Raw genomic sequence first — 72089 nt, forward strand, 5'->3', positions numbered from 1 at the left:
GACCCTGCCTGGTTTTTCAAAGACAGTCTTATAGGGAAGACAGAAACTTCTCGGTATCCTGCAGTAAAGGATCATTGCGTTCAAGATAAGGAGAAACCCATGCCAGAGAGTCTAAAAAGCAAAAGTACTAAACAGATCAATTGCAGTAATAGCTGAGTCCTGACTGTTGCTGAATGGTAGAGCTATAGCACCAGCAACCTAAAGATGCAGGTTCAAACCCCACATACAGCTAGAGTACGAGTACAGTTATTAACCCCTAATCTGCCGCTCCGGATATCGCCGCTACCTAAATAAAATTATTAACCCTAATCTGCAGCTCCAGATATCGCCGCCACTATACTACATTTATTAACCCCTAAACCGCCAGACCCCCACATAGCAACAAGCTAAATTAAACTATATTAACCCCTAAACCTAACCCTGACGTAACCCTAACCCAACCCTAAACCTAACCCTAACATCCCCTAACTTTAACATAATAAAAATATAGCTAAATTAAATTTACAATTATTAACTAAATAAACCTATTAATCCCTAAACCAGCCCAGCCCCCCCACATTGCAACAAGCTAAATTAAACTATATTATCCCCTAAACCTAATCCCCCTAACTTTAGCATAATTAAAATAGATCTAAATTAAATTTACAATTAACTAAATAAACCTATTAACCCCTAAATAGCCAGCCCCCCACATCGCAACAAGCTAAATTAACTATATTATCCCTTAAACCTAACCCTAAACCTAACCCCCCCTAACTTTAACATAATTAGATCTAAATTAAATTTACAATTATTAACTAAATAAAACCTATTTAAAACGTAATACTTACCTGTGAAATAAAACCTAAGCTAGCTACAATATAACTAATAGTTACATTTTATCTATCTTAGGTTTTATTTTTATTTCACAGGTAAGTTTGTATTTATTTTAACTAGGTAGACTAGTTAGTAAATAGTTATTAACTATTTACTAACATCCTAGTAAAAATAAATACAAACTTACCTGTGAAATAAAAACTAACCTGCCTTACACTAAAACCTACCATTACAATAAATAAAAACCTACAATTACAAAAAAAAATAAAAACTACCATTACAAAAAAAATTATCCAAAAAAATAAAGATTAATCCTATTCTAATACCCTTAAAAAAACAAAAAAAAAAAAAACTACTCTAGAATAAACTACCAAGGGGCCTTAAAAGGGACTTTTGTAGGGCATTGCCCTGAGATAAACAGCTATTTTACTCCAAAAAAAATACAAACACCCCCTAACACTATACAAACCCCCACCCCCCAAACTACCAGGGGCCCTTAAAGGGGCCTTTTGGGGGCCTTTTGTAGGGCATTGCCCTGAGATAAACAGCTCTTTTACTCCAAAAAAAATACAAACACCCCCTAACAATATACAAACCCCACCCCCCAAACTACTAGGGGCCCTTAAAAGGACCTTTTGTAGGGCATTGCCCTGAGATAAAACAGCTCTTTTGCTCAAAAAAAATATAAACACCCCCTAACACTACACAAACCACCCCCCCAAACTACCAGGGGCCCTTAAAAGGGCCTTTTGGGGAGCCCTTTAAAAGGGCCTTTTGTAGGGCATTGCCCTGAGCTAAACAGCTCTTTTGATAAAAAAAAAAAAAACACCCCCTAAAACTATACATTACACAAAATAACAAACAAATTATCAAAAATAAAAAAAATATTCCTATTCTGATACCCATAAAAAAACACCCCCAAAAAAAACCCTAATCTAGAATAAACTACCAATAGCCCTTCAAAAAAAGGGCCTTTTGTAGGGCATTGCTCTAAAAGATATCAGCTCTTTTATTGCCAAATAATAATTTGCAAACGACCCACTAAAATTACAAACCCCCACCCCCCAACCCACAAAATAAAAAACAAACAAAACTAAAAAAATATAATCTACCCATTGCCCCCTGAAAAGGGGCATTTGTATTGGGCATTGCCCTTAAAAGGGCGTTAGCTCTTTTACTGCCCAGACCCTAAACTAAAAAATAAAAACCCCACCCAATAAAACCCTTAAAAAAGCCTAACACTAACCCCCATGATGATCCACTTACAGTTTTTGAAGTCCCGGCTTGAACATTCTTCATCTCGGCGAAGTCTTCATCCAGGCAGCCTCTTCAATCTTCATCCCGCAGCGACGTCCTGATCCAAGCGACGAGGAAGTCTTCCTCCAGGCGGCCTCTTCAATCTTCATCCAGGCGGCATCTTCTATCTTGATCCCGGAGACACGGAGCGGCTCCATCCTGCAGACATCCGGCATGGAGCATCCTCTTCATAACGGTCGCCCGCCATGCACTGAATCTTCAATGCAAGGGAGCGATTCCTAGATGGCGTCCCTTGCATTCCTATTGGCTGAAAAATTTGAATCAGCAAATAAGAATTAGGGCTGCTAAAATCCTATTGGGCTGTTCAAATTAGGCCAATAGGATTTAAGCAGCTCTTGTTCTTTTTTTTTTTATATTTTTATTATTTATAAACAGCAATGTATACATTTACCACATTTTCTTTTCCTTATACGCCACGCAGTATAAGGTAAAAAGACTGTTATGTATAATCAAATTATTAACATTGTATATTTATATTTCTACACATTGCTGAAAATTTTAACTTTTTTTTTTCCCTTATAAATCAAATAAAATAATTTCCCCTTATGCCCTTCACCTTCTCTCCCCAGCCAAATTTCCAGCTATGTCCCTAAAGGGGTACCAGAATTGATTCTGTGCAGATTCTGGAGTGAATGTATAAACTTTTCCCACTTCATCACTAAATACATTGCTTGTGTCCTCATTTAATTCCTGAATATCATATTGTTCGATAATTGCTTGTTTTATTAAATAGTTTTTCCATTCTATAAAATTAAGTTTTTTACTATTCTTCCAATTTCTAAAGATTATACATCTAGCTACCATGACCAAGATATTTATAAATTTCCAGTTTGCTCCCATTTCCTTGAATCCTGATAAGAGGACTATATGTCTTAACTTGAATTTATTAGGTTTCCTTATAGTTTTTATCTAGCCAGTATTCAATTTTACACCAGAATTGTTTGACTATAGGACACTCCCAGATCATATGTATTAGATTAGCTGCTATTTTACTACATTTCGGACACTTATTAAACTGTGTATTGCCCCACTTGAAACCCTTCTCTGGGTATAGTAAATATTATGTAGTAATTTTAAGTGGGCCTCTCTCCATGTTTCAGAAATTGTTATTTTAAGCACTCGCGAGATTTATTCCTTTATCTGATCACTAGACACATTATTTCTATAATAAGGGGTCTCCATTTGTACGATAGATTATCTAAATTAATTTGGCCTTCATAACCGGAGATAAGTTTATACCATGGGTGCAATAGAGCATATACCCTGTGTAGTCATTTTTAACCAAGGTTCTATTTTCTCCCATCCCATATTCCAGCCATTGGCCCCTGATAAGTTGCTGCGCATAATGCCTAATTTGGAGATATGCGTAGAAGTCTGAGTTCTCTAATAAGTAGTCCTTTTTCAAAGAGTCAAATGTTTTAAACAATTCTTCCGTCTATATCTAGTATCTACTTAAAAATTTCAATCCTTTAACTTCCCAATTCTTAAAAAGAGTAGAATTATAACCCATTGGGAAGGACGGGTTATCCTGTATCGATAAATATTTAGATAGTCCATATTCTATTCCCAATTTCTTGCATACCTTTTGCCAAGCTATTATGGGATTAATAATTGTTTTACGATTTTTAATATTCTTTGGAAGTTTTTGCCACTGAATATGTATAAGGTTTAATAAATTGTGTGGTGCACAGGTGTTCTTTTCTAACTCTGGAATCGTAAAGTATGAGGTACCTGTTAACTATCTGTTACAATTCTACCTAACATAACCCAGTTGTTGCTTTCTAAGTTGGGGAGAGCAAGACCCCCCATCTCTTTTGCAGGTATAATTTAGTCAATGCTATTCTGGGTTTCTTATTATTCCAAAGGAATTGTCTTAGCGCCACGGAGATCTCTCTTATGTCTTTCTTGGACATTGGGATAGGTATATTTTGAATTAGGTACAACATTTTTGGAAACAGTATCATCTTGAATATATTAACCCTACCGATGATCGATAGAGGTAAATTAATCCATGTCTTAGATTCTCTTTAATCTTCCTGAGGTAAAGGTTCATAGTTTGAGGAATACCAAGTATACTCTTGAGTTGAGACTACAATTCCTAGGTATCTTATACCCTCTGTGGCTTGCTTAAAATAGTTTTCCTGGATTAATGGTTTCATCCTCCTGAATTATCATCATTTCGGATTTACTTATATTTATCTTATACCCTGTAAAGGCTTCAAAATCTGCTAAAGTTTCTAGAATTATCGGAATATTTTCTTTAAATTACGAATATATAATAGTAGATCATCAGCATATAGGGAAACCTTGCACTCATAATTGCCTACCATTATACCCTGAATTCTTTCTCTGAATGCTATAGCTAAAGACTCGATCACTACATTGAATAGTAACGGTGAGAGAGGGCATCCCTGTCTAGTGCCTCTGCCTAAGAGAAAGTTTTGTGATATTTGTCCATTTACTATTATTGCAGTTCGGGGTTTACTATATATATTTTTAATTAATTGTATTATTGTTTTCTGGGAAACCAAACTTTAACAGTGAAGTGAATAAGTGATCCCATTCACGGAATCAAAAGCTTTTTGTGCATCGAGGGAAAGTATAGCTGAGCTGGGACTATTCTCTATCCTACCTCTATTTTTATTGCTCTGATTCTGTTTCCTGTTTGTGTGCTCTAATACTAGAAATAACTTGCGAAGGTTAGAGGCTGAATTTCTTCCTAACATAAATCCTGTCTGATCAGCGGTGGATTATCGATCTTAGAACTACCTGGAATCTATTTGCAATAATACATGTTAAAATTTTGTAATCTGAATTTAGCAAAGATATGGGCCTATATGATTCAAGCAACATTGGGTCTTTATGTGGTTTTAATATTAGAGTAGTCCATGATTCCGTGAAATGGGATGACATCTCCTTCCCTCTTGTTAAATACTGATTGAATAGCAAAGTTAAAATAGGAACTATACATTCTAACAGTATTTTATAATATTCATTCGGTAAAAGGTCAGGACCCTGCAGCTTTGTTATTTTTTAGATTTTTAATAACATTGGTAACCTCTTCTTCTAAAATTGGTCTAGTAAGTTCTTTTAATTCCTCATCTTTAAGTTTTGGAGTCTTAGTTTTGGCCCAAAATTTTTTTTTTTTCTTTCCATATCCAACTTCCCCGAGCTATAGACCTTCTGATAGTAATCCTTAAATGAATTTAGTATATCCTCCGTTCTATTTACAATCTTCCCATTCAAATTTATAGCACCAATATAATTATGTCCTTTCGCTCCTTTCGCTAACTTAGCCAAAAATGTCCCCGTTTTATTTCCGTGTCTATAAAACTTTGCACCCAATCTAAGCCTCTTGTTGAGTAGTTTTCTTTAAAAGCCAGATATCTCTGACCTCCTTCACCTGTATATAATTTTGCCAATTTAGATTGTTTGGTGCATCCAGGTATTTATTATATGCGGAAGATAACCTCTTAATCACCTCATTCTCTTCAATTTTTAATTTTTTCCTTTTTTTTGCTTAAAAAAGCAATAACTTCACCTCGAAGTACCGCTTTTGATGCTTCCCAGAATATATCTGTTTTTTCCAAATATTCCGAATTATTTGTGTGAAAGTCCTGCCATTTTTGCATCAACATATTTTAAATTCTAGATCCTTAATCAAGTGATTGGGGAACCAGAATCTTCTCATAGGGGGGTGACCACAACTCATTTGGATTTTAAGAATTATAGGGGCATGATCTGAAAGCAGTATTTCTTTAATCTCTACCTCTGCTTCTAAGCCAAACAATTTCTCTGAGATAAGAAACATATCTATTCTTGAGAGTGTATTGTGCGCCTTAGAGGCACAGGTGTATTCTCTTCCAATCGGATTGAGCTCTCTCCAAATATCTTTTATCTTTAAATTAGAAGTAAATCTGTCTAACAACTTGGCCTCAAGCTTATCTCTATTAGTTTTCTTTACCTTGATGCTTTTTCTTAACCTGTCTAATGGGATCTGAAACACCATGTTAAAGTCCCCCCCAATTATGAGAACCCAGTCTGCCTTTTCCAGCAACTGAGTTTGTAAGTTTGACCAAAAAGTTGGAGTATGGACATTAGGACCATAGACATTACATATAGTAAAAAGTTTTTCTCTACTTCCAATTTTAAAATAAGATACCTTGCATCCGGGTCTAAGTATAGAGACAAAATTGTATATTGAAGTTTTTTATTCAAAAGAATTGCGACTCCTTTTTTCCTTTTGCAACAAGGAGTACCAACTACTTCTCCCACCCAATCAGATTTCAATTTCAGAAGTTCTTGTTCTTTTAGGTGTGTCTCCTGGATGAGGGCTATGTCAGCCTTCATATTTTTAAGTTGTCTCAGGATTGCTTTTCTTTTTATCGGTGATGTGATACCGCCCCACATTCCACGAGACACACCTAACTTGATTCATCATCTAATATTAAAAAAAACAAAACATTTTTTTATTGCCCCAGCGCGAATGTCATAGGGGGAAGAAGAAAGAAAAAGGGAAAAAAATAAATAAATAAATAAATAACACAATACCCCAAATAAACAACACCTTACCCAATCCCCATAGAGCTCTACATTTTCTTGTGTCTTATCCATCAATATGTACAATCCTTCTCCTGTCATATTCTGTTATATAACCTCCTCCCTCATAAAGGCTTCCACATCTCTAACATTTTCAAACAACCTGTTCCCTTCAGTTCCCTGTATGCGTATTTTAGCAGGGTAGATTAGTGTAGCGTTATAGCCTTTATTAATTAGTGACGTACATATGGGGGCCATTACTTTCCTCTTACTAGATACCTCTGCCGAAAAAATCCTGGAAAAGGAGGATCTTTTTCCCTTCTATTTCTATATCTCTTTTTTCCTAAAATATTGTAATACCTTAACTTTATCTTGAAAATTGAGATATCTGGCCACTATTGGCCTAGGCCTATCAGTGTTACCATCATCCCTTCTGTGCCCTAACCTGTGTACTCTCTCTACTATTAAGGGTAACTGTGTAGGGGGTATTTCCAACTTTCTAGGTAAAGTATCAGACATAAACAAATTTAAGTCCTTAAACTGTGTGTTTTCTGATAGACCAATCATCTTTATATTGTTTCTGCGTGCGCGGTTTTCTAGCTCGTCTACTTTCTGCAATTAATTTATCTACATCCTTTCTTATCTCTGAGCTGCTCATACCTTGACCTCTACTCTATCTCCAGGTCTGATATACGCTGCTCTGCCTCCCCTAGTCTTTTGGAGAATTGTCTTACTTCGTTGGTCAGTCCTGATATCTCAGATTTAATCTGTTCAAACTGTGGCAAGAAAATATCCGACATTGTTTTAGTTAGTATCTGGATATCTAATGAGTTACTACTCTCATTAAGGTTTTCAGGAACCATATCAGTGCCCCCTTTGTTTTTTTTATCCCTACTCCTTGCTGCCATAGCTGGGGATTTGCTTTTATGTTGTGATATAAATTTATCCATGTATGGTCTAGGTCAGGCAAGACCTACACTTGATTCCGAGATAATACAGGATCAGGTGTGTAAAATCCAATGTGCCAATGTGCTTGATATAGTGTACACTAATTATTATTCATCAAAAAGAATAGCTTATGTATCCCTACAAATATTTAAACTGTAGTTTTAACTACTAGTGATCCCAGTTTAGAAAAATTTATATTATGAGACCTCCTTTAAACCTTAATGGTCTCTTCAAGAAGTTTTCCACTATTAGATATGTAACCTATGTGTCAGTCCTGCTTGCTTTGTCTAGATAAGATTCAAATATACCGTATTATGTACATATATGTATCTTAGCTAATTGTGCCATTATTTTGAACATAACATTGTTTTCCAACGTGCTTATTTAATAGACAGCCTCACGCAGGCAACATCTGTTATCTCACCCAGAGTACCTAGGTAGAAAATCTGAATCCCCTAACTCACTCAGGTTAAGTTTAAATCAGTACTAGGTATACACCCACAGGGTATTCACATCAAATAAAATGGTTAGAAACGTATATAAATACAGAAAAACTTGATGAGATGTCCCTGATGGCCTAGAGAGGCCCACAGACAGACAGTAGCAAACTTATCTTCCTTAAACAAAGGTGATTGGTATTGTCTTTAGCATGTTTTTTAAAGAACAGCCTTGCTCAAACAGCGTCTGTTATTTCATCAGAGATACCTTAGTCAGGGTCTTAGACCCCTCTCTCAACCAGGTTGAGTTTAGGGCGATACTGGGGCACACTCAGAAGAAAGAGGTATTTATAATGGTTAAGTACATATATGGCTGCAAAAAGAGTCTTGATGAATTATCTTAATAGACTGTCCCCCTTTGGTCATTGGAAAATTCATAAACAGTCAATAGCAATCATGTTTTCCATGGTGGTGAAGTAGTCCCCAAAGCAAGTTAAAAAAGCCTCAGGCTAGGCAAGAAAGAAGAACAAATAAAAAAGTTACCTGGGTGGCTGGTTTACTCCCTTACCACCAAGTATCATGCACTTCAGTTTATCCTTCCAGATGAGGTATCGGGCGGCTTCTCTCTCGCTGCAAGATTATTACAGCGTCTTGGAGAGTAGTTGTCTTCCCTCCCGGCGCCTCCTATTTCAAGACAGGGGGTACACCACTTTATCCGATGTGCGGAAATCGCCCCACGGGTTTAAACACCCAGATGATCCAGGCTTCTCTGGGGCAGGAAACCAAGCTTCTCGCTCAAGCCTGACAATATCCCCTGCAATTACAATCCGCACACCGACTCTGTAAATTCGGACTCTTTTCGACTTGTAACCAAAGGGACGGGACTTCCCTTTTTCTTCACCTCCTTAATGTAGAGGACTTTTACCCGTCTTCTGGCCCTTGGATCACCTGATCCTGATCCCGACCCGCATCCACAACTGGAGCCTATGGTCCGTGCTGAGGGTTGTAACTGTGGCGTCTTTCGTCCATGCGGCGAGCACACGCCGGAGCTGCTGCTTGTTCACAGACTCCTCCTCCAACCGGAACTCTCCTCAGCAGCTCTTATTCTATTGGCTAATTTGAATTAGTGCTGTTTTAACGCTGAAAATTCCATATTTTCAGCGTTAAAAGCCGCAACGCAAAACTTGTAATCTAGCTGATAGTTATTTCCACTGAACAGGTGTGGGGCAGAAAGGGTACGTGACAAAGAGCACAATGTTCTAAAGCTCAACGCTCAAGCGAGATGATCTAAGAAGTCCCTAAAAGAATTTTAGAAAAACAAATGTTACCTTGAGAGAAGTTTATCTCACTATGCAGGGTCTGTATTTGAAGAAGAAACTCTAATATTACAATATGAGGTGTAAAAAAAAAGTCAAAGATTTTGTGTGATTTCTCTCCATGGCGGCGAGTTTTTGATCATCAGTCACTAAGTGTCTCGGTTTTTCAGACCTTGAAAGTTTCTTGATTTTGTATGTATAGCAATCTTTCTATGCATAAACACAAGAAAAACTATATGTTAAAGAAGTTATAAATATCAAGAAGACTTTCCAACTTTACCAACCATCAAGCACCTTTATTCTTTACCCATTCCATATTTGACAACTTTGAAATGTTTTAATTTTGCAATAAGCAACAAGAAAGGAATTTCAAAGCTAACAAGAGAGATTTGGAAGACAATGAATAATAAACACTACAGCTTTAAAAAAAAAAGAAAGAATTTTTCAGACTTACCAACTTACCTTTTTCAGTAAATGTGATGTCCTTAAAATGACATTTGAATGCAAAAATAAAATGTGTTGGGAAATGTTAGTATTGTTTAAATGCTTGTTTGTAACTGGGTTAACAAAAGGTTAAAATACATAGTTAAAGGGCCATGATACCGAAATGTTGAAACGCTTGAAAGTGATACAGCATAGCTGTAAAAAGCTGACTAGAAAATATCACCTGAACATCTCTATGTAAAAAAGAAAGATATTTTACCTCAAAATGTCCTAAGTATTCACAACCCATTGTAAAGGACTTTAAGCAGCAAATCAGTATGCCTGTCCACTCGGCTATCGCCACTGCTTGTGTTGGAAGATCCATTTTGCAATGTCATATTTTTTATTCTTACAGTTATATCGGTTTTACACCATATTTGGCTGTTTGTCATGCAGGGACCAATAAACAGCTTTCCATAAACCCCCCCCCCCCCATTTGTGATAGAAAATCCCACTCATGCGCTATAGAAAGGCTTCTCAATTTCACAAGTCTACATAGTTTCACAGTGACGTATGCGGCCAGGTATGTGATGATGCTGGCACGCATGCGCATTAGGGGCAAAATGTGTACAACAGCTGATGTAACGTCACAGGAAGTGACATGGTCCGCTCTTTTGAAAAGTTTGGTCCCTTAACAGAACACCGGCTTCCTCCAATCATGGCGTTGAATCAGACACTGATTCCCCCGGGGGGGGGGGAAGCCGTGATTGGAGGATGACCTATCCATCATTTCTGACGTCAGAAATGGCTTTTGCAGATTAGGCAAAATTTTGCTCTATGCTCACTTCTTGCCATTTAACGACGGGTTTGTAAAAACTCGTAATACCAACGCTGTAGGTAAGTGAACGGTGAGTGAAAACTGCTCATTAGCACCGCACAGCCTCTAACGCAAAACTCATAATCTAGGTGATAGTATGTTAACTATAATAGACATAATCTAATAACACATTTGATCCTCCCTTATCAGCAGTGCGGATAGTTAAGGAAGTGTCATTCATAAGGGTTTGAATAGCCTCTCTCTCATTTTTGTGTAGGTTATCCTTCCATCTTAGGTATTTGTTAAGATTCATCAATATCGTTCTCTACCATTCTCATATAGGTTTTGATACCTGCACTATAATTAACAGGATCTAACAACACAGACGACTGGCTACAGAAACTCAAACAACAAACTGACACCTACAGAAATGACCTGATCTCATTTAAAAATAGGAAGCTTGACACAGTTAAAAGTGACTACGAGAAAGGGAGAGTATATCGGTGGTTGACTTCAGTAACTTCTGAAAGAGTAAAAAAAAGTTGGCCATATGTGTTCAGACATGCTGTAACTAATTCTTTTTATAAATAGACAACAGTTGGCAGTCACCCCATTTAGGATCTCTGATCTTTTTATGTTTACACCTATATTGGGCCCTACTTCCGGTTTTTAGAACCGGTATTTGTGTTACACAAGCCTGAACAGAATGCCCCACTTCCGTTTTTTTGTAAACATGAGCACTTCCGGATTATCAGTATGTACCAGTTCCGGTTGGGAGTTGCAACAACCGCAAGTATTTTGCACAGCATGATATTTCTATGTATGCTATTTGTATATGTATTAGTTAACATACTATATTTTGTTGAGATGGTATTTATACTTTAACAACATATTGAGAAGGGGTAACGTTATTAAGATGTGGGTTACTGTCCGGACCGGAAGTGTACTTTGATGTCACTTCCGGTTTGACGGTCTGTACAGAGTGTGTATCAACATTTGTTTTTGGCACCTGTTTGGTGGGGGGAGGTAATTATTGTAATATTGTTTGCCCTATTTAAGGTGGTTATATGCACCACTAAATTGTTCTGAAGAAGGGGAGCAATATCCCTGAAACGTCAATACATTTTGATATTGTTTGGCAAAATCCTGAGTCTACACTGTTTCTGTTCAGTGTGTATCCGGAGTGTTAGCGCAAATGGTTGGCCCAGAAGGGCGGATTCGCTTATTGAGTTTGAAATATTTATATATATATATATATATATATATATATATATATATATATATATATATATATACCGTCCATCTAGCTGTGTTACCCTCCTAGTGACATCCGCATGGGTGCAAGAATGAGCAATATAATCCTTGAAAAGTAAATGCACTCACAGGTCTTCTCAATCAAAGTGAAAACAATGGTTTGTTTTATTGATGTAACGTTTTCAGGGATATCTTCCCCTTCATCAGCATAACATAAAAGTGAAAATGTGGCCAATTTATACATACATACATAATTCAAAAACAATTTAACAAGCAATACCTGTGTGTAATCAGTGAATTCAAGCCTGTAGGCATTGAGCTGGAACGCACGCCTTGCGTTCCATTCAGAGTGAAAAAAGCGGAAGTGCTATGTGTCTAAGCACTACCGGTGTGAGAATGTCAAAATAATATATTATCCGATTTCAACAAATTAAATTTTCAAATGTGATCTAACCTTTAGCACCAATCATATCTTAATGCTAATGAACCACCTCAAACAGTGAATCAACCTATGCTTTTTCTTTACTAACATCGTAAGTGATACATGTGAAAACACTTAGGCCTAGATTTGGAGTTTGGCGGTAGCCGTGAAAACCAGCGTTAGAGGCTCCTAACGCTGGTTTTAGGCTACCGCCGGTATTTGGAGTCATTCAAAAAAGGGTCTAACGCTCACTTTTCAGCCGCGACTTTTCCATACCGCAGATCCCCTTACGTCAATTGCGTATCCTATCTTTTCAATGGGATCTTTCTAACTCCGGTATTTAGAGTCGTGGCTGAAGTGAGCGTTAGAATTCTAACGACAAAACTCCAGCCGCAGAAAAAAGTCAGTAGTTAAGAGCTTTCTGGGCTAACGCCGGTTCATAAAGCTCTTAACTACTGTACTCTAAAGTACACTAACACCCATAAACTACCTATGTACCCCTAAACCGAGCCCCCCCACATCGCTGCCACTCGATTACATTTTTTTAACCCCTAATCTGCCGACCGCCACCTACGTTATACTTATGTACCCCTAATCTGCTGCCCCTAACACCGCCGACCCCTATATTATATTTATTAACCCCTAACCTGCCCCCCACAACATCGCCGCCAGCTACCTACAATAATTAAACCTAATCTGCCGACCGCCACCTACGTTATACTTATGTACCCCTAATCTGCTGCCCCTAACACCGCCAACCCCTATATTATATTTATTAACCCCTAATCTGCCCCCCTCAACGTCGTCTCCACCTGCCTACACTTATTAACCCCTAATCTGCCGAGCGGACCGCACCGCTACTATAATAAAGTTATTAACCCTACTCCGCCTCACTCCCGCCTCAATAACCCTAAAATAAATAGTATTAACCCCTAATCTGCCCTCCCTAACATCGCCGACACCTAACTTCAATTATTAACCCCTACTCTGCCGACTGGAGCTCACCGCTATTCTAATAAATGTATTAACCCCTAAAGCTAAGTCTAACCCTAACACCCCCCTAAATTAAATATAATTTTAATCTAACGAAATTAATTAACTCTTCTTAAATAAATTATTCCTATTTAAAGCTAAATACTTACCTGTAAAATAAATCCTAATATAGCTACAATATAAATTATAATTATAGCTATTTTAGGATTAATATTTATTTTACAGGTAACTTTGTATTTATTTTAACCAGGTACAATAGCTATTAAATAGTTAAGAACTATTTAATAGCTAAAATAGTTAAAATAATTACAAATTTACCTGTAAAATAAATCCTAACCTAAGTTACAATTAAACCTAACACTACACTATCAATAAATTAATTAAATAAAATACCTATAATTATCTACAATTAAACCTAACACTACACTATCAATAAATAAATTAAATACAATTCCTACAAATAAATACAATGAAATAAACTAACTAAAGTACAAAAAATAAAAAAGAACTAAGTTACAAAAAATAAAAAAATATTTACAAACATTAGAAAAATATTACAACAATTTTAAACTAATTACAACTACTCTAAGCCCCTTAATAAAATAACAAAGCCCCCCAAAATAAAAAAATGCCCTACCCTATTCTAAATTACTAAAGTTCAAAGCTCTTTTACCTTACCAGCCCTGAACAGGGCCCTTTGCGGGGCATGCCCCAAGAAATTCAGCTCTTTTGCCTGTAAAAAAAAACATACAATACCCCCCCAAACATTACAACCCACCACCCACATACCCCTAATCTAACCCAAACCCCCCTTAAATAAACCTAACACTAAGCCCCTGAAGATCTTCCTACCTTATCTTCACCATACTAGGTTCACCGATCGATCCAGAAGAGCTCCTCCGATGTCCTGATCCAAGCCCAAGCGGGGGGCTGAAGAGGTCCATGATCCGGCTGAAGTCATCATCCAAGCGGGAGCTGAAGAGGTCCATGATCCGGCTGAAGTCTTCATCCAAGCGGGAGCTGAAGAGGTCCATGATCCGGCTGAAGTCTTCTATCAACGGCATCTTCAATCTTCTTTCTTCGGGAGCCATCATCTTCCATCCGACGCAGAACATCCTCTTCTCCCGACGCCTACTTGCCGAATGACGGTTCCTTTAAATGATGGTTCCTTTAAATGACGTCATCCAAGATGGCGTCCCTCGAATTCCGATTGGCTGATAGGATTCTATCAGCCAATCGGAATTAAGGTAGGAATATTCTAATTGGCTGATGGAATCAGACAATCAGAATCAAGTTCAATCCGATTGGCTGATCCAATCAGCCAATCGGATTGAGCTTGATTCTGTTTGGCTGATTCCATCAGCCAATCAGAATATTCCTACCTTAATTCCGATTGGCTGATAGAATCCTATCAGCCAATCGGAATTCGAGGGACGCCATCTTGGATGAGGTCATTTAAAGGAACCATCATTCGGCGAGTAGGCGTTGGGAGAAGAGGATGTTCCGCGTCGGATGGAAGATAATGGCTCCCGAAGAAAGAAGATTGAAGATGCCGTTGATAGAAGACTTCAGCCGGATCATGGACCTCTTCAGCTCCCGCTTGGATGAAGACTTCAGCCGGATCATGGACCTCTTCAGCTCCCGCTTGGATGATGACTTCAGCCGGATCATGGACCTCTTCAGCCCCCCGCTTGGGCTTGGATCAGGACATCGGAGGAGCTCTTCTGGATCGATCGGTGAACCTGATATGGTGAAGATAAGGTAGGAAGATCTTCAGGGGCTTAGTGTTAGGTTTATTTAAGGGGGGTTTGGGTTAGATTAGGGGTATGTGGGTGGTGGGTTGTAATGTTGGGGGGGGGGTATTGTATGTTTTTTTTACAGGCAAAAGAGCTGAATTTCTTGGGGCATGCCCCGCAAAGGGCCCTGTTCAGGGCTGGTAAGGTAAAAGAGCTTTGAACTTTAGTAATTTAGAATAGGGTAGGGCATTTTTTATTTTGGGGGGCTTTGTTATTTTATTAGGGGGCTTAGAGTAGGTGTAATTAGTTTAAAATTGTTGTAATATTTTTCTAATGTTTGGAAATATTTTTTTATTTTTTGTAACTTAGTTCTTTTTTATTTTTTGTACTTTAGTTAGTTTATTTCATTGTATTTATTTGTAGGAATTGTATTTAATTTATTTAATGATAGTGTAGTGTTAGGTTTAATTGTAGATAATTATAGGTATTTTATTTAATTAATTTATTGATAGTGTAGTGTTAGGTTTAATTGTAACTTAGGTTAGGATTTATTTTACAGGTAAATTTGTAATTATTTTAACTATTTTAGCTATTAAATAGTTCTTAACTATTTAATAGCTATTGTACCTGGTTAAAATAAATACAAAGTTACCTGTAAAATAAATATAAATCCTAAAATAGCTATAATATAAATATAATTTATATTGTAGCTATATCAGGATTTATTTTACAGGTAAGTATTTAGCTTTAAATAGGAATAATTTATTTAAGAAGAGTTAATTAATTTTGTTAGATGTAAATTATATTTAACTTAGGGGGGTGTTAGTGTTAGACTTAGCTTTAGGGGTTAATACATTTATTAGAATAGCGGTGAGCTCCAGTTGGCAGATTAGGGGTTAATGTTTGAAGTTAGGTGTCGGCGATGTTAGGGAGGGCAGATTAGGGGTTAATACTATTTATTATAGGGTTAGTGAGGCGGATTAGGGGTTAATAACTTTATAATAATAGCGGTGCGGTCCGCTCGGCAGATTAGGGGTTAATAAGTGTAGGCAGGTGGAGGCGACGTTGTGGGGGGCAGATTAGGGGTTAATAAATATAATATATGGGTCGGCGGTGTTAGGGGCAGCAGATTAGGGGTACATAGGGATAATGTAAGTAGCGGCGGTTTACGGAGCGGGAGATTAGGGGTTAAAAATAATATACAGGGGTCAGCTATAGCGGGGGCGGCAGAATAGGGGTTAATAAGTGTAAGGTTAGGGGTGTTTAGACTCGGGGTACATGTTAGAGTGTTAGGTGCAGACGTAGGAAGTGTTTCCCCATAGCAAACAATGGGGCTGCGTTAGGAGCTGAACGCGGCTTTTTTGCAGGTGTTAGGTTTTTTTTCATCTCAAACAGCCCCATTGTTTCCTATGGGGGAATCGTGCACGAGCACGTTTTTGAAGCTGGCTGCTTCCGTAAGCAACTCTGGTATCGAGAGTTGCAGTGGCGTTAAATATGCTGTACGCTCCTTTTTTTGGAGCCTAACGCAGCCATTCTGTGGACTCTCAATACCAGAGTTATTTTAAAGGTGCGGCCAGAAAAAAGCCAGCGTTAGCTACGCGGGTCGTTACCGACAAAACTCTAAATCTAGCCGAAAGAAAATAAAATCAACACTACGCATTAAACACACATCAGTTGTTACTGCATATACCTTGCCCAAATGTGTGACCGATGGCTGATTTGGAGCATATTCTCTCAGGTCTTTCTCTCCCACCTCAGAGGAATTGTGTGCTCGGAACTGCCGCTGGTTACCATGGCAACCCGGATAAACATAATCGCATGCACATTCCATCTACGTTGTCTGAGATAGCTCTGAAAACTTAGGCCTGATGTTTATAAGTACCAGCCAGGAGGGATAAATGCTCCATAGCCCGGAGGCCAGCCCCATTTGGAATATCGCAGAATAATAAAAACAATATTAAATCCCAGTTTATCAGAGTAATTCGGAACAACTCCAATAGAGCCACGGGGGTCTCCCAGTTGCAGCTGATGAGGGATAAATTCCTTCAAAGAGGCTATAAGGCACGGATTGTGAATGATGTATTACAGGAGGTGATGGAGCTCACACAGGATAGTCCTATCAACAAGGTTGCTACAGCCCGTGAATCAAAAAAATTAATCATGGCCACTACATTTGCTCCTAATACGACAGAAGCAGGGAAGGCCCTGAGACAACACTGGCCCTTAATGCAATCAGATACAAGATTGGTCTTCACTAAGGACCTTACACCAATGGTAGCATATAAGCGGGGTACCAACTTGCGGGACATCCTGGTCAAAACTGACCCAAAGAAGTGTTACCAACAGAGGACGTACAAGAATGTTAAAGGCTCCTATAGATGCCTTGGATGCACTACGTGCAATGGGCTCATCTGCACGAAGACATTCCATCACCCACATACCAATCAAGTTTTCTTCATTAAGCATTCCATCACATGCACCACCACTCATGTGGTTTATTTGCCCATGTGCCTGGTTTTATGTGGGCAAAACTATTGGCACACTACGAGAGAGAATGGCCAATCACAGACGAGCAATACGCGTGGCTCTGACATTGGGAGAATCCGAACAACCGGTGGCAAGGCATTGTGCCCAAATGGGTCACCAAGTATCCTCCATCAGATACATTTTAATTGATCATATCCCCTGCCTGGACAGGGGTGGTGATCGGGATAGGACTCTTCTCCGACGAGAAGCTGAGTGGATGTACCGCCTGGGCACAATAATCCCAAGGGGACTTAATTCACCACCGGATTTCAAGATGCTAATCTAGGGTGGAGATACATACTTGGGGTACGCAAGAATTGGAATATGGTGTGGACCGGTGGAACTGGGGGCCAGACCCTATGGGGGGTAGACCCACTGTTTTCAAACCATGTCCCATGATGCAATTGGGTCATTATGTGATCCTTTGGCACCATGCAGCCAATAGGTCCTTATTCTAAAAGTTACCCACCTAGAGTTCTCCTAGACCCAATGATCCAGGCGCATTTGGCTTAATCTCTCCAGTGAAAATTTATGACACCTTCTGTGTGTGTATTGGGGACTCATAAAGAATGGATGCAGTATGATAATTCTGTGTATGATGCTAATCATGAGATAGTAATGGTGCTCCTCAATTACTCATAAGGGATATGTTACAGTAGGGGTGAAACACACCCGGTCCCAGTACTATACAATATAATCCAAAAAGAATGGAAGTCAGTGTAGAGATCATATAATACCTCACTTGTGGGTTAACTAGCTTGCCCCATATTTATAGTCATCTTTCACTAGAATTAAGGTGTTGCAACTTGTGTGCCGGGGAACGGCAACATTATTACGATTATTTGATGAATGTCAATTTCATAATATTGAGGGCTTAGCTCTCAATTCGATAGTACCAAAAGTAATGAAAGGGCATTACTTTTAATATACCTAGAGTCTATCAAACTTGTTGTTTTGAATATCTTCAAAAATATTTTTTCTATGTATATATTGTTTTTATTATTCTGCGATATTCCAAATGGGGCTGGCCTCCGGGCTATGGAGCATTTATCCCTCCTGGCTGGTACTTATAAACATCAGGCCTAAGTTTTCAGAGCTATCTCAGACACCGTAGATGGAATGTGCATGCGATTATGTTTATCCGAGTTGCCATGGTAACCAGCGGCAGTTCTGAGCACACAATTCCTCTGAGATGGGAGAGAAAGACCTGAGAGAATATGCTCCAAATCAGCCATCGGTCACACATTTGGGCAAGGTATATGCAGTAACAACTGATGTGTGTTTAATGCGTAATGTTGATTTTATTTTCTTTGTGTTTTCACATGTATCACTTACGATGTTAGTAAAGAAAAAGCATAGGTTGATTCACTGTTTGAGGTGGTTCATTAGCATTAAGATATGATTGGTGCTAAAGGTTAGATCACATTTGAAAATTTAATTTGTTGAAATCAGATAATATATTATTTTGACATTCTCACACCGGTAGTGCTTAGACACATAGAAATTCCGCTTTTTTCACTCTGAATGGAACGCAAGGCGTGCGTTCCAGCTCAATGCCTACAGGCTTGAATTCACTGATTACACACAGGTATTGCTTGTTAAATTGTTTTTGCATTGTGTATGTATGTATAAATTGGCCACATTTTCACTTTTATGTTATGCTGATGAAGGGGAAGATATCCCTGAAAACGTTACATCAATAAAACAAACCTTTGTTTTCACTTTGATTGAGAAGACCTGTGAGTACATTTACTTTTCAAGGATTATATATATATATATATATATATATTTATTTATTTTTTGTGTGTGTCACTCTCGCAAGCACACTGCTAGATTAAAAGCAAAATGGAATAGTTACAGCATCTGGCCAAATGATAATAGATCCAGGACAATGTCAAGGTCTCTTCCTCCAAGGGTTACTAACCTATAGCCAATATTTTAAATATATACTATTCAGGTATGTTATGTCCACATATGCCAGGAGTGGAAAGGAACAAACAAGTAAGCAGAGATGCAGATTCAAAGGAAAGTCTTTCTCCTGGTAATAACTGAAGTGCAGGATTTGCACAAAGCCGGAAACAACCTTGTAAACAGGTTACAGGTTTAAAATGTAAAGTCTATCTCCTGGTAATAACTAAAGTGCAGAAATTGCACAAGGCAGGAAACAACCTTGTAAACAGGTGCAAAGGTGAAGTCTTCCTCCAAATATGTACTGAAGTACAGGAAACAGGTTCTGACTTGTGACAAATCAGAAACAATGTGAAGACAATGTGCAGCCTAACAGCCAGCCTTAAATAGGGAGGTTTTAATATTTAATCCGGTCAACTCCTTCTTCGCCATAATTAAGATACTATGTATCACCACCCTATAGTTTTTTGAGTCTGCCGTAATAGCGTTTCTTTTTTTTCCTTTTTTTCCTCATTATTAGAGACTTAGCTGGTCGTTCCAGGGATGTGTAGGTTAGGCGTGACATAGGTCTAGGCAGTCAGGGGAGTTAGCTGATGCAGGGGGAGTGTAGGTTAGCTATAACGTAGGTGAGGGCAGTGGTTAGTGAGGTGGAGCAGGGGGAGTTTCACTTCTGGGCCGCTCACAAAATCTGGTCTTAGAGGCAACACTTTTCTTGAGATAGCCTCTTACTCTTACACCGACCCACACCAGTGGGTTATATTGGGGGTGATGCGGGACAGAGGGGTCCTTAATACACATATGGTGTCATTTTACCATGTTACAACCCTTCTGGTTGGAGACTGAATTTTTTGCATAATATCTTGTTGGAAAATCCTTTACATTGCAGCCCACACATATACCACCTGTAAGATAAGACTAACTATTTCAGATTGCACTTAACAGTGCAAAATCATTGACAGGGCCTGGCAATCCACATTTATTACAACTAAACAACTGTGGATATATTGATTGTAAGAATTGCTTGAACTAGAGAAATATGGCTATTACAAAAAAAGCAGACTAGACTTCTTCAGTACAGTTACATTTTATTGGGAGGAATATAATGGTTTGCAGTAGTTATGAGAAACTCTGCTTCATTCTTGCCTATTACATCCATTTATCCTTAGACATTTACCAGTCTTATTTATTCTTTGTATGGATGAGCCCTTCCAAATAATCCCACTCCCCTACTTAATTTTCTCCTTGTAACAGGGAAGGGGAGTCCAGGTTAATAGGTTCTGCTTTCGAGGTGGACCCCTCAATATGTAGAATATGTCTGCAATATATTATAGAGTAGGGATTGCAATGCAACAATACTTCTTTGTAAATGATTTTGTACCAAGTTGACTTTGTTATATTTATTACATTTGCTTTTGTATTATTTTAGTTGAAATATTAAAAAAAAAAAAAGGGGGGTGCATCACAGTGCACTATAGGACAAGCAGGCTGTACCCTCAAAGTCTACCAGCAAGACTCCCCAAAGCAAAGTACTCTCTACATCTCGCCTCCTCCACAATGGCTCAATGATCACACCTGATGTCAGCAGAGTTCTCCCTTAGAGCTGCTGTGGAAGTGTACACATCAATAGCAGATTCCTCAACAGGGGCTCCCACGTCCCATCAAGTTCCAACAGGGTTTCGTACAGTACTGGCTGCAGAGTGATAAACAATCTCAAACCATCTCAGCTACAACCGTGCTTTAATAGAGCAGAAGCCAAATGAAGAGTAGACAGGTGTGGTAGAAAGTGGAAATCCCACGGCAGAGGGCAATACAATAGGGCCTTTAAGAAAAATTTAAGAATGTATTGATAAAAACAAAGTAAAAACTACAATGCAACCTGTTTCTCAGTCCATTGACTGTTTCATCAGGTATGGAGTTCAGACTTTGATCAACCGTTTAAAACCCTATTGCAGCCAATAATAAATAATAGCTACAAGTCGTCTGTTGGTGTTAACTATTGTTATAAACAATCAGACAATGCATAATACATTATTTGATTACTAGAAAATGCTTCCAATGAACCATACAAAACATATGTAATCTCTGCATATTGAAATTAAGAAAAACATATATAAAACATTATTCAGTATAAAACAAATAGTAATTTTTATATAATGCAAATCTAAAAACTATTCTCAAACAATCATATCCAAAACACTTGCAAAAAATATGTACATATCTAATAAATTACACAGTCTATATTAACAATATGTTCCCTCCATCACAATCTCAACTATCTATTATAAAATATATAAATAAAAATGGTCACTATATATGAAAATTGAATAAAGAATGGAATAAGAGTGCTTGACTGTGTGTATGAGAGAAAGAGAGCTTCTGGTAAGTATAAGAGTGGGAGAACACCTGGTACGTATGCATAACAATAGGCAAGCCCCTATGCATGTGCATATAGGTGGCAAGAGCTCCTGTGCATGCACGTGTAAAAGGTGGGTGCACATATCACCGGAGAGTGCATGGTGGGTTGACTTAAGGGTACAAGAATGTCTGGCAGGTGTATGTGAGAGAGTATCTGGGAGTCATTTTAAAGTGGATAGGAGAGCACCTGGGACAAAAGGGTGTTATAGTGCCTAGGGCTGTATGAGTAAGGGTGAGATAATGGATGTTGAAGCTGATCACCTGTCCCTGCAGCTGATCAGAATACCTGGATAATAAAAGAAAGGGACAAAAGTTTAAAAACAAAAAGATTTGTTTTTAGTTTTTAATTAAAAGTAGCTTCTTCTTGTTTTTTTCTTCTAATATGCTCCCTCCACCTGAAACAAATCATCCCAACCACCAATAGAGGCCATGTAAACCCATGTAATCTGACAATTTTGTTCAAAAATAGGACAGCAGTGACATTGGCAGAAGGTAAACCCACTGCAGGGATGAAATGAGCCATTTTAGTCAGATGATTCACAATTAATAGGATAGTTTCATGGCCATCTGAAATAGGAAGAACCACAATAAATTTCATCAACACACAAGACCAAGTCTTGAGTCAAATCTAGGGTGGAACAAAGATTTTCTCTATAATACAGAATCTCATCAACAGAAGTCAAATAAACTGTAGAAGCAGGAGGGGGATCACTAAGTGCCTTCATTTTGTCCAATAGAGACTATGGGACCAATTTATCAAAGCTTCAACTGATAATACGATGGAATCCGCTTGAATATCGCGTCATATTCTACTCAAATTGAATCTGCAGTAATTAACAAAGCATCAACATCGTCAAATGTTGAAATGTGTGACGTAATATACGCTCCTGCAATCTCAATCCGACGCAGATCGATGCTTGCGTCATTCCAGATGTTTCGAATTCACATTTGACTCTATTTGACCCTCTTCCCAATTTATCAAACATTCAACAGGTACGCTTGTGTCTTTATCGCCGCAGCACACCTATCGTTCAAACCGCTACCCTTGAGGCAGCGAATACCATAGAAATCAATGGGAGTGTGAAAACCCAGAAAGGTTATGTTAGATGCTGCAAGAGAATGAAGCTTCTAACATATTTATGCAAATTAGAAAGTTGATTACAATTGTATACTCTTCTAAATCACAAAGACAACAAAGATGCATGTTCAGTATCTAAATAATATGTTAAATAATAATATTATAATCACATGTAATTTCAAGGGACAGATTAATTTCAAAAGTAGTTTTAATGACAGGTAATGTCTGTCTGGCAGCAGGACTCATAGATATAGGGATACAAATGAAATAAATACATTACATACTATAGCTAACTTCCTTTTTTTAATCAATCTAATTTCACCATGTTTAACACATGTAATACAAGTCCCACTGCATTTCACTCCAAATTTGACGCAATACTTTGCACTAAATTAGACACAATACTAAAACTCCTAAAAAACCCACAAACTAGTGAAATTTTCCACCACTTTTGATTGGGAAATGCATAATCACATGATTTATGATATCAGCCAATCTGTTTTAAATATACATTTTATACTATAACTAACGAATCAAATTGCTCGATACTTGTGTCATTGATCACTCATCAGAACTTGTAAGTGCCATTTGTTACATTGTGTATTATACTTTGAAAGTATGTATATGTGAAATTAGTATTAAAGTTAAACATTGAATAACATTAGGACACACAGTGTAATATTTTTGACAATGATTTGAAAAATCGAATGATGTTTGATTCAATATAATCTTAAGATGATAGCTCAAAGGGATAGTCCACCTAACATTAAACTGTCATGAATCAGATACAGCAGAAATTAAAATCACCTCTTTACTGTCATGATATTTTCAGTGTTTTTCTTGCTTCTCTTGAATTTCATTTTCATTAAGAAATGTCATCCTATATGCCAGCCCATTTTATAACACCTGTGTAGGGGTGGTGTTTAAAACTACACTGCAATCAGGAAGGGTTACACAGGTGCAGAGAGAAAACTGGCCCAGCTCTTAAAATATCCATTGTTTGCAAATAAATACCTATGATACCCTGATTACATGTTATATTCGCAATTATTCTTCCTCAGAATAATAATATATTTACACTATATACATATAGTGGTATAAATAAATACAGAAATATGAAAGACAACATTGTTTAGAAAAAAAAAATTTAGGGACATGTAAATATGTTTGGAAAAGACTTCTGACATAACATAACAAGTATGTGCAAAGATATATGTACTAATAATCATTTAAAAAAAAAACATGAGATAGTCATATCATGATTTCTAGAAATACAAATACACATTAATTTATGTGAAAATATCATATATCAGATTTTTTTGTATGAGGAATAAAACAAAAAAATAACTTTCTAGGAGATATTATTGTTTGTGCAGGTATAAATCTAGCTATTTCTTGGACATTCACAGATGAAAAATAAAAGATTAGCTTTATAGAAATGTGTTTGTTCATGGACAGTAATGATATGGTATAAAGTTGGAAAAAACAGAATTTATGCTTACCTGATAAATTTCTTTCTCTTGTGATGTATCGAGTCCACGGATTCATCCATACTTGTGGGATATTCTCCTTCCCTACAGGAAGTAGCAGAGAGAGCACCCACAGCAGAGCTGTCTATATAGCTCCTCCCTTAGCTCCACCCCCCTAGTGATTTGACCGAAGGCTAGGAAGAAAAAGGAGAAACTATAGGGTGCAGTGGTGACTGAAGTTTTTTAAATAAAAATATACTACCTGTCTTAAATAGACAGGGCGGGCCGTGGACTCGATACATCACAAGAGAAAGAAATTTATCAGCTGAGCATAAATTCTTTTTTCTCTTGTAAGATGTATCGAGTCTACGGATTCATCCATACTTGTGGGATACCAATACCAAAGCTTTAGGACACGGATGAAGGGAGGGACAAGACAGGTTCCTTAAACGGAAGGCACCACTGCTTGTAGAACCTTTCTCCCAAAAATAGCATCCGAAGAAGCAAAAGAATCGAATTTGTAAAATTTGGAAAAAGTATGAAGCGAAGACCAAGTCGCCGCCTTACAAATCTGTTCAACAGAAGCCTCATTTTTAAAAGCCCATGTGGAAGCCACTGCTCTAGTAGAATGAGCAGTAATTCTTTCAGGAGACTGGCCAGCAGTCTCATAAGCCATACGGATGATGCTTTGCAGCCAAAAAGAAAGAGAGGTAGCCGTAGCCTTTTGACCTCTCCGCTTACCAGAATAGACAACAAACAATGAAGATGTTTGACGGAAATCTTTGGTTGCTTGTAAGTAGAACTTTAAAGCACGAACCACATCAAGATTTTGTAACAGACGTTCCTTCTTTGAAGAAGGATTAGGACACAGCGAAGGAACAACAATTTCCTGATTGATATTCCTATTAGAAACAACCTTAGGAAGGAATCCAGGTTTGGTACGTAAAACCACCTTATCTGCATGCAAAATAAGATATGGTGAGTCACACTGTAAAGTAGATAACTCAGAAACTCTTCGAGCCGAAGAGATAGCTACTAAAAACAAAACTTTCCAAGAAAGAAGCTTAATATCTATGGAATGCATAGGTTCAAACGGAACCCCTTGAAGAACTTTAAGAACCAAATTTAGGCACCATGGCGGAGCAACAGGTTTAAATACAGGCTTGATCCTGACCAAGGCCTGACTAAACGCTTGAACGTCTGGGACATCTGCCAGACGTTTGTGTAAAAGAATAGACAAAGCAGATATTTGTCCCTTTAAGGAACTAGCTGATAATCCCTTCTCCAATCCTTCTTGGAGAAAAGACAAAATTCTAGGAATCCTAATCTTACTCCATGAGTAACCCTTGGATTCACACCAACAAAGATATTTGCGCCAAATCTTATAAAAGATTTTCCTGGTGACAGAATCAGGCGTTCAATCTCCAAGCAGTCAGACGCAGAGAAATTAGATTTGGATGCTTGAACGGACCTTGGATTAGAAGGTCCTGCCTCATTGGCAGAGACCACGGTGGAACAGATGACATGTCCACCAGGTCTGCATACCAAGTCCTGCGTGGCCACGCAGGCGCTATCAGAATCATTGAAGCTCTCTCCTGCTTGATTCTGGCAACCAGACGTGGGAGGAGAGGAAACGGTGGAAATACATAAGCCAGATTGAAGGACCAGGGCACTGCTAGAGCATCTATCAGTACAGCCTGGGGATCCCGGGACCTGGACCCGTAACGTGGAAGTTTGGCGTTCTGTCGGGACGCCATCAGATCCAATTCTGGTGTGCCCCATAGCTGAGTCAGCTGGGCAAATAGCTCCGGATGGAGCTCCCACTCCCCCTGATGAAAAGTCTGACGACTTAGAAATCCGCCTCCCAGTTCTCTACCCCTGGGATATGGATTCCTGAGAGATGGCAAGAGTGATCCTCCGCCCATCGGATAATTTTGGTTACCTCCATCATCGCTAGAGAACTCCGTGTTCCTCCTTGATGATTGATATAGGCTACAGTCGTGATGTTGTCCGACTGAAATCGGATGAATTTGGCCGCAGCTAGCTGAGGCCACGCCTGAAGCACATTGAATATCGCTCTCAGTACTAGAATGTTTATCGGGAGGAGAGATTCCTCCCGAGACCATAAGCCCTATGCTTTCAGGGATTTCCAGACTGCACCCCAGCCTAGCAGGCTGGCATCTGTCGTTACTATGAGCCACTCTGGCGGAAACATATTCCCTGAGACAGGTGGTCCTGAGACAACCACCAGAGAAGAGAATCTCTGGTCTCTTGGTCCAGATGCAGTTGAGGAGATAAATCTGCATAATCCACTGTTTGAGCATGCATAGTTGCAGTGGTCTGAGGTGTAGGCGGGCATAAGGAACTATGTCCATTGCCACTACCATAAGTCCGATTACCTCCATACACTGAGCCACTAATGGCCGAGGAATGGAATGAAGAGCTCGACAAGTGATTAAAAGTTTTGATTTTCTGACCTCTGTCAGAAATATTTTCATTTCTACCGAGTCTATCAGAGTCCCTAGGAAGGAAACTCTTGTGAGAGGGACGAGAGAACTCTTTTTTATGTTCACCTTCCACCCGTGAGATCTCAGAAAAGCCAACACGATGTCCGTGTGAGACTTGGCAAGCTGGAAAGTCGACGCCTGAATTAAGATGTCGTCTAGATAAGGCACCACTGCTATACCCCGCGGTCTTAGAACCACCAAAAGGGACCCTAGCACCTTTGTGAAAATTCTGGGAGCCGTGGCCAACCCGAAGGGAAGGGCCACAAACTGGTAATGCCTGTCCAGAAAGGCGAATCTGAGGAATTGATGATGATCTCTGTGAATAGGGATGTGTAGATACGCATCCTTTAAGTCCACGGTAGTCATATATTGACCCTCCTGGATCAGAGGAAGAATAGTCCGAATAGTCTCCATCTTGAAAGATGGTACTCTGAGGAATTTGTTTAGAATTTTGAGATCCAAGATTGGTCTGAAAGTTCCCTTCTTTTTTGGGAACCACAAACAGGTTGGAGTAAAAACCTAGCCCTTGTTCTGCTCTTGGAACTGGGCGAATCACTCCCATGGTATGTAGGTCTTCTACACAGCGTAAGAATCATCTATTGCAATATTTTTAAGTGCTAAAATATGCTCTTTATAATTTATAGACATATCAGTGCAAGTGGGACACATTCTAAGAAAGGGTTCCACAATGGCTTCTAAACACATAGAACAAGGATTCTCCTAGGTGTCAGACATGTTAAACAGGCTAGTAATGTAACAAGCAAGCTTGGAAAACACTTCAATCAAAGTAAATAACACTTTAAACAAAAACGGTACTGTGCCTTTAAGAGAAAAAAAAAGCTGCACAAACTCTGCAAAACAGTGTAAAAAAGCAGTAAACTCAACGAAATTTTTACAGTAACATCATAAAGCCTTAGTAACTTTGCACAACTATGCAAATAAACAATTAACCCCTTAATGTAAAAACCGGATTGAAAAAAACGGTAAAATAACGTTCAGCACCTTGCCACAGCTCTGCTGTGGCGCCTACCTGCCCTTTAGGAATGATTTGTGGGGAAAAAAACCTCTTTACAGCCCTCAAATACAGCAGGAATCTCTGGAGAAGTAGCTGGATGCTTCTGAGGTAAATAAACTGTGCAACTGAAAATAGGCCCCACCCACCTCACTCGATGTTATGGGGCCTAAAAAACACCACAGAGTGTTTCTTAAACTAGCCATGTGGGTTAATAACCCTTAAACAAGCCACAAAGACCCATTAAAGTCCCTCAAAAAACGTTTTATTTGTAATTAAACCAAAACGTTTTTTCCTATTAGTGTCACCAGTAACTAATGAGCCCTTTATGCAAGCTTGGATTCCTCTTTTACTGAATACAGCTTACCTTTCCCTCATGGGGATATTGCCAGCCTTTTCTAGAAATAACACAGTCTGTCTAGAAAAAAATAGACTGAACATACCTTAATGCAGTTTAGCCTGAAAACTGTTCCCCCAACTGAAGTTTTCCTGTACTCTTCAGCCCTTGTGAGAACAGCAGTGGATCTAAGTTACAAAATGCTAAGATCATCATCCTCCTTGCAGAAATCTTCATCCCTTTTCTGCCAGAGAGTAAATAGTACACACCGGTACCATTTAAAATAACAAACTTTTGTCACCACACTCCTCTTTGCCCTTCCTAGCAGTTAAGCAGGCAGAGAGAATGACTGGGGGTGGAGCTAAGGGAGGAGCTATATAGACAGCTCTGCTGTGGGTGCTCTCTCTGCCACTTCCTGTAGGGAAGGAGAATATCCCACAAGTATGGATGAATCCGTGGACTCGATACATCTTACGAGAGAAAACAGAATATCCACGACATTGATGACTCTTATTTATAAACACTCCGATGCTCATCGCTCCGTACTTGACGCACGTGTTTTTGACAGACTTTTTAATAAATAAGAGCGTCGTATGTGGATTTGCGGCAGCGATGTCTGGCGAGCGTATTGACTCCAGCAAATGCACCGAGATTGATGCTTTGATAAATCGGCCCCAATGTCGTCAGAAATGTCCACGTTGTAAAATAGTATCGGGCTAAAGGGATATATCTGGGAAAGCATCAGGGATCCTAGATAACGCTTCTGCCTTCTTATTGCTAGACCCAGGTCAATATGTAATGGCAAAATTAAATCTTTCAAAAAACAATGTCCAGCGACCTTTCTGGAATGAAGACGCGAAGTAGAATAAATATAATCTAGATTACAGTGATCTGTGAAAATAGTGAAAGGCTGATCAGAACCCTCCATTCTTCAAATGCACACTTAAAGGGACACTGAACCCAAATTTTTCTTTTGTGATTCAGATAGAGGGGCCCATTTATCAAGCTCCGTATGGAGCTTGAAGGGCAGTGTTTCTGGCGAGCCTTCAGACTCACCAGAAACACCAGTTATGAAGCAGCGGTCTAAAGACCGCTGCTCCATAACCTGTCTGCCTGCTCTGAGGAGGCGGACAGAGATTGCGTGAAATCCACCTGATCGAATACGATCCGGTTGATTGACACCCCCTGCTGGTGCAATGCTGAATACAGTGAGCGTATTGCTCTCCGCATTCAGCAATGTCTGTCGGACATGATCCGCTGATCGGATCATGTCGGACAGACTTTTCATTAATAGGCCCCCATGTATGCAATTTTAAGCAACTTTCTAACTTACTCCTATTACCAATTTTTCTTCGTTCTCTTGCTATCTTTATTTGAAAAAGAAGGCATCTAAGCTAAGGAGCCAGCCAATTTTTGGTTAAAAACCCTTGACAGCACTTGTTTATTGGTAGGTGAATTTATATACCAATCAGCAAGAACAACCCAGGTTGTTCACCAAAAACAGGCCGGCATCTAAACTTACATTCTTGCTTTTCAAATAAAGATACCAAGAGAATTAAGAAAATGTGATAATAGGAGTAAATTAGAAAGTTGCATGTTCTATCTGAATCACAAAAGAAAACATTTGGGTTCAGTGTCCCTTTAAAGGCATATGAAACCCAAAATGTTTCTTTAATGATTCAGATAGAGCATGTGATTGTAAATAACTTTCAAATTTACTTATATTATAAGTTTTTCTTTGTTTTCTTGGTATCTTCTGTTGAAAAGAAGGGACGTTAACAGGAGCGGCCCATTTCTGGAGCACTATATTGCAGCAGTTTTGCAAGAATGTTAACCATTTGCAAGAGCATTAGTTCCTGCCACGTAGTGATCCAGACACCTACCAAGGTATCTCTTCAACAAGAATATCTTGGGAACAAGCAAAATTGATAATAAAAGTAAATTAGAAACTTTTTTTTAAAATGGTACGCTCTGTCTGAATCAGTTCTCAGTCTCCCACATCACTATTCTCCTCAGCAGGTGACAAACATTGAGGAAAAAGACAATCATATGCACCAACTGCTACATTAGAGGAATGCACTTCCAAAAAGATGGGTCTCTAAACATCCAGGCGGATCGAAATTGGTGCTGATGTAAACACTCCATCAAATTTATCAAAAGATGTCTGCACCTCTGGTGTCCAGACAAAAAGAAGTTTGACTCCCAGCAAGTCGATTAATAGAGACACAAACTCCGGAAACAATTACGATAATTCCAGAATAACAGAAACTTTCTTAGACCCCATCCTAATATTGTCTGGAGAAAGGATGTAGCCAAAAAAATTCTACTGAAAACTGACTCTTTTCCAGCTTGGAAAACAGACAATTAGCTCTTAATTTTGATACTACAGACCGGACATGTGTCACATCTAAATCTTAATAGGATATCATCAAGCCGGTATATAAAAATAAAATTATCCAATAAGTCTCTGCACCAAGGTAGAGCATGCTGTGATCTGAGATGCCTCACAGAAAATGCAGCATGACTGCAGAAAGAACTGAACATATGCAGGAACTATTAACGCTTTTGCTTTGCACTGCTGATCCTCATCAGTCTGTTCTCTTTGAACTGTGCTGTGCTCTGGCTGTACTGTGTAAACGTTCCTTTACACAGTGCAGCCAGAGCAAATCTCTTTTGAAAAGAACAGCCAAATATGGAGCAGCGTTGCAAAGCAGCAGCACATTGATGACTGTCTCTCAGGGAATTTTTTTCAACCCCGCTCCCTATCCTTTCCTGCTCTGCAAAGCAGTGCCCTTGGTACTGCATAGTTGCCAACATTTAAAAAAAAATTCCAGGGACACTTTGCAGCAGAGCAAGCAAGCGGGTTACTGGAGTATTGACGACCTACTGTTCAACTGCTCCGCCCTCTCCGTTGTGCGATCAACACACCCATTTGATAGTAATAGTATAATTTAGACTTATCCATAGTTTATTATACAGATTACAGCACCAAGCTGTTACACCTACCCAGTCTCTGGAACACATTCTGGGCACATGGTTATTTTTACAACACAGCATCAAAATTAGAAAGACAAATAATATTTGAACCCATTCAATAATAATAATATTCCATTAGGAATGAATTATATTTAAATAATACACTATATCTATTTATCATCTATCTATCTGTATATATGTGTGTGTATATATATATATATATGCAAACAACAAATGTTGTGCAAAAGAGATTTTCAGGGACATTTCCAGGGACAAAAAAAATCCAGGGACATACAACAAAATCCAGGGACTGTCCCTGGAAATCAGGGACTGTTGGCAACTATGGTACTGGCAAATCTTCTGCCCAACACAGCCCCAATAATTTTAATTTTAGTTTAGTTTTGATTCATATATTTCTTACTTCCTAAATCCCCACTAGATAACTAGAGAGCAACGATTTGTAATTAAATTAATAGATATAACATATAAACATGTTTGAGAACATAGGAGGGGAGTGGGAAGCCATCAATCATTTGCTGACTCTTCCCTCAATTCTGTTACCCTAGGTCTGGTTGACCTATTTCAAAATTCAACCCCAAGATACAAGGCAAGTACACTTTTAAGTGGAAATTGCAAATATTATGAAACATAATAAGGAGAATCTAGCATAGAAAATGAATATTAGAATTATTGAAATACTTTACAAATCCAACTTTTTACATGTGGTACAATATTGCAAGATGCCCTGAACTAATACTACTGCAATCACTTTGTTTCCAAGGAAACAAAGTACCTCTCAAGTTCTTAACCATGATTTGGTTTGTTCCTATAACATCTCCACTCTTCACGTGAAACATCGCAGGTATCCGATTCCGAAGTGGATATAGCAGATGGGAGGCCACTAGAGGTCGCTGTCCACAATCTCGCGACTATATACTTAGCTAATGACAGCAGTAATACTACACAGAGTACGTCCCATTTTAAGATGGCGGCGCCCATGTGCAGGGAACTGGGACGACTGCAGGTAATTTGTGACATTATTTCGGTGCTTATGAGAGTGCCAGTTACTGTCGAGTAGAGTATCTAGAGCCTTTAGTATGTAGTAGAAAAGTATTAGAGATTGCGAAGAAAGGGATCAGTATTGGTGTTTGACAACAACTTTAACTTGTGTATAAGGTTAAGTTTACTACAGCCCAGTGCTAATTTATGGAATCTTCCCTAATAACAGCCTTAGTCTCCTCAACATAAACCATTAAGGTCGCTTTCATTAGTCATTTTATTTACCATTTATAGTCAGTGGAATTGACATCCAAAACGTCAGAGTAATGCGAGAGAGAGAGTTATAAATCATATATATAATGTCTTTGAAAATAAATCTTATTTAACAACTAGACTTTGCCTATTTGTACAGTATTCTAATTACGTTTTCTTACTGCTTGGAAATCCATATCTCCAATAATCTTCATTTTGACATATTTTTGTACACTTGAGCTGACGATATCAGACCGAACTCCTTTTGGGAGAACTATTCGTAATCACGTTTAGAAACAAAGCATTAGTTGCTGCTTAAAGAGGCATATGTGTGCAATAAGCAAACTGCTCCTATTCATTAGTTTATTTTCTGATTGCACTATTGCTTGTGCTGAGGGGTAAAACACATCAGCCCTTGAGCTGCATTTACCACTAGTCTGTAAGCAAACCCATCAATTGAGCTAATGACCAGAGGCATATCTACAGCTGAACATGGCTGGTGATTGGTTGCTATGTAATATGTTGTTGCCCTTGAGCTAACTTTAAAGTGATGGTAAATTTTTACTACATAAATATTGAAATATTAATCTTTGAGTACTTATAACTTAATTTGCCTATATATTTATTTATAATCGTTATTCATAAATGTAATAAATTATTATTTTGCTTTCAGAGCGTTACCACTCCTTGCTCCTCCCCTGCCATTACTTCCGTTTAGATTCTTCATCCCGGCGATAGTTTAGAACCACCCCTCCCTGCGTCAGAGAATTGGCATGTCAACATTCTTGACTTGCTCTGCGCATGCGTTACATTTATGTATGCAATACATTGTATTTGTATCCAATGTATCATATACTTTGTATTCCGTCTAAGCGCAGCTATCAATAGAGAGAGAATAACAACTGAGAATCCCATTTATTTTACCCTCAGTACAATGTTTCCAATCTCCGCAAATAAATGTTGTGCATGCGCACAATTACAAGCTAGAGCACTCTCAGCCAGCGATACAAGAGTTAGGGCATGCGCATATGTATTGAAGGGCGTGTTAGCTAAGAGGAGTGTCGCCGACTGGCCTGAGCTGTCAGTGGTTGTAAAAAAAAACGTGACCGGAGTAAATCAATGGCGGCCGTGTTACGGGAGGAGGATAGAAATAATAAAATACGAGTTTCAATAATAAATAAGTTGATTAATAGAGCGAATTTGATAAAGTCATGAATTAAAGTCACATTATTTTTGGAGTTCATAAAAGAACGATCTTTCAAGGTAGGCATAGTTTACCATCACTTTAAAGTGAATGTCAACTTTCATGATAAAGTGCCTTTTTAAAAAACAAAAAAACAAAACAAAAAAAATACATTTTGTATCAGGTTTTACAAATACCTTCATCTCCTGAAACGCTAGATCGCCGATCCCCCGCCTGCAGGTCCTTTGTACTTTGTCAGCAATGATGAAACTGTCTTCCTCCAATCACGGCTTCCACCACCCCATCCATCTGGTGAGGCCATGCCGTGATTAGAGGAAGCCGGTTTCGTCATTGCTGTGTAAGCACAGCAGGAAGAAGCAGGCGGGGGGATCGGCGATCCAGCGTTTCAGGAGAAGGTAAGTATTTGCAAAATCCGGTGCAATTTAAACTTTCATTAATTAAAGTGAGCCTGTTTTTAATAGTTTTTTTAAAAAAAACTGGGCACTTTATCATGAAAGTTGGGTTTAACTCCTTTGTAGTCATTATAGACATAAATAATTCTTTTATTAAACTGCTGCTTGCATATAACATATGTTTTTTTTTTTTTTTTTTTTTTTTTTTTTCTTCCTATCTCACATCTATGTACTTTTTAACAAACAAAAACTCCACAGCACCTTATATGTAACACAATGTATTATGCTTCTTCTCACATGGAGTTACAAAAGTGTTTCAGCAACATTTCGGGAGGTTATCCCTTAATCGTGCTAATGGGCCTCATCTGTTAGATGCACTTTATAGGCCTTCACATTAAAGTGAATAAAAATTTTCAATTAGATTTTGCTCAATACTAATTCACAAACACATGTTTAGTTAAGCTCCATATTTTTTCTTTTATACATTCGTTTTTTAATATTATTATATTTTATATTGTAACTTATCTCCGTTTTTGATCACAACTCCTCCCATCCTGTACTTCCTTGATTTCCAGTCCCTGATGTATAGAGCGGTCCCACACGCTCTATTTCGTACCTCGGAAGCGCATCCCAGTGGAGACCTCAATTTGCGCATGCGTGTCAAAATCTGTTGTGAATATGCGCATGCGTTCCAGAAGCCAGACGCAATCACTATCGGCATCACTATTTCCACTGTGGACGCGCATTGCTTAAGAATAGCTCTTGGATTTGCGAACGCACGTGCAGATGTATCGCGTTATGTTGCACAAAAGGAGTTGAACGACCCAGGGGGGGAAAGCGGATTAGAAGACGGCAATTTCAATCAGTTGAGAAATGAGGGACAAAATAGCGGGCGGAGGAATCACGGCTACAAAAATTAGGTAAATAACTATATATTTGGATTTTGGATGCGAATTAAAAAAAAAAAAAGATGAATTAAAGTCCACATTATTTATTTGGCTGCACAATATGACGATGAGCGATACTCTTGACTTTACATGCACTTTAACCCATTCAATGCTCATACAAAATATCTTACAAAGATTACTAATGCCACCTAGTGGTTACATATCATATTATTACAATGAGTATAAATGTGAATATAAAAACAATAATACATTTTACCTATGTACATTAAAGAGAGAAAATATCATCCTGTCCACTATTCTTTCATTTTATTATATATACAAACTACAGAAATACCTTTAGGTCAAGCTCTCTTTTAATCCCTTTTGGCATTAATGCTTCCAATTTATGAACCCAAAAGGACTCTCTTTGCTTTAGTATTAGTTCTCTTTGTATCTAGAATGGCCAAAGGCCCCTATTTTTTATACAGTGCCAAAGGTCCACAAAAACCTGACTGAACCACCTGGGCGGCCTATTGTGGCAGGAATAGAGTCAGTATTCACTCATATCGCTACATATTTGGATAAGGTCCTACAGCCAGAAGTGCTTAAAATCACTTCTTATATCAGGGATACTGGAGATTTTATTGAAAAGCTAAAGAATGTACCTTTGCAAATTGCTAAGTGTATCCTGTATACCCTTGATGTAAGCAGTCTATACACAGTAATAAACCATAAGAGTGGCATAGAAGCAAGTATTTTGGCCCTTAGAAATTCAGCCCTTTTATAATGAAATACAGATACAAGTCTTTGAAAATTTGTTAAAGGGACAGTCAACACCAGAATTTTTGTTGTTTTAAAAGATCGATAATCTCTTAATTACCAATTCCCCAGTTTTGCATAACCAACACAGTTATAATTATACACGTTTTACCTCTGTTATTACCTTATATCTAAGCCTCAGCAGACTGCCCCCAGTTCTTTTGACAGACTTGCATTTTAGCCAAACTATCAAAATGCATTTAGATTAGAGGCGGTCTTCAAGGTCTAAGAAATTTAGCGTATGAACCTCCTAGGTTTAGCTTTCAACTAAGAATACGAAAATAAAAAAACACAATTGGTGATAAAAGTAAATTGGAAAGTTGTTTAAAATTACATGCCCTATTTAAAACATGAAAGTTTTTTTTATTTTTGGACTTGACTATCCCTTTTAAGAATAGTATTGTACAACAATTACTTTTTGTTTCAGGATGAGTGGTAACTTCAGACAAGGGGTACTGCCATGGGGTCCAACGTGGCCCCATCATACGCCAATATGTTCATGAGCAGAGTCGAAGAGAAATTTGTATATGAGAATAGTTTGTTCTTGAAGTATGGGACATAATGGTGACGCTTCATAGATTACATATTTGGCGTGTGGTGGGGTGATGTTGGGTACCCTGTTGGCTTTTGTGGAACAATTGAATCAAGCAGTCAATGGCCTGAAATTTACACTTAGTTTTAGTGAAGAAAAAGTGGTGTTTCTGGATACAGTTGTATATAAGAATGAAAGTACCTGTGGCCTTAATATTGATATACATAGGAAAGTGACAGAAATACCTTGTTAAGGTATGAAAGCTTTCACCACAGTGCCCTGAGGAGTTCTCTCCCTCAACGTCAGCTTTAAAAAAGAATTGTTAATGAGAATTCTCTAGTGAACTGTAGATTAAAGGAAATAGAACAATTCCGAGAGAGGGGTTACCCTATAAAATTAATTGAGAGTGAAATTGAAATGTTAAACATGATGATGGGAAAATTACCCCTAAAAACACACAGGAGAAACAGAGAGGCTAGTATGTGTCACCCAATATAATCCCAAAAGTAAAGAAATTAGTAGTATCATCACTAAACATTGGCATGTTTTAAAAAATTGCAATTCTAGTATTAAATCTTTTAAAAAAAACACACATGATGGCATATCGTAGGGTCCCCAATTTAGGTGACCTTTTGGTAAGAAATTACTTGGGAATTTCAAAGAATCAGAGGTTTATGACTACTAAAAGTTATAGCACTTCCCCATGTTTGGGTTGTGTTAGCTGCAGTGCAGTTATTAAAGGGGCAGACTAACAACATCCACAAACTGGAAAGAAGTTTGGTATAAAAAATTACTATACGTGTGACTCTTCCTATGTCCTTTACCTCATTAAATGCCCATGCTCTAAAATATACATTGGCGAGATGACAAGGCAGGTACGAGATTGGATGAGTCATCACAGATCTAACATTGGATGTAAGGAACAAGGATAGGGAAGCCCCAGTATCATGTCATTTCTTAGAGGCGGGCCACAACATTAGCCAAATGAGGTGGCAAATTATTGATGGTGAAGCTAGGCTACGAAGGGGTGGAAACAGAGAACTAATACTAAAGCAAAAAAGAGTCCTTTTGGGTTCATAAATTGAATGCATTGATGCCAAAAGGGATTGATAGAGAGCTTGACCTAAAGGTTTTTCTGTATTTTGTATATATAATAAATTTAAAGAATTGTGGACAGGATAATATGTTCTATCTTTAATGTGCGTAGGTAAATGTTTTATTATTTTTATATTCACATTTATGCTCATTGTAATAATATGATATGTAACGACTAGGTGGCATTAGTAAGCTGTAAGATATTTTGTATGAGCATTGAATGGGTTAATGTGAAGGCCTATAAAGTGCATCTAACAGATGAGGCCCATTAGCATGATTAAGGGATAACCTCCCGAAACGTTGCTGAAACACTTTTATACCTCTATGTGAGAAGAAGCATAATAAATTGTGTTACGTATAATGTGCTGTGGAGTTTTTGTTTGTTGGAGTTTCAAGGGGTTAACAGTCCTCCTTTTTCCACGTGCACCTGAAACTCTACCTGGGTGCTGTACACTTTTCTTGGATGCAGTTTATATACCGTATTTTTAAATGCAAACAAGCCCAACATGATGTTGTGGTGCTCTATAATTTGTAAGATTAATGTAAGGTAAAAAAGCTATTAGGCTACTGGGTACAAGTACATTAGCATGGTTACTAGTCACTTATTTTTCATCCTCTGCCTGAAGCTTTCTTCAAAACCGTTGCTCTGTTTTAACCCTTTAAATTTGACAGACTGTCAAGCTCTATCTCTTTGTATTAGGGGCTGCCATCTTGGAGCACAGGTATTCTGACACTGTGTGACATAAGCAGTATACATTTACAGATCAGATCAAATGATCTTAAAGGGATATAAAAGTCATATAAATGTTGCACAGTTGCTTCCATATAATTATCTACTTATACCCCGTAAAGAGATGTGCTGAGCAGGGTACAGAGGGAGTTCAACCTTTAAGGGATACTGAACATGATTCGTATAGAGCATGCAATTTGAAGCAACTTTCTTATTTACTCCTATTCATTTTTCTTCATTCTCTTGGTATCTTTATTTGGAAAAGCAGGGTAGCACTTGCTGATTGGTGGGTACATTTAGCCACCAATCAGCAAGCTGTGCACAGGTGCTGAATCAAAGATAGGCATGCTTCTTACATGCCTGCTTTTTCAAATAAAGATACCAAGAGAACAAAGAAAAAAATAACAGGCGTAAATTAGAAAGTTGCTTAAAATTGCCTGGTCTATCTGAATCATGAAAGAAAAAAATTGGGTTCAGTGTCCCTTTAATGTTGCAGCAACACCCCTGCTGCAGTTAGACACATTACTAAGGACTCTCATTTTGTTAATTGGACAAGGTTACAGTGACTGCAGCAGAAATACTGTTTCATCATGTCATGGGTTGGGATAGGTTTAACCTCTTTAATGCCCGTAGATGACATGCACTCCTCCCTTGCATCATGATCACTACCTAATTATTATGGCCTGAACCCAGACAGATTGATGTAGTTTTGAAGTAGAAAAGGAATCCGCTCATTCTGGTGTTTCTTTCAAGATTTTCCCCACTGTGCAGCCCCCATCCTTCTTGGATTGATTACGACAAATGTCTAATCAGATAATGCTCATAAATTAATGACTTTAGCAAATGGGGGGAAAAAAAAACTTGTATGTAGAAATGTCTTGGCTTTGTCACTAACTTTTTATTTTTATTTATTTATTTTTAAGCTATTACTTCAACGCATCAATACTTTGCAACTGTATTCTCCAAGCCGCTGTATTCAGACAACGTCAGTCTGCCTTAAGGTATATGAATCGTCATATTTCTAATCTATTAACTGACACTTCTGGTTAAAATTACTCAAACCATCATGAAGAAAAAAAAAAAGAAATTGTTGTGCTACATTTACACAGTATAGTTGTAAGATGTTTCTTATATACACAAATGTGTTTGTTAATAAGACACACCTCTTGCGTTCGTGTAAATATGGTGTTTGTCCCATGTTCCCTAATAGCCCAAAAAATGCAAATTCTGTAACGTGCCAGTGCCGCATAGCTGCTGTAGGCACATTTTGCTTTTTGGTCTCTACGGAGTGCGAGCAAAAGCACATTTGTTTCCACGAAATTAAGAGCTGTTTTAGGCCCCATTTAACTATTATGTCGGATATTATGTCATTCTTCTTTTTTTTTTTTTTAAAGGAACATGGAAAACAGAATTAAACTTTGTTTGTTTACAATTTTAAAAAATAAATTTAAAAAATCCATCAGTTTATAACCATGCCATGCATATACAGCTCTATTCTCAAACCCAGCTCAGTATGCTCTTGTGGTAAGAAGCAAAGTTTCAACAAAGGATACAAAGATAAAGAAGTCAGATTTTGTTTGTTTTTAATTGTGTGCACTGTCTAAATCAGACATCCTCAAACATATCAGCTGGCTGAGCATCATGGGAAACGTAGTTCCAAAACCTCTGGAGGGCCAAGTTTGAGGATGTCTGGTCTAAATCATGAAAGTTTAATCTAGAACCTTTAATAAACTTTACATATCAGTATAGCATGTGTCTATTTAAAATTGTTAGCCATTAGTTGTGTAAAAAGCACTCTGATTATTGAACTGTCATCTGAGAGTATCGGGTCTTTTTATCTCTTATCTGGTTTTATTGATCTAGAACCGAGCTGCCCGTGTGAAAGTTGGGAAAGGTGACAAACCAGTGACGTATGAAGAGGCACATCCTCCTCACTACATAGCACATAGAAAGGGGTGGTTGTCCCAACACACAAGTGAGTCTCTTATTAATAACCAGTTGATCACAGTTCTGTATTTTGATATGATTTGAAGGTCATTTTAATTGTAATGCAGTGCATAAAGCAGCTTCAACTACTACATCTGTTTTGCATTATGCTGAAATAGGTTCTATTTCTGTTATTCCTTTTGTTTTTTAATTTTCAAAGTTTTATTGAGCAGAGATGAAACATACAAAATCTTTCATTAGCAAAAAATAAAGAAGTCTAAAATAACTGTATTCTTCCAAAGGTAGAATAGATTTCACCTGTTCAAACCACATGCCAATGGTGGGGACGTCCTTGGGATTTATAATTTCGGGCAATTAAGATTTTGCCCACGTTCAATACAAATTGGGATAGTTTGAGACATAACTTGCAATTATGCTTAGATGGCAAGTTCAGTAGGGCATTAGCAGAGAATAGAGAAAAATCGTATACTTGAAATATTTTCAAAAAGTTCTCAACATTTTTTGAGAAAGGTATAACTGCTTATAGCTCCACCAAAGCAGTGTACTCACTTCGCCACAGCCCCCCAATCATCTCTTTCTAATACTTTTTTATGCTGATTCACATAGTAACAGTCATCAATAATACATTATGGGCCAGATTACGAGTGAAGCTGTATTTAAAGCTCGCGCGTTATCTCCACTAGAAGTAAGCTTTTTGCACGAATCAGGTAGTGATTGTATTACAAGTTGAAAGCAAAACGTTTTCGCTCTGAGCTAACCTGATGTTCTCAAAAAGCCGAAGTTACTGTGTTTCCCCGAAAGTAAGACATCCCCCGAAAATAAGACCTACTTACAGTTTTGCCTCTCGCTGAACTATAAGGCCTCCCCCCGAAAATAAGGCCCAGCCGGAGCAGACAGGAAGTGCGAGGTCTCTTTTAATCAGAGAGCCCGCGCTGCCGCCAGGACAAGCTGCTGCTTGCTCTGCCCTGACGGAGTCTGACTCACAATTAGACAGTGAGTCGTGCGGGGCAGGAGTCGGGCACATTGTGTGGACACACAGGGGTGACTGAGGTAGGGGGGAAATGTCTGATAAAGGGGTGGGGGGATCACTTAAAATGACAGGAGGAATCACTTAAAATGACAGAGGAGGATCAGAGGGGGGAATCAAAATGACACAGGAGGACTACATTTCCTACCGTACCGTATACAGGCAATACATTTCCTTTTTTTTGTTCAACAATAAATGTGTACCGTATTCTTCTTCATGAAAAAATAAGACATCCCCTGAAAATAAGACCTAGCGCATATTTGGGAGCAAAAATTAATATAAGACACTGTCTTATTTTTGGAGAAACAGGGTAGAATAACGCGACCATGTTAACATATTCCCCCATAGAATGGAGCAAAAAAAGTGGAGGGAAAACGTAACACCCAACTTGCCAAATTGCAGAATCTCAAGTGCGCTAACCCGACGTGAAAATGATGAATATTTCACATAGCAGAATATGTTCTATTTATTCATAAATACATATTTCTACGTATATCTGATGGTATTTTGTGTGTGTGTGTATATATGTATATATGTGTATATATATATATGTATATATGTGTGTATATATATATATATATATATATATATATATATATATATATATATATATATATATATATATATATATATATATATATATACACATACATACATACATACATCCGCCCTCCTGGGTCAACCACCTGAGCTTACATTCAAAGCATATACAGGACAATAAACTGAAGTCTCAGGATTTTTCAAAATTGCCAAGTTTAATTGACGTTTTGGGGATATATCTCCCCTTCTCCAGAACAAACAAAAGATGTGAAACACCCTCTTAAATAAGGCAAACAAAAACAGTGATTACCTCCTCCCCTCTGAGCAAGTTGCCAAACTTCAAACATTGCAGACACTGAGAAAATCGCTAAACTGGAAGTGGTATACCACACCACTTCCAGTCCGGCGTTACATACATTGAGAATTCACATATTATGTAACAAAATTATCAATAACTCAAACGATAACGTTATGTATATAGATAGCAATTATAAACCTGTGTTAAATGATTCCATGTCAACACTTGATGTTATAGGTTCCGGTCTGATTATCCTTAGCGTACCCGGAAGTGACATAATGCATGTCAAACCGGCAGTGGGGCATCACAGTATGAATAAGGTGTAGTTAGCCGTTTCCCAAAACCAGAAGTGGGGCATATTACAGTGACACAGCATAGCTAAAGCTATTTACACGTGCATATTTTTAAAACTAATAAACCATGTGAACTGCACACAATATTAACATAGTCTATGTGTATCTAACAGCAAATTATGCTGGTAAAAAATGTGCAAACTTATGTGGGTAAATGGGTACTCTACAAACACGGTACTTATGCGCTCTCAGAATTGTGTATTTATTGAAATTTTTTTTATTGTACTGGCTGTAAACAACTACTATACTAAAAGGTATATAGTAGTCTGTGTTCGTTATATCGCTAACTTGGTACACCTTAACAAATGTACAGGGAGTGCAGAATTATTAGGCAAGTTGTATTTTTGAGGATTAATTTTATTATTGAACAACAACCATGTTCTCAATGAACCCAAAAAACTCATTAATATCAAAGCTGAATAGTTTTGGAAGTAGTTTTTAGTTTGTTTTAGTTATAGCTATTTTAGGGGGATATCTGTATGTGCAGGTGACTATTACTGTGCATAATTATTAGGCAACTTAACAAAAAACAAATATATACCCATTTCAATTATTTATTTTTACCAGTGAAACCAATATAACATCTCAACATTCACAAATATACATTTCTGACATTCAAAAACAAAACAAAAACAAATCAGTGACCAATATCGCCACCTTTCTTTGCAAGGACACTCAAAAGCCTGCCATCCATGGATTCTGTCAGTGTTTTGATCTGTTCACCATCAACATTGCATGCAGCAGTAACCACAGCCTCCCAGACACTGTTCAGAGAGGTGTACTGTTTTCCCTCCTTGTAAATCTCACATTTGATGATGGACCACAGGTTCTCAATGGGGTTCAGATCAGGTGAACAAGGAGGCCATGTCATTAGATTTTCTTCTTTTATACCCTTTCTTGCCAGCCACGCTGTGCAGTACTTGGACGCGTGTGATGGAGCATTGTCCTGCATGAAAATCATGTTTTTCTTGAAGGATGCAGACTTCTTTCTGTACCACTGCTTGAAGAAGGTGTCTTCCAGAAACTGGCAGTAGGACTGGGAGTTGAGCTTGACTCCATCCTCAACCCGAAAAGGCCCCACAAGCTCATCTTTGATGATACCAGCCCAAACCAGTACTCCACCTCCACCTTGCTGGCGTCTGAGTCGGACTGGAGCTCTCTGCCCTTTACCAATCCAGCCACGGGCCCATCAAGACTCACTCTCATTTCATCAGTCCATAAAACCTTAGAAAAATCAGTCTTGAGATATTTCTTGGCCCAGTCTTGATGTTTCAGCTTGTGTGTCTTGTTCAGTGGTGGTCGTCTTTCAGCCTTTCTTACCTTGGCCATGTCTCTGAGTATTGCACACCTTGTGCTTTTGGGCACTCCAGTGATGTTGCAGCTCTGAAATATAGCCAAACTGGTGGCAAGTGGCATCTTGGCAGCTGCACGCTTGACTTTTCTCAGTTCATGGGCAGTTATTTTGCGCCTTGGTTTTTCCACACGCTTCTTGCGACCCTGTTGACTATTTTGAATGAAACGCTTGATTGTTCGATGATCACGCTTCAGAAGCTTTGCAATTTTAAGAGTGCTGCATCCCTCTGCAAGATATCTCACTATTTTTTACTTTTCTGAGCCTGTCAAGTCCTTCTTTTGACCCATTTTGCCAAAGGAAAGGAAGTTGCCTAATAATTATGCACACCTGATATAGGGTGTTGATGTCATTAGACCACACCCCTTCTCATTACAGAGATGCACATCACCTAATATGCTTAATTGGTAGTAGGCTTTCGAGCCTATACAGCTTGGAGTAAGACAACATGCATAAAGAGGATGATGTGGTCAAAATACTCATTTGCCTAATAATTCTGCACTCACTGTATATATGTCATAGAATGTTATTGATTACACTACTCCAATCCAATGTCAGAGGTGTCTCACGTAGATATCCTGGCTAACACTTTGCTTTATATAGCCAACAGTAGTGCAGAACCAATGTGGGTATTCAAAGGGTATAATTGCAGGAAATATTAATGGTCTCTTATACATAGGGTCCACTCCAGGGTCTATAGAACAGACCCCAGATGCAGATACCCAATGTCTAAAGGCACCAAGGTATCTACATCAAACTCACCAAGAACTATACATCTTGCTACCCAAAACCCAACTGCACACTATCAGCTTTGTTTACATAAAACTACCCAGATCTGGCATAGAGTTCAATCCCTTTGGAACAATAGTGTCCAGTCTCAGAATCCATTCTGCCTCGCTCCTGAGAAGCATTTTCGGGACATGGTCAATTAGGATAACTTGTAAAGATGCCACAAGGTGTTTTGCCTCCATCCAGTGGCGTGCCACCGGTTGGTCTCACCGTCCCTTCTCAATGGCCTGTCTCATGGCCGTCCTGTGGTTCGCCATGCACTCCCTTAGTGTCCCTTGGGTCTTACTGATATGTATCCCACATGGACAAAACAGCATGTACACTACATATTCCGTAGTGCACATTATGGAATGTTGGAAGGTATATTTTTTTTTGTTGTTGTTGCTGTGTGGGTGATTAATCTTTTTTTGTGGCTATTAATCCATTGCATGTAGTGCAGTTTCATAGCAATTTACAGGGTCAGTTCTGACAAGAAGGTCACGGATATTGGCATTTTGCTTGTACCCCACCATGGGGGTGATTGATTTGGCAAATTACAGTTTTGGATCTGAGTATAAGATTGACCCAGTGTTTTTTGGATATTTGGCCCAATTTAGCTGTATTAGGAGCAAATGTGGTAGTCATAATTAATTTTGGTTCTCTATCCTTGTTGTGAGTCAGCGTTTGAAGGACATCGTCTTGAGAGAGTCCCTTGATTTGTTCAAAGAAAGGATCAATCACTTTCGACTTGTACCGTCTGACGAATTTGGTCTTCATATCAAGTAGTTGTGAGACCCCTTTATTTGTATTGGAGTTGTTCCTAATTGTGCTAATCATTTGGGGGACTTAAAGGGACACTGAACCCAATTTTTTTTGTGTGATTCAGATAGAGCATGCAATTTTAAGCAACTTTCTAATTTACTCCTATTATAAATTTTTCTTCGTTCTCTTGCTATCTTTAAAAAAAAAAGAATGCATCTAAGCGTTTTTTTGGGTTCAGACTCTGGATAGCACTTTTTTTTTTTTATTGGTGGATGAATTTATCCACCAATCAGCAAGGACAACCCAGGTTGTTCACCAAAAATGGGCCGGCATCTAAATTTACATTTTTGCATTTCAAATAAAGATACCAAGAGAATGAAGAAAATTTGATACTAGGAGTAAATTAGAAAGTTGCTTAAAATGTCATGCTCTATCTGAATCACAAAAGAAAAAATTTGGGTTTAGTGTCCCTTTAACAATTCCCTTTGTTAATGTGGGTGGGTGGCAACTTTCTGCTCTAAGAAGGGGATTGTGGTCTGTGGGCTTCTTGTATAATGTAGTTTCGAGCCTGTCTCCCGGTTTAGAAATGAACAAATCAAGGAATTGTATAGAGGATGTGCTGTAGTTCATTTTAAATCTTACTGTGGTTGGTGTAGTGTTATACTGGGTGAACAACTAGTGTAGGCTGTTCTCATCTCCCCTCCACACTAATAAAATATCGTTGATGTATCTCCTGTAAAAAAAAATTACAGGAGATACATTTTGGGACCACAGATATTCTTTCTCGAAACTTGCCATACATTTTTGGCATAGGCTGGGGCCACATTTGACCCCATGGCCATGCCAGATGTTTGGAGAAAGAATGATTTCTCGAATTTAAAATATTTTTTCTTCAAGCAAAATTAAAGTAGTTGTAGTAAATATTCAATGGGGGGACCAACATACTTATCAGTCAAAATGGATCCATCTATACCTTAACACATGAGCCGTTTTACTGAGAGCTAAGTTACAGTTCCTAAGAGTGTGATTAGATACTTCCATCTTCTTTCTCTTTTATAATCTGTGTATACAGGACTTCACTATTTATTTCCTTTTCTTCAAAGGATTTTAACTTCTGGATTCCTGAAGATCACATATCCTTACCAGTGCTTTATCAAATTTTTTTTCTTTACAAAATATGTGAGTTCTAAATGTATGTAACGCCGGACCAGAAGTGGTGTGGTATACCACTTCCGGTTTGGCGATTTTTCTCAGTGTCTGCAATGTTTGAAGTTTGCCGCCTTGCTCAGAGGGGAGGAGGTAATCACTGTTTATTTGTTGCCTTATTTAAGAGGGTGTTTCACATCATTTGTTTGTTCTGAAGAAGGGGGTGATATATCCCTGTAACGTCAATTAAACTTGGCACTTTTGAAAAATCCTGAGACTTCACTGTTTATTGTCGTGTATATATGTGTGTGTTTGTGTGTATATGTAATTCTCTATGTTAAAGCCCTTTGTCTACCTTTTTTTTCTAACACCTGAGACCTCATATTTTTGAGCCCTTATAACTTTTTTGTGCAAATTATTTTTTTTCTTATTCATTTTTATTAGATAGTAGTGTAGCTGTACTTGAATGTATTTTTGTGTTTTATTAAACTTTTTTTTTGTTTTGCAAAACGGTTAACCTGAGGTCGTGCTATCCCGATGCGCGTTAAATTCAATTACGCTCAAGCAATCGTGTTTACTTTCAACTTGTAATATGAGCGCTACATCTGACCCGTGCAAACCGCCGCGCTAAAACCGATATAGCTTGCGCATAACTGTTAGAGCGCGACTCGTAATCTGGTCCTATATTGCCAAAATTATGTGCACACTCCACTAATTGACTTCAGGTGTTTCAACCATACCTATTGCTAACTGGTGCATAAACTCCAGCACGTAGTCAGGAAATCTCCATAGCCAAACATTGGTAGTACAATAAGTCGTACCGAATAGCTCAGTGACTTTAAACATGGCACTTTCATTGGATGCCACCATTACTACAAGTTACTTGATGACATTTCTACACTGGTCAACTGTAAGTGATATTTTTGTGAAGTGCAAGCTTCTAGGAGCAACCACAGCCCAGCTACAAAGTGGTGGGCCATGAAAACTCAGAGTTGGGCCACGAGTTATGTAGCGAGTAAAAATCACCTATCTATTGCATTGAAGTGGAAGAACATAAGTTGCCTGCTCAGAGCCCTGACCTCAGCCTCATTGAACACCTCTGAGATGAATTGCAACTCAAATTGCAAGCCAGACTTTCTTGTCCAAAATCAGTGTCTAACCTCGCATATGCTATTTTGGCTGAATGTGCACAAAATCTTGTGGAAAGTCTTCCCAGAAGAGTGGCAGCTGTTATAGCCACGAAGGGATGGGGGGGGGGGGGGATATCTAGATATTAATGCCCATGTTTTTGGAAAGAGGAGTCCACATACTTTTGGACATATAGTTTGTTTTAAAATTAATGTATAAGCCACATGAACACACAGCAAAGATACATATGCAGGTTAAGTAAGGGCAGGAAGAAAAATATGGAATACCTTCAATACTTTTAATTTCCTGAGAGAAACCTTTTTTTGTAATTGTAAGCTAGGATTACTATGCAAAAGGTAAGAGAAACAAAGGCGGGTTGATTTTATTAAAACTTGGGTAAACAAAAGATTTTAGTAACAAATTAATGATATTGTATATTTAGTTTGGTTTCCCTTTTAATCCCTTCGATGCACATTGCAGCCTGCTGGTACATGATGAGGCCTTTTGTCATGCAGGGGGGTTGCTATTAAAATGCTGTTTTCAGCAATTTCCCGCACTACAGGCCGGGATCAGTTGGTGGCCTAGTGGGCAGCACTCCCAGACTTCATGGGAGTGCCAGTGACGTAACCACAGGGCTGAGCCAGGAAGCTCAGTGTAGCTGCTGATGGTTCTTCAAACCCCTCAATCTCCGCTCCCATAGCAGCTACAAACCTCCAAGACCCCTCATTTGAAAGTGATTTAAAAACATCCACTGATGTGGAAATTCGAATACATGGGAATTTGCTTGGAAACCGTATATTATATACATAATTTTAAAAAAATCTATTATGTCTAGAGACCTCCAATAAAGTTAATTTTCTAGTAGACAAGTCCCTCTCTTTAAAAAAAAAAAAAGTATTCACCTTGCAAGAAAGTCTTATTTCTGTACTGCACAATGGGGCATCTCTAATCTATACTATAACCCCCAAAAGCCTGTATGGGCTATTTTTCAATATTATTTACTAAAATCTATGCAAAAATTATACATATCTTTTACAGTTTTTGCTGCAGCTCTTGCACATGCCATGAATTATAAATATAATAATGGCATATTGTGAATCTGCTGGGCCTGCTGATAAAAACGATATATAATTTGTGTGGGTCACTCAATGAAATTTGACTCACAATATGGTTTAAATGTAGGTTGCCAAAAAAGCTCAAAATTGGCTCAGCACTTGGGTGTAGAAAAGGCTTAGCAGTGAAAGGGTTAAAAAAAATGTTTGCTGTACTTTATTATATTAAGAACCCCTTAATTACATAAGCATACTTGCCTGCAGTCTTAAACAACTGGTTTCAGTTGAAATGTAAACTGCCTTTATCTGTTTTTGTTTTTTTTTAAGGCAGGAAAAAACCTCCAGGATGTGTAAATTACATTGTTTTATATGAATGATAGAACATGTTTGAGTTCAAAGTACAATTAAATTATCATGCATTTAAAAGAACAAACATGTTGAAATATTTTTGTTCCACGTTGTTACAGCAATTTACTTTGAACTAAAGTGCAATACTGTTATGTTGGATCTCACTGACTATTGGTAACACATTTTTAAGTAAAGATTAGCCTGAGAATAGCATGTAGATGTTTTTGTAAAATGTTATTGGTTGTTTAAACATTGAAAAAAATAAGTCTAATGTTTGTATCTTTAAAGCCAATGCTTGACAAACCCAGATGCCAGGGACCCACTGGCATCCTAGTTTAGAGTCCCCAAGACATCTGTTTCTGACTCCTAGATTTTGAACACATTTGTTGAGCACTGCTTTAAAGGAATAGTCTAGTCAAAATTAAACATTTGTGATTCAGATAGAGCAGGTAATTTTAAGCAACTGCTTCGTTCTCTCATTATCTTTATTTGAAAAAGCAAGAATGTAAGCATTGGAGTCGGCCCATTTTTGGCTCAGCACCTGGGTATCACTTTCTGATTGGCGTCTAAACATTCCAGTGCTGACCTGTTTGCACATGTGCAGCAACTCTCCTTTAGATACCTGCAGTGTAACCTAGGTTCTATAATGGTAGCACTTGTTTACCTTCAAGGGAAAGTCCATTGTTGTACTTGATGCCTACAAAGTGCAGCTCGCTTTACGCCTGCAAATGGCTTCTCTCTACCGCTTACTCTTCTCTCACATTTGATGTCATAGACCGGTGCCTGGATCAAGTTCTCTACCTGCGCTACAATATTACAAGGAAACTTTGCAAGCATAATTCGGATTATCCTAAGTTATGAAGGTATAATCTAGATTTTATTAAAGACACATAGACAAGTATTTTGCTTTCTTTCCTTTACTACTTAAATGGCAGTCATTAAAAGCACATATATTAATACAAGAAAACTGTCATATTTAAAAAGAGACAGTTAAAACAGAGAAAAAATCAGTGACCAATAACAATGTAGAACTGATTAGACCAACACAAAGTAACCAATCAGATTCAAAATATAACCTATAAACTGTCCAACATATAATAACACATCCTCTTTCTTGTCGACTGATGAAGAAAACATAAAGTCCATCAAAACACAATAGATCCATCCGAAAAGGCAACCCAGAAGACTGAAGAGCAGGAACTTGAAGAGGAAACACATCCATGCAGGAATAACCAACTTGAATGAAGAATTTGAAGATCTACTGGAACTCTGTAATCTTTGAAGCAAACTTGCTTGAAGAATTGATTCATCACATAGATGAGAGGGAACAAAACCATCCAGCAGAATATCCATATTATTGATTGATAACTAAAACAAATGTAAAAAGGATTAATAACAACATAATAAAATAAGGGAGGGAACAATATGAACATTCAATATAGAGGAGGAAAAATACTCGTCTCTGTGTCTTTAATAAAATCTAGATTATACCTTCATAACTTAGGATAATCCGAATTTTATTACAAGACCAGAGACTCATATTTTGCTAGTTTAAAGCAACTAACAAAATAAGCTAAGCGAGGCGTGTTCAATGGGTTTAAAATAGAATTGTTTAAAAATAGAATCAGAAGACCAGTCAGCTGCAGCCAAAATTTGTTGAAGGGTAGCAGCTTTCAAAAATGCTTTAGAAGCAGCTGATCCTCTTAACAGAGTGAGCAGAAAAAGAACAATCAATACCTGCCTCACTCATAACCCATTTAACCCACCTAGCTATAGATGTAGAACAGATAGGATCATGAGGAGGAACAAAAGATAGTAAAAGTTGATTAGAAGAAGGAGAACGAAAAGAAATAGTTCTACGTTCATACTCTTTAAGACATAAAACCACACAAAGGAGAGGTTCAGAAGGTAAATAAGGATAGAATATAGACGTTGAAAAAGATTTAGTTCTTTTAGAAATAAAGAAAGTAACACCTTCAGGACCATCTGGACCATGCGGAAAAATAGCATTTTTTGGTCCCGGGGGCCAAAGAGTCTTGCCTGAAATTGACCATGCTATGAGGCGAAGAGAACCTTGAACAATAAGATCGTGAGGATGACCTTCTGGATCTGACAATAGAAGAGGAAAAAGAGGAAGAAGAACAGGATGGTTGACAGACAATTCTAGAAGAGACGGGTACCAAGCTTGAGATGGCCAAAGGGGAGTGATTAGGAGAATCGAAAGAAGATCTCGACGGACTACCGATATGGTTCTCTGAATCATGGAAAACGGAGGGAACGCATAGGCTGTTTGAAGTGGCCAAGGGTGAAGAAATGCATTGATCGCCAGAGCGTCTGGATCTGGACGCCAACTGAAATATGGATGAATTTGAAAATTCAGTCTCGAGGCAAACAGATCCATTGAAAAGGGACCTCTGACAGATTGTAGCGACCGAAAAACTTGATGAAGTTTCCAATCGCTGGAATCTGTCAGATATCGGGAACCCCAATCCGCTGCTACGTTGGCTAAACCTGGAATATATTCCGCTTTGACAGAAATATTTCTGTCCAAGCAAAGGTGAATGAAATCTTTCGTAATAATTGATAAATCTCTTGATTTTGTACCACCGAGACAATTTAAATATCGAACTGCAGAAATATTGTCCATTCTGAGTAAGATGGACACAGGAAAAGAACCTTTGACAAAACTCTTGACTGCAAAAGAGCCTGCCAAAAGTTCTAAGCAGTTGATATGAAAACGCTTTTCTTCTGAGGACCATTTTCCTCCCGTGATAGAGGGACCACACCGAGCTCCCCAGCCCGATTGACTGGCATCGGATTCTATCACAAGATCCGGAGTTTTCCCAAAAATGGCTCTGCCGTTCCAAGCTTCTATATGGGTAAGCCACCAAGATAACTCTTCTTTGGCTTCTAAAGAAAGAGGAATTAAATGGGAGTAAGAAAGTCCTTTCTGAAGATGAGAAATTTTTAAACGTTGAAGTTCCCTGTAATGAAGTGGAGCAGGGAAAATAGCCTGAATAGAGGATGAGAGTAACCCAACTATTCTGGCTATAGTCCTGATGGGAACCAAAGATAAAGAGTTTTTGAAATTTCTTTCTTGATATTCATAATTTTGTCCCTGGGAAGACTGAGAGTAGACTTCAAAGTATCTATCTGAAAACCTAGAAAGGTTAAAGATTTGGTTGGAGAAAGAACTGATTTCTCTTTGTTGACTAGGAAACCCAAATTTTCCAAAATATATAAAGTAAGATGGAGTTGAGATTTTAAAATGACCGAATTCTGATTCATAATCAAAATATCGTCTAAATAAATTATAAGACAAACTCCTCGAAGACGAAGCAAAGTGATGATAGGTTTCATTAGTTTGGTGAATATCCAAGGAGCTGAAGATAAGCCGAAAGGCATACAAGTGAAACCAAGTTTTTCCTTCCCAAACAAAAGTAAGAAATTTCCTGTGTTTTTGAGTTACGGGAACTGTCAAGTAAGCATCTGTCAAATCTAGTCTGATAAGATAATCGTTGTCTAAAAGACAATCTCTGAGGAGATGAATACCTTCCATTTTGAAATGTTGATAAACAACGAAAGAATTTAGAGTTCTTAAATTTATGACTGGACGAAATTGTCCGTTTTTCTTTTTTTACAAGAAAAAGATTGCTGAGAAAACAATTTTGAGGGTTTGAAACGGGTTTTATAGCTTGTTTTGATAAAAGATTTGAGATTTCGTTTTGAACCAAAATTCTGTCTAAATTTGAAAATTTTATTGGTATGGGAAGAGAAATCTGAACAGGAGGAGAAATAAAATCTATAAAAAGACCTGAAACGGTGTGGAGAACCCATTGATCTGTAGTAATCGGGTTCCAATTGTGAGCAAAGAGAGATAATCTGCCTCCTATTATGTTTTGGGAAGAAACATGAGAAGGGGGAAAATAAATGTTTACCTTGTGAAGCACGGGATCTTTGTCTGGAACGCTGGATCCTGGGGTTACAATATCTTCCTCTTGATGGGAAAAAGCCTGAGGAAACTGGATTTTGGTATGGTCTTTGTTGCTGGAACTGTTGAGAAGAGAAGTGAGACCTGTTGGGGTATGAAGCACGGCCGGGAAAGCGGCCTCTACCTTTCCCAGCCTGCTCGGAGAAACGATCATGATGAAATATCTTTTTCATTGACGTTCTCACTTTATTTAGATTAGAAAAGGTGTTCACGTAACTATTCAATTCTTTGATAAATGTATCACCGAATAACAAACCTTTTGGGTCAGGATGAATTTCATTAATCGCGAAATCTTATACTCTGGGGTCAATTCCACGCAGTAAATTACGTCTGCGTTCCGTATACATAGCAGAGTTAGCATTTCCTAAAAAGGAAAGCATTCTCTGCAACCATTCTCTAACTAACTATGATAGGATCTAGAAGGGAATTATCATAAACAGCTTGTTCTGATAAGTCAAATAATTTTGATAGGGGGCCAATTGTGTCAAGCATTTTATCCTGACAGATCTTCCAAGCCCTGTCCATACCTTTTTTGAGCTTGAACCCGGGAGAACCTATAAATTTTAAAATTTTCGGGTCAACTTCTGGAGTGCAACTAGCGTTGTTGGGTAAAATAGGTCTAGGGCATTCAGCCCTCATTTTGTTACGAGAATCCCTTTTAAGGGGCTGCCGAAGTTGGTAGTCAATAAATTCAGCAATGTCAGAAGAAGGGCACCATTCCGTCGATCTCGGATGGTGCAAATCGTCTGCATTGAATCTAGGGTTACCTAGACAATCATAAAATTTTACTATATTAGAATCAGAATGTTTTGATTTTTTTAAGACATTTTTTAAATTTTTTTAATTTTCGGAGAAGCCGAAGAGTCTTCTGAGGAAGAATGAGAAATATAATCCTCAGAATTTTCTGAATCTAATGAAGAATCAGAATTAACTTCTGTCTCAGAAACAGCATCAGAAATATTTTGTTTGGCCAAAGCCTCTCCCATCAGTAACCTCTTGGGAGTAGAGGATAAAGCAGGTGTTTTCCTTCCTTTCCTGCAAGGAACAGACACATTTGAGGCAAGTTTCCGAGACTTTTTTACAAGTTTCTTGCTAGTCTTTATTGCACTAGAAATAGTTCTTTTTCTTTTAATAGCTTTTTTAGAATTTGATTTATTAATCAAAAAAGAATTTTTTTCAAACATGGCATCCATAGAAGTGTCAATCATCTTTTGAATCCCTTCAGTATTGAGTGAAGGATTCAAATCAGGAGATTGAGACATTATCAAATTTTATATATATATTTGAATAAAAGCTTAATAATAAAATTATTGATAATATGAAAATAAAATCTAATAAAAAAAAAATTTCCCTGACAGAAAATAAACGAATTGCCTCAAAGAATGTGATAACAAGAAAAAATAAGGAAGAATATTAAATTGTAGTATACTAAAATTAATCAAACAGTTATGTGAACAAACCAATCCCAAAACCAAACAGCAGATGGAGATAATACTTTGTTTATAACTTGTTAAAGTAATTATTTGAGGTTGCAACTTTTCTAAAGGATCGCAACAAAGTTGCGACTATCTCCGGCAAAGAACTCAGCTGAGCTAGAGGATAAGGAAAACGGCGGGAAAAAACATAAGTGCGTAGTAAAGATGACTACGCCGCGCGCATGCGCAGAGGGACAAGAAAATTTAAGCAAGATGGAGGACGGAGCGAGCAGTGAAAGCAGCTCAAAACGGACTAACTAGAGAGTAAGGTAACTAGAGAGTAAGGTAATAAAGTAAGAGAAAAAACAAAGGGGTAAAAACGAAAAGCAGAAAAGCATAAAGATAAAACGGATCTAATTAGAAAAAACAAAAAGTGTGAAAACGAAAACGATAGTGAAATATAAATAAATACAAACAAATAAAAATGTTTTGCAATAATAATAAAACAAAGCAGAAATTTTGTATAAACAAAAAGGAAAAAATGAAAACAATAATAATAATAAACTGAAGTCTGTAATAACAAAAAACCCAAGATAATAACTAAAATTTTAATAAGATTAAAATACAATACTTATCTTATACTGAAGCAGTAAAAGAAAGAGGATGTGTTATTATATGTTGGACAGTTTATAGGTTATATTTTGAATCTGATTGGTTACTTTGTGTTGGTCTAATCAGTTCTACATTGTTATTGGTCACTGATTTTTTTTCTCTGTTTTAACTGTCTCTTTTTTTAAATATGACAGTTTTCTTGTATTAATATATGTGCTTTTAATGACTGCCATTTAAGTAGTAAAGGAAAGAAAGCAAAATATGAGTCTCTGGTCTTGTAATAAAATAGATGACTCCAAATCACAGATGTGTGTAAAAAAATATTCTTTATTCAAAACCACTAAAAATAGCTTACCTACAAAGGTACAGGTGTGATTTTGGTGTGGTCTATTTTGTACAGAGTGTGAATTATGCTTATGAAGTTTCCATAATGGCAGCACCCATGATTAGAGGGAGGTGCATGAAATGTATTTAGTTTCCCTTTAAAGCAAATGGTGGCACAGTTAGGAAGAGGTTGTAATGATTAATTGGTGTGTGCAACAGATGACTGCGTGAATTGCAGCAATGTTTTATGTCTGGATTTTGAACTTCCACGTCTGACAGAAACTGGAAAATCTACACTTTTCAGAATTTAATTACAGGAAAAGGGTACAGAATAAATAGTGAACTAATATTGCACAGTATTTCTACTACATATTATTAAACATTAGATATTACAATTAAGTGTTTCATGTCTCTTATGTTCAAAATAACACCAATACAACATCCATATTTTTAGTTGAGTATTTACAGACTAATTTTTTTTCTTTCACTGTCATGTAGGTAATTTGGATCAAGAAGGAGGGGCTGCCGGGCGCACCATTGAGGATGTTTTTATTCGAAAGTTTATTTTTGGTACTTTCCATGGCTGCCTTGCCAATGAGATAGTGATAAAACGACGAGCCAACCTCGTCATAATCTGTGCTATTTTCATCCGTAAAATCCCACCACAGAAGTTCTATTTTCTAATTGGATACACTGAAACTCTGCTCTCATATTTCTATAAATGCCCTGTCAAAATGGAGGTGCAGACTGTTGATGAGAAAGTGATTTATAAGTACATTTAGATCAAGAGCATTGAGTAACGGGTCTTTCTCTTAAAGTGAAAGTAAACCATATCAGTACAAATTGCTGAAGGCTACATTAAAGGTAAAACTGAAGCTATACACCTGTGTTCTTTAATCCCTTAACGACAGCCCACGAAACCCTGTACATCAGCTCTCATTTAAATAGCGGGGCTCTTACGACATCGGTGAGACCACGCTATTTCCGAATACTTCCTGGAGTGAAGCTTGTAGCAATAGCGCATCTCACTGCTTTTGGGGATACTCAATATATTACAAGGCTGAAAACCTCTTAAGGACATGCAATGTAAGGGTATGTCAGTGTCATTAAGGGGTAAATATTTGTTAACCATATGTGGTTATTTCATAGTTTCACAATCTGCAATTTGTACTGATTTGTTTTAATATTCCCTGTGCCTGTGTTTGAATAGAAAGTTCAAGCTGCAGCAGCACTGAATAAAAAGATTTTTATTTTTGCCAAAAAGTTAATACAACGTTTCGGACCAACTGTCCTTAATCATGTATAAAATCACACTGACACATACAGGCTTAAAATACCCTTAACCCCTCCCATTCAATTATAATACACACCTGTGATGATCTATATACATCAGTTAACTCCACCTAGTGTTCACACACCTCTTTTCTTAGAGGTTCTCATATGACTTCACAGTTGATTTATCATTGTGTGTACACAACATAGACATTCTAAATCAGATACCTATACTTTTTGTTAGCTCTAAGAACTTTTTAGACCTTTTTTAAGCCTTTACCTCTTATATTAAAGGGACAGTAATAAGAAAATACTCCAATCCATTTCTATATTCATACCTCCTGGCCACATAGTACCTAATGTATAGATCCAAAACAATTCTTTTTGCTGAAGTTTTTTCTCTCTGTTGCCCCCCTCCTGGGTTTCTCTACATGATCTATAATCTGAAATCTAATTTGACTCAGACTATGCCCAGCTGTCAAAAAATGGTGAGCCACAGGTGCATCTACATCTCCTGTTCTTATGCTACTCTTGTGTTGGTTCAACCTCTCACGCACCTTACGGGTGGTCTCTCCTACATAGCCCCACCCACATGGGCATTTGATTAGATACACAGCATATTCTGTGTTACAGGTGAAATACCCTCTAATCAAACATTTCTTGCCTGTACGTGGGTGGCAAAATGTAGAGCCCCGCACCATATTGTTACAGTTAGTACAATTTAGGCAGGGAAAGCAACCATTGTTTTTTTTGTCAATATACCTCTGCACTTTCATTTTACCAGGTCCTATATCTGCCCTAACAAGGGTATCCTTAAGATTTTTACCCCTCCTGTATGCAGGCATTGGCGGTACTTGAAATTCCTTCACTTTAGGGTTACATTCACTTAGTACACTCCAGTGCTTTCTTATAATACCTTGTATTTTATCACTAAGGGGAGAAAAATTACTCACAAATACCATTCTATCTGTTTGGTCCTTTTCTTTATTACTTTGTTGTTCTAACAACTTAGCCCTCGGAATGTCTAGAGCGCTCTTTATGCCCTCCTGTATCATTTTAGATGGATAGCCTCTCTTTGTGAATGCATTCCCTATCTCACTAAGTCTCTCCAGTGCCAGACTCTCGTCTGATACTATGCGTCTTACACGCAGAAACTGGCTCTTTGGTAGAGATCTAGTGAGAGTGGGAGGATGTGCACTACTGTAGTGTAATAGATTGTTACAATCTGTTTCCTTTCTATACAGATCTGACAATGAAGTCCCAGACTTAAACTTTGGTATCTAGAAAGTTAATGCTTTCTTCACTATGAACAAGTTTAAATTTAATATTAAGGGTAGCGCTATTCAAATCCTTAAAGAACTGTTCCAGGGTCCCAATGTCGCCCAACCATACACCGAACACATCATCTATATAGCGCCACCATGTGGCGCCATATAGAATAAATAAAGGGTGGCTGTACACCACATGCTCTTCAAACACATTCATGAAAATGTTCGCGTATGTGGGAGCGACATTGGAACCCATGGCCGTGCCCTGAAGTTGCAGAAAATAGTCATCTTGGAATAGGAAGTAATTACACCGCAGTACAATACCTAGCAGTTCAACAATAAAATTTCTCTGCATCTCACTTATCTCTGTGCTATTGCTCAGTATTCTATTTACTGCTCCAATTCCTGCTTCATGTGTAATGGATGTGTACAAACTTACTACATCCATACTATACAGAATACCTTTTCCCTCACTCAGATCAAGACTATGTATTTTCTTCAAAAAATCACCTGTATCTCTTATGTAAGAGTTAGATCCCACATAAGGTCTCAGATATTTATCAAGGAAAATGGAGGCATTGGACAGGATTGATCCAATTCCTGCCACTATAGGGCGTCCTGGTGGAGCTACCTTGTCCTTATGGATTTTTGGTAATGTATAAAGGACAGGTGTTATTTCCTCAGTCTCCAATAGGAATTTCACCACATCCTGCCCAATGACTCCTCCTCTCTCTGCTTTAGATACACAGCTCTCTATTTCTTTCTTGATTTCAAACTTAGGGTTTTTTGATAGCAACTTATACACTTTCTCATCTGCCAATTGTGCTCTAATTTCTTGAATATAAAATTCTTTATCCAAAAGGACAGTTGCACCACCCTTGTCCGCTCTCTTAATGATAATCCCTTTATTATCATTCAGTTTCTTTAAAGCATTCCTATCTTTTTTAGTAAAGTTCACTTTTCTGTTAACCTTAACCTCTCTACCTTTCTTTTCTAGAATCTCTATATCCCTGTCAACCAATTGTATGAAGGTTTGTACACTGGGGTTAACCTGTGATGGCGTGAAATTGCTTTTATTTCTTAAGTTTAACACAGATAAATTAAGTGTTTCAATACATGCATTATTTTTAATTGGTGGCACAATGCAATCTGAGAAAAAACTTTTCAGTTTAACTGATCTGTAAAATCTATGCAAGTCTTTACGCAGCTCAAACATGTTACATTCACCTGTGGGACAGAATGATAGTCCTTTGTTTAGCACTTGCTCTTCTTCCATGGTTAGCTGCGTCTGACTCAGATTTACAGTTATTTCCTCTGGCTGCGAGTCGTTGCCCGCTGCTTGCTGCCACTCGTCTTGGTCTTTTTTCCTGCGGTGGCGCTTCCCTCCTCTGCGGGTTTGCCCTCTCCTTCTGAGTCCCCCGAAGCCGATTCTGATGAGGAACTCTGTGTGGCCGATTGATCATTTTGCCTATTCGCCCTGCTACGCCGGTTTCTCCTTCCACCGGAAGTGCCTCCGTATCTACTTCCGGTCCGTTCTCCAACTCGTTCCCCTTTCCAGCGATACACTGTTCCGGTCTCGTAATCATGCTCATCTCGGGCAAACTTTGGTTTTTTTCTGTCTTGTATGGTACTCCTCAATTCCTGCATCTGTGTTTCCACATCGCTTATTAATTTATCCAGCTCTTGTGTGGACATTGATGTCGCCAGCTCACGCTTGTATTCTTCCATCTGTACTCTTTGTTTGCTCAGCTCCATCTGCAGAAATTCAACCGTGAGTACCATCAAATCGAAAGAGCACTTGTTCAAAATCATTTCAAATTTCTGACAGTATTCAATGTTATCCCGCACCAACACAAGAGTAGCATAAGAACAGGAGATGTAGATGCACCTGTGGCTCACCATTTTTTGACAGCTGGGCATAGTCTGAGTCAAATTAGATTTCAGATTATAGATCATGTAGAGAAACCCAGGAGGGGGGGCAACAGAGAAAAAAACAGCAAAAAGAATTGTTTTGGATCTATACATTAGGTACTATGTGGCCAGGAGGTATGAATAGAGAAATGGATTGGAGTATTTTCTGATTACTGTCCCTTTAATATAAGAGGTAAAGGCTTAAAAAAGGTCTAAAAAGTTCTTAGAGCTAACAAAAAGTATAGGTATCTTTGATTTAGAATGTCTATGTTGTGTACACACAATGATAAATCAACTGTGAAGTCATATGAGAACCTCTAAGAAAAGAGGTGTGTGAACACTAGGTGGAGTTAACTGATGTAGATAGATCATCACAGGTGTGTATTATAATTGAATGGGAGGGGTTAAGGGTATTTTAAGCCTGTATGTGTCAGTGTGATTTTATACATGATTAAGGACAGTTGGTCCGAAACGTTGTATTAACTTTTTGGCAAAAATAAAAATCTTTTTATTCAGTGCTGCTGCAGCTTGAACTTTCTACTTATTTTTGGGGTTTTTGGTATGGACCCTTGCAGCCTGCACGGATAAATAACCTCAAAAACAGAGTGCTGAACAGTAACCTGCTGTTGTGCCTGTGTTTGACTACTGCAGGGTTTAAAATGTATTGATTTTGTAGATCAGCTTATACCCCTGGTGTTTAATTTTGATTTAGTTTTTTTGTAATATATTGTTTAAATTACATTATATTAGCGTAATGTTGTTCCTTTTGCACAATCATTAAATGGAGCCTGCTAATAGAACAATATGAAATGAGCTTTGTAAATTTATTTTCTCTAGTCTCCTGTTCACATCAGATCTACATAAAGGCTTTAACTGCCATCATACCAGCAGCGTTTCTGGTTGGGCTGTTTATAACTTATCTTTCTTTCGTGAAACATTACTGCAAGCTGAATTAAAAGGACTGTGTGTGTATGTGTGTAGATATATATATATATATATATCTATATATATATATCTATATATATATATATATATATATATCTATATATATATATATCTATATATATATATATCTATATATATCTCTATATCTATCTCTATATCTATCTCTATATCTATCTCTATATCTATCTCTATATCTATCTCTATATCTATCTCTATATCTATCTCTATATCTATCTCTATATCTATCTCTATATATCTCTCTATCTCTCTCTCTATATATCTCTCTATATATCTCTCTATCTCTCTCTCTATCTCTCTCTCTCTATCTCTCTCTCTATCTCTCTCTCTATCTCTCTCTCTATCTCTCTCTCTATCTCTCTCTCTATCTCTCTCTCTATCTCTCTCTCTATCTCTCTCTCTATCTCTCTCTCTATCTCTCTCTCTATCTCTCTCTCTATCTCTCTCTCTATCTCTCTCTCTATCTCTCGCCTTTCTCTCTCTCTCTCTCTATATATATATATATATATATATATATATATATATATATATATATATATATATATATATATATATATATATATATACATACATACAGATTTGTAGAGGAAGTGGCACACACCACCAATTCAACTGCCTGGTGCTCTGCAAAGTGTATGAATGAAAACAATTCCTGAAGCACAAACTTGGCCAAAGATATACTGTGCAGCAGGAGAAGAAAGCAGGCGACTCAGGATGCTTCACAAAAAAGCCATTTAATCCATAAATGAAAACAACAAGGGCCTTAACGTTTCGATTCAGCTTTGAACCTTTTTCAAATGGAGCCCATCAGTGACATACCCCGGTCCCAACCAAACCCCCCCTTATATACCCAATGTGATTATAAAATTACCTAAGCGTCAGTATATGTCTGGGTTATAACACAATATATTTAATAATTATCCTTTAAACTTAACCCCAAATAATATACATATACTAGAAACCATAAAATTAATATAAATTCCTGAATTCTTTTTATTAGTTAATATTTATGAACACATTGAAATATATTTGTAGGAACAAGAATATGAATCAATACTATACACATTTAAAAACTATTAAAATATGCTATGCAAAGTTCATAAAAGTTGCTTTATTCACAATAGCCTCCCAAATCAGAGTTGCATTTAAAATATCACAGTGAGACTTAAATATAAGCCACTAAATATTCAGCAATGCAATCAGCTATTTAGCAACAATTTATCCTATATAATTAATATTTAAAACATCAGAAATTGTATATATTATTTGTGCCAATAACCAAACTCTCTGCCAATTTATCTGAGTTTAATTAAATTCTTAGTTACTTACAATTAAGACAAATTCTAAGACACAGATAGAGATTATATATATATATATATATATATATATATATATATATATATATATATATATATATATATATATATATATATATATAATTTGCCAGATAAACAATTTAGCATTTAGGATTTGTTTAACAATACACAGACTATGAAATACTAATTTTAAAATACTGAGTGCTCCTTTAAATCTATTAACTACGATTTGACTATGTTCTTACCAATAACCTTTGTTTAAAATTATTAAAAAATTAGAACAATCATACATCACCAATTTGAGTCAATTTGTAGTTCAGTCTTTTCCAAATATCTTTAGATCTCCTCATTTGAAGGAAAGTTATTTTGCATAGATCAAGGTTAGTTTTAGCTCCTTGCTTAAGTGATTGTGTTCCCAAGTATGGCCGCCAGTTATCAATCACCAGTCTAAGCAAGTCGCACAAAAACTGTCCTCTCTTACATTTAGCTTTCCTGTTATATAATCATTGGAAATCTTTTTCGGTTACGCCCACGGTAGCTTGTCCCTTCTTATTGGATACTTTGGGGAACGCTCCCTCATTGGCTCTGTATGTGTGTCCTAATAGAAAATTTATTTGGCTGTCATATTATTCCAATCCCCTAGGGGGCAGCAGACAACCAACAAACACATCTCACCATCCAACATTTTTAACAATTTAATACATTCTTATAAAGTGACCATCCATCATACCATAACTTTGTGCATCAATCACAATATTAATTATAGATTGGGTAGTATCATAATTTTCCTGATTACTCCAATACCAAGCACATTATGTTTTTAACATTATATCAAAGTAATTTATACTGCTAACTGATTAGTTTAAAATCCATTTAAAATAGCCTTTGGTTATTTCTTTTCTTTCATTCATATAAAACCCACAGCATATTTCATATTCAGTACTGCACTGCATCCCAACATGAATATAATATATTTCATATTTCCAATAAATCCTGAATTGAATTTCCTCCTTCAGCCATCCGCTCAACATCAACTACATAGATATATGTGGTTCTCACACAATTATATCTACATTGGATTATTATTCCATACAGATTAATATTTCATATCTGTATATCTCTTTGAGAGGATAAAATACACAGGATATCATTTAAAATATCAACCATATATGTACTTCTCTGATGCCTGGAATGAAAGAGATAATTGTTAGAATGCTCATTTTAAATCCTAAAACATTCTATGATATATATATATATATAGATAGATAGATAGATACACACATATTCATTTCTGTGCAGTATTTCAAATTATAAAAAAAATCCAGCAGATTACACATTGTTATATAGTTATTTAAATTTTCAGGCTGTATAAAAAAATTGAATTCAAGTAGTTATACTATAACGTGTCTTTGCTGGTCAAACTTTCATTGCTTCACTTAAACAGCAGGGACTAATTTGCATTTAAATGTAAATGGTTACATTCCCACAAAATATGTGGTGGAGGATTGAATATGGGTTTCAAGTCAATTTTAATGTTTTATAATTGAATGAATCATTTGGTACTGATTAGCCAAATATATAATAATATATATACTAATCTTTACATATACCTTGACATAAATCCCCCTTCCAATTTTAAATAGATGTAGGACACATGTATTTAAATTGGCTTAAAGTCAATGGTATTGGGTGAGGGTATTGACCGTATGCATCATAGACAGTCTTCTATGGATAGAGTCCATCATTTTTGAGCTTTCATGTTTATCAGCTAGGCATCTTTAAACTGCAGTATATTTTTAGTGCATTTGGAGATATGACTTCCTTCTCCCTCTATGACTTGTAGTTGGGACCTAGGATGACATGCTCTCAATTGATTGATATGGACCCATTTATCTATGAAACTATCATTTTTGGGGATCCTTATTTTATAGGCCATATCAGTAATGACAAAAGGACCTTTCTACGATGGAAGAAATTTCTTCTCCTTAACCTGATCTCTTCCAAAATTATAAAGATAAACTTTATCATTTATTTCATATTCCTTTTTGGACGTTTTGAGATCATAATAGGTTTTAGTGGCAGTTGCAGCTTTCTCTAAGTTCCTTTGAGCAAATGCAAAGGCATATTGCAGGTGCTTTCTTAGGTTCTCCACATATTGATTTGTTTTGGCGGCGTTTATCAAGTTTTGGTCTGATGTACGGTACAGTAGATGCTGAGGTAGAACCATTCTTCTACCAGTCATCAGTTCAAAAGGTGACATCTTGGTAGCACTACTTGGAGTTGCTCTTAATGCCATTAGGACTAAAGGTAGTTTTACATACCAGTCTTTACCCGTTTCACTCACAAACTTTGAGGATTTTAACAATGGACTGGTTGTAATGCTCTACACCACCACTTGAGGCAGCTCTATAAGAAATATGGAGCTTTCTTTTTACCCCTAGTATTTTCCACATTTTGGTCATCACTTCGCTAGTGAAGTGGGTTCCCCGATCTGATTCGATTCTTTGGGGTAAACCAAATCTGGAAAACACGTGGTTGATGAGCAATGCTGCACATGTTTCAGCACAATTGTTAGGTGCACTGATGCACTCTACCCATTTAGTGAATAGGCATGTCACTGTTAACATGTATTTGTTACCTCTAGTTACTGGACCAAAAAAATCAATTTGTATATCTGACCATGGCATTACCATCCCCCTTTTCTGCAATGGCGCTCTATGCGTTGGCGTAGTGGGTTGGAACTGTGAACAGATAAAACACCCTTGACAGTAGGTTTCAACATGTGTGGCCAAAAGGCATAATCACGCAATATTTCATACGTGAGTTTGGCACCACGATGGCCAGATGTGGGAGCATCATGGGCATGTTGAAGCATTAGACCTCTGAACTTGGTGGGTACTACCCATTGTTGGATGCCAATTTTGGAGGTTCTAATTGACAAACCATCCTGTAATTTGAATTGTGATTTGGACTTCATTAAGATTCTAAGATCTTCTTTGCCAATTCAATCATCTTTTGAGATGGGGTTGCTTTCAGGATCTTCTATGTGTTTATAGAAGATGCCTACAATGGGGTCTTCTTTTTGACTAGTGATCAGGTCCTCGCTAGAAGAATCCTGACTCCATTGTACCAGGTTAGGCTCACTCTGTTGTTTAGCCTGGTTTCTGGTAATGGCTTCTACCTGAATTGAACAAAAATAATATCTATCCGACGGCGCTAACTCCCAAGACCTATGCTCCTATAACAATTGGGTCTCTAGTTACCCAAAAAGAAAGACAGATAAGTGGGATGTGTTAGGAGCGCCTAAGGTGAAGGCCAGGTCAAGTGGAGAGTACAGGCTAAAATATCAACAAAGTTTAATATCACATATAATAACAGATAGTCAAGAACACATATTATAAATGCATAAAAGTACATGGATCCATAGTACTAATAAAAACAATGCTACAGTAATTTAATAATACAATAATAAGGTAATATTACAATAATAAAGTAATAAAATGGTACGATAATAAGATATAAAAACAAATGAAAAATATGTCCAAGATTATACACGTGAATCAGCCCCTGGGGGGCTATGGTACATAGACAGATGAGATAAAAAACTAAAGTGAGATAAAAAACTAAAAGTGAATAATCATGTCTGCAATATCTGGTGTGAATGTCAGTAATCCAAGTAACAATCAAAGTGTGCTAAGAACAAAATAAAAAAATGTGCTAAGAAAAAAAATCAAATAATCAAAAAATCATCAATGTATAAAAATGTCAGCAAGGACCAAATAACTGGGTGGATGAAGTCTTATTACTGTAACTGTAACATTGTTTTTATTAGTACTATGGATCCATGTACTTTTATGCATTTATAATGTGTTATTGACTATCTGTTATTATATGTGATATTAAACTTTGTTGATATTTTAGTAATTTTAGCCTGTACTCTCCACTTGACCTGGCCTTCACCTTAGGCGCTCCTAACACATCCCACTTATCTGTCCTTCTACCTGAATTGCACCCATTAAGTGGTCAATATTAAGGAGTTCTCCAGTTATGGCTCCTTGTTTGGCTAATGAATCCGCAAGGTCATTGCCTTCCTTATCAGGACCTAGAACCCTGGAATGACCCTTGGTCTTTTTCCAGTGTATGGTTAAATCATTGGATACCACCAGATTATCAATCTCGCAGAACAACTTGCCATGCTTGACTGGTTTGTTGTTACTTTTCTGCATTTCATTTCTTTTCCAAGTTGGCAGGTATTAAACAAAATTGTCACGCACATAATTTGAGTCCGTAATGATCACAAATTCATGAATATCATGTTCAATAGACATTTCAATGGTTTTTAGAACAGCAGTTAGTTCTGCAACTTGACTGGATCTTTGTCCAATGTTGAAACCTATAGAAATATTTGGGAATCCATTTGCCCAAGTTATACCAATGCCAGCGACTAATCTGCGCTCATTATCAATAGTGGCATGGTAAGAACAACCATCAACATATACCCAAGGTAATATTTGACACTGGTCCTTTTATACATTTTATATGGGGAAAGCAATTGTTCCTCCAGGAAATAATCTTCTGATAATTCTTCCCCATGATCTTTAGCAGTACAGTCGTGGAGCTCAGCAAGCCCCTGTTCGACTGGATTCTTTTTATTCTGCTTGTATCGAATTTCTAAGGGCCAGCCTTGTAAGGAGTTGTTATGCGGCTATTAGACAAATTCCCATCTCTTATTCTCTCACTCTGCAAATATAGCGAAGGCTGGTGGGCCGTTTCTACAATAATTTTCTCGCCCTGTATATAGCTGCGGAAATTTTGTAGAGCCCATACAGTAGATAAGGACTTTTTTGCAATCGCTAAATTTTATTTCTACTGGGGATAGAGTTTTGCTCGTATAAGCAATGACTTTGTTTAAATTATCATGCTTTTGGTATAAAACAGCACTCATGCCTATATCTGTGTAACCTGTCTCTAAAAAGAAAGGTTTACCACCTTCTGGGTACGCTAAGCAAGGTGCTCGAGTGAGTTTTCTCTTCAGCTCTCTGATGGCTGTTTCTTGAGTCTCACTCCAGTGCCAATTCACATCCTTCTTTAGAAGGAGTAGTAGAGGTTTAGATAATTCTGCATAATTATCAATGAATTTGCGAGAATAATTTGTCATACCCAAGAATGATCTCAATTCCTTTAAGTTATTTGGGTTTTTAGAATTTACTATACCTTCCACCTTTTTCTTCTGAGGATTTAGCCCTTCAGAAGTAACTTCATGTCCCAAGACGTTTACACGAGTGCGGCACCATTGGGCTTTTTGTAGGGATAATTTGACACCTGCCCTTTTAAGTTGGCTGAGGACGTGTTTAAGCTCTGCAATGTGTTTTTCAAAGTCTGTGCTTTTGATTAAAACATCATCAACATAAGATAAGGTCCCCCTTTCCAGTGCATCAGGCATAGCCTTATGCATGAATACAGCAAATTCATGTCCAGAATTTATGTATCCAAAAGGGAGTCTCTGAAATGCATACTGGACCTTTTGGAATGAGAATGCCAGCTTATACTGTTCCTCCTCATGTACCTTTATGGTCCAATATCCCTGTGCACAATCAACGGCAGTGAATTTTTGGGATCCCTGCATCTGTGCTAGGCACTGGTCAATGTATGGTACAGGCCAGCCAGACATGCACACTCATTTGTTTAGCTGTGTTAAATCGGCACACAAACGCCATTGTCCATTGGGCTTGAGAACACCTAGAATAGGATTGTTATAAGAACTGTGCACCTGTTGTATAATACCCCTTTCTTCCAGGTTCCTTATGATTTCTGCAAGAGAATCATATGAGGCTAAAGAAAGTCTGTATTGTTTAACAAATACAGGTGGTGCATTGGGATCTGTTTGGATTTTTGCAATGTGCAAGTCTGTATTCCCACAGTCATAAGAATTCCTAGCAAAAATATCCTTGTACTCCATCAGGAGTTCTCACAGCTAATGGCTGTTCCAGCGATGATGAACGCCAACTGCTAAGGATATTTGCTCTTCGACTATTTGCTGAAATCCTGGAAAGATTTCAGGCTGTCTTATTTCATAGGCTTCTTCCAACCAAGAGGTGAGATCCCCTTGACTATAATTTACATTTGCCCCATGACTCTGGGTATTAGGATATTCTTGCTGTTTGATCGGCTGATCAAATACCAGAGAGGCTTCTTCAATTTTACAGATGCCTTCCTCTGAGCTGAAGGGATAAATAGACCCTCTGGCATAGATGCAAAGAATTGTTCTATTTATTGTTCTTCAGTTAAGTATCCTTCAGGTATTAGCCCAATTATATTATTCTGAAATCCAAAAGTGTAATAACTTGAGTCCAGCGCATATCCTATGGTAGTTCCCCTGGATAAGGTTATATCCTGTGGAGTCATGTTATGCACAATAACATGTATTGGAATAGTTCCAATATTTACCAAAGGAGTGTGGGTCATTGTGATACCTAGATTTTGTATTCTATGGGATAGGCAAATTTAGTGTTTCAGAAGTTTTTAATTTTTGACCTCTTTTTACCTGTAAGGGTAAAAGAAATTTATCAGCCCCGGCAGGAATTATAACATCGGTAGACACCTGCATATTCACAGCATATGGCAATTGCTGGTTTGATTTCAGGGCTGCATTTTCATCCTGAAATACTTCAGGGTCCCCCTTTAACTTGCTCCAGAGGCAAGAGTTAATCAAATCTATTTGTATGGCATATCTGTGTAAGATATCATTGCTAATGTTTATTTGATTGTGGGGAGTATTTAAAACTAAAAACAGGTGCTTCAATGACTTATTACCTATAGAGACAGATAATAAGCACTTAGCTGTGATGTTATAGCTTTCAAACCTGTCATCCAGGCTGTGGACACAGTGGTCTTGGGGAGAAAGATATTTAATCACTTTAGGTTCAGCTATCTGTGCTAATAAGCCTTCGCTTATATAGCTAGCTTCCTGTTTTAAGTTCAATTTAGCATACTTGGTTTTACCAAGGTCATGCACTTGTATAGGGATAAATAGATCCTCTTTACTCTCTCAATTCCTGCGAGGTATTGAGCGTGCCCCCCCCTTAGGGATTTTATGATCCCCCTTAGGGATTTTATGATCCCCCCCCTTGTGGAGAGATATGGTTAATACATCGCCGTCTAAGGAAATATTCGCTCTAGAAATTTTAAAAGTATTACCATCATAGCCAGTTAAAGGAGTTTGATCATCTATTTGTAAATTAGTGATTTCAGGTACAGAGTTATTCCTGAAATGAATCTCCACAGCATCTGGTTTCTCTTCCACCACGTGACAGTTATGTCGGGGGCGAGATATACCAGATTTCTCATAATTAATAGGCCTTTTAACTTGTGACCAAATTACATTATTTATGCAATCAATTATGGTGCTTAATCGCTTCAGGAGATCACTACCAATAATTAAACGATCAGTTGGCAGATCCACTATAATGACTGGGTGTCTTATGACCCTGTTCCCCAGTTTAAATTTTAACCAGGCCGTACCGTAGATTTTTAGAGAGTCACCCCCAACTCCTATTAGAGAACAATCAAATTATTTTATTTTAGGTTTGTGGGGCGCTGGCTCATTTAGCTGTGTGTAGTACCTGTGGGATAAAATAGTTGCCTGAGATCCAGTATCAATTAATCCCATGATAGGGTTGGAGACTGAATCTTGCAGCACAGCTAATACATAATATCTTCCTGCAGTTTCTGCCATTTCACACATAAAATTGGCATTATCATACATCTGTGGGCTTCGCCACGTGTTACCTGAATCCGCCGCGTTACCTGATGCAGAAGAAACTTCACTCCTACCTGTCTCCTCTATGACAGGGTTGACTGGGTTCTTGTGTACTGCATCTGTGGAAATAAGGTTGAGAGTGCTGAAAAGGAAGAGATTTGTTAATTTTTCCTGGATGAGGTTGCTTGTCATCACAGCTAAATCGTCCGTTTCCGGTCTGTGGGGAGAGAACAGGATTAGTACCATTATTGACATTTATCATTTCATTTGGTATATATCTCCCCTCCCTTTCAAGTGATACTGCAGTATTTGACTGTGCCTATGGCCCACTGCTGGCCACTGGCTGTACCCCTAAAAAAAGGAATGTTCGGTGACTGAGCCGTAAAAGGTTGACTCATATTAGCGAATTGTTCGCTAAACCGATTTAACTGGGTATAAAGCTCATCTATTTGATCGTACAAGTTACCTCTACCCATGGGCCTATCTCTTGATGCCCCATAGTAGTGATTCCTGGACCATTGGGTTCCCTCAGAATCAGGGCTGCTGTTTCTATCCTGGCGTGGTAGCCCCTGGGGTTCAACTTGTTCAGCATTAGTATTTTGCGGAGCACTATTTACTTGGGGTGTCTGGTTACCCTGAGAATATCTTTGCCATTTATTGTATCTACCCTTGCAGGGATACCAATTATTTTGTGGGTATTCTCTTTGGGAGTAATTATTTACCTGAGTATGTCCCCCATTTTGGAAATAGTCTCTCTGCGCCTCAGCCCGTGTTGGGGGAGGGGTAGAGTTAAACCTCTGTGGGGATGGCCTGTTTCCTTTGGCCACCTCCGCATAGGTTTTCTTTTTAGACTCCAAATTGAGGGGGCTAGGTGACACCCTAGTTTCTGCCACAATTTTGGGTTTTGATTCCCTCTTAACCCCCTGTTCACCAGACTGCTGAATAGAGTATAACGTTGTACTCTTTGATCAGCCATTCCAATGAGCAGTTCTCATCAAAATCTCTAGCTAAATTAATTTTGATGGGTGCGGGCAGTGCTTCAAAAAATAAATTCACAAATTCTGAGCATTTAAATATGGGATTATCTTCAGCCATACTGTACGCATTTTTCAGTACGGAAAGGAACTCTATGGGGCTTTGATTTGCACTACATTTTAAACCATATACAGCTATTTTCGCTGCAGTTTTAGTACGATGTTGCCCGAATTCTTTTCTGCACTGTCGTTTTTGTTTCACTCCAGGAATGAATATTCATATCCTTTAGTGAAGCAAAGAATGTGATGTTTACCTTCAAATACCCAGGGCAGAAATTTAATTTTTGACTGCTCACTTGTAACATTCATTATAGCTAAAGCATTTTCAAAATCCTCTAAGTGATCAATTACAGAGTTTGTTCCCTTGTTGGAGAATATAGGTACTGCATCCTTTAGGAAAGTAATTATTTTATGGGAGTCATATACCTTATTATACGTATTTTGGGATTCCCTAGGAGCCTTATTTTCGGGTTGGAGTGTTCCCTATTTTCACCATGGGGAGGCCCCCTACGTATATTAGTACAATGTGGGCTATTTGGGTAGTTAACTCCGCCCTCTGACTCTCTATTAGAGTTTCCCCCCCCTCATCAGCTGAGTTACAGCAGCTCCCTAAATTTACATCATGAGGTGACAGTCTATTTGGGAAATCTATTTCTGACCCAATAGGGATCATTTGTCTACATTCTGCCCTAAATTTCTGCATGTTGTCCCTGATGCATTCTCTAAGGGAGTTAGAATTATCTGCATTATTCTCACTGTTAGAGGGTTTTTCATTATGGCGATATGACCTTTTTTAAATCACTTAATTCTCTCTGGCTTTGCGCAAGCTGTTTATTTAACTCTTGTATCTTTGCTAGTAAATCTACGTTATGCTTATCTAAGGTGGTTATGTCTTGGGCAAACTCATCAATTTTATTTTCGGCTATTTTTAAATTCTCTTCGCATCTGTGTGAGGAGCGAATACTACTTTCTAGCTCCTGTATTTGCAATTCTTTGTCTATGAGATAAAGCGACAATTCGTCAACAATGCATATTACAAGGGGCCAAGATTTTAGTATTAGTTCGTCTCTCTTCTTGGGATTTTTCCATTGATTAATTATTAATAATTTTTTGAATAATTCACTGTTTTCATTCCATCTATTATCATCAATGGCAATATTTTTAGCCTAAATTTCCAGCATATCCATAAAATCATTTAATTCACCCGCAATATTAAGCCTCTCTTTAAAGTGGCCTATAATGTCCCTCTTAAGGACCTCACCTCGAGTAAGGGGTATTGTCAGGGAACAATTTTCAACGCTATGTATAGATTCACTTCTGGTTACAGACATTATTATATTGGCTTAGTA

The 72089-nt window shown here is 37.7% G+C and overlaps 1 protein-coding gene across 1 annotated transcript; it reads left to right on the forward strand.

Annotated features, from left to right (window-relative positions):
• Positions 1-32197: 32197 nt before the first annotated feature.
• On the forward strand, positions 32198-56100 carry LOC128662276 (28S ribosomal protein S24-A, mitochondrial). The gene is made up of 4 exons (XM_053716090.1): positions 32198-32269; positions 39079-39156; positions 40019-40130; positions 55716-56100. The coding sequence occupies exons 1-4, from the start codon at positions 32231-32233 to the stop codon at positions 55997-55999; spliced, it is 513 nt and encodes a 170-aa protein (XP_053572065.1). The 5' UTR covers positions 32198-32230; the 3' UTR covers positions 56000-56100.
• Positions 56101-72089: the final 15989 nt, after the last annotated feature.

The sequence above is a fragment of the Bombina bombina genome, chromosome 6 (assembly GCF_027579735.1).
Source record: "Bombina bombina isolate aBomBom1 chromosome 6, aBomBom1.pri, whole genome shotgun sequence".
Taxonomy (NCBI): domain Eukaryota; kingdom Metazoa; phylum Chordata; class Amphibia; order Anura; family Bombinatoridae; genus Bombina; species Bombina bombina.

Coding starts and splice junctions, on each gene's coding strand:
- LOC128662276 (XM_053716090.1), top strand. CDS start 32,231: ATGGCGGCGCCCATGTGCAGGGAACTGGGACGACTGCAG. Junction 39,157..40,018: donor CAACGTCAGTCTGCCTTAAG/GTATATGAATCG, acceptor TTATTGATCTAG/AACCGAGCTGCCCGTGTGAA. Junction 40,131..55,715: donor GTGGTTGTCCCAACACACAA/GTGAGTCTCTTA, acceptor ACTGTCATGTAG/GTAATTTGGATCAAGAAGGA.